Genomic DNA, 72,089 nt, shown 5'->3' with positions numbered 1-72,089 from the left:
CAATGACTAGCTACAATTTCTTTACAATACCAACTAGATGTGAAATGTGTGATAAGCCCTACTTTGTGTTGTAAAATTATGCAGACTCTCTAATAACTAACTTGCTAGCTATCTTGAGTCTGAAAAAGATTTTATAAGAAATCTTACATAAGACAAAACCTTTCACAAATAGCACTGAGCACAAAATTATTACTCATTGTTAATCAGATTAAATTGTGAAGGAGTATACATCCATACTCTGTATGCACATTTTAAAAATAAGTGTTATATTTCTTTCATTCCTTTTTGCCCTATTCACTCTTTTAAAACTACATTATTGAAATTTAGGAAGGATAATAGGTGAGCTAGTTAATGGCATATCATTATGTTCCCATAACATAATGCATATTATTCATCCTCTCATATTATTCATTAATCCATTATATTTATTCTCTCTTTGTCTTTTTGTGACTGTATAAAGAATTAGACTTTATACAAATGGGTAACATTTTCCAGTTCTCAAAGATCCCAGTTAATATTAGTGACCTGTTAATTAGATGGCTCATGTGTTGGTAAGAATTCATGTTATTTGGACAGTATTTTTTATAGTTCTTGTTAATTTCTCTGGGCATTTGTCTGTTAGAGTTTAGTGCCCTGCTAAGTGTGATGCAGAAGTCATGGACCAACAGTCTCAAAAATGCTGCAGACTCATAGAAAATAAGAGTGATGTATTAACAGCCAATGGACACTTTTGTAAGGCTTCTATGAGTGGGGTTATATTTATTTGAAACAATTGTTTTTAATACTTTCTCTTATAAATTGTATGAACCTGACCCGGCAAGGTAAGGGTTGATTTGGGAGGTTGTTTTAAGGGCACTCTGCTTCTAGCGGTGTTTTTTCAGCACATGAACCCTGTGGGATGTAGCCTCAGCCAAAGGCTCCTTATGCCTTGGTGAGATGGCCAGAGCTTGTTTGCTGGGGGGACAGAGCTCTGAGATTGAGTCAAGGCAAGACAGGTTGTGCTAAGTCTTGTCCCTAGCCATACTCCTATGCTACACGTGAGTTGGCAAGGGTGGTTCTACTGCTTTCTTTCCTTCTTTTTTTTCCCCACTCAATTTGTTCTAAAATATTACTTTCCAGTTATTAATTGGAAGTTAATTAATTAATTGGTAAGGTGCAGTGTTTGGGTTCAGGTCCAGATTTAAACTTCAGAGTGTGCTGTGATTTATGTTATCTGGTAGGCTTTCTCATATTTCTCTTGTGCTAACCTGCAAAGAATTTACATAAATTCTTCACTTTTTTTCATCGTTTTAGCTGTCTTCACTTTGCAGAGCACATACATTTAGGTAGGGATTTAAAGTAAAATTCACTTAAAATGTCTTTGTTGTTGTTGTATGACTTGCTGAGATGGATAGATGTAAACTACTTACGTTTAAAACTAATAACAAAAGATACATTTATGGAAATAGTAAATAATATAGTTAAAAATGTGCACCACTGTTCTCTAATACCTCATGTCTCCCAGGAGCTGAAACTGTCGTCCTGGTTCCATAGACACTGGAACATGTACAGAGTTTTAGGTACAACAGTTTGTCCCAGTTCAGATATCTGAGCTGAGTTCACAGCATTTTGCATATTTGGCTACCAAGTGCCTAAATGCTCATGAGCTGATCTTTTGTGTGTATGTTGAGCAGAGATTAGACTTCATAAAGCTGTGCAAGCATTTTGGAAAAGAAGTCTCACTACAGTGTTAAAAACAACTTCTACCATCTGCTTGGGAAAAGCAGTTGGTCATTCCTTGTGAACTTGGCAATTAAATATGCTAAAATATAGTAGGAGCAGGATAAAATGTCTGCCATACCTTTTAAAAACAAAAACTAAAATCTTGCTAAATAACAACAAAACCTCAGGGTTGCCATCTGGTTACCAGGTAAAAACAAAACTCTTGATATTCTTAAAACAACCTCATTGGAATAGATTTTTAGTGAGAAGTTTAAAAGCAACAGGACTTAAGTTCAGACTGGAAAAGCACATTTCTTATTTGAAGTCTTTAAAAAGTTGAAAAATATTTAAAACTGCATTTATGTCCTGTTTTATTTAGACAGCGTTTTTCTGAAGGAGAGCAAAACTGCAAAACTTACAGCAGTTCTCAACCTCTAGAGGTTGAGGTCTGCACAGGGGCACAGGGGACTTAGTGCTCCATCTCTTTGAACAATGAAATCACAACTTTCATGTAGATTTGAAATCATTATTACACGGCCTGTCAGAGGCATCGTAGACTTTGAGATATGAATTATTTTGTTGATTGTTGGATTATAATAGTATTTTGGTGGGGTGTCTTTTCTGATGAAATATAGCTTGGTGAACTGTGAGGTAGGCAGTTGCTTTCTACTGATTCTTCTATTGATAGAAAAACAGTACTTCTGGGAATGTCAATCTGGATCATTTCTAATTGTTCTGATACTTTGATTTCTTGCAGTTCATTATTGAACGTAGCTCCTTAGTGCTTAGTATGCCATGTGCTAACTTTTAAATTGTGTCTATCTTCAAACTTTACTTCAGCTAATTCTTTTTTCTGCCCATTTTGTAGAATTCTGCAAAATTAAGTGAAACTGTCTGTGAGATTTAAGAAGGACTAGATTCACAACTATATATTATCTTCCACTGTTTGAGGTAGACTAGTAAAAAATTAGCAGCTAGATCCTAGTTTTTGAGTGTCCTTTGGAGAGATCACATCTACGCAGTGCCTTCTTTCAGTGTTATCTAGTGCTCGTATGGAGTGGGTATTTCCTACACCCTTCCTTCACACATGCTCAGATACAGTGGCCATAGCTATGGTTATCTGTAGACAGTAGATTTGTAGCCAGAAATGCTGAGCAAAGAAAGTAGGGCAGATAAAAGTAGGACTGATAAAGAATTCAGCAAAACAGATTCATCATGAAGCTCCCTGGTTGAACCGCAAAGATTCAGGGCTTTTCTCCAGTTATGCATGGCCACATTCCTTTTCTTGAAGGGATTTGAGTTCACTTCGGCATCATTGTGTCTTAACGATGAGTGCAGAGAGTCCTCTGGCATAAATCTCTTCAAGGTTACACTACATATGTAATAAACTTTTTGAATCAAGGGATAACTTTTAAGCATGATGGTTCACTCAGGCCATCTAGCTTTCAGGAAAATACAGGTCTTTTCTGCCTGTTCCGATCATTAGTTAATAATTACATCAAAATGGAACATCTTCAACTAGAGAACTACAAAACTAGTAGCAGATTATGACCAAAAAAATGACATAAAGTAAAATACTCTCAGTTCCAAAACACACCTCTCTCATCATGTAGAAACCATATTCTACATTATTCTCTCTCTTAGGGTAGAAGAAACAGGGAAGGCCTTTTTAAGACAGCAGTAAAAAGAATTGTTGTGGATTGCAGGGCTCTTTTATATTAGCAAATTTAGATTGCTACAAACAGCAGAATAGGCTTAGTTGCTAGAGAGTTCCAATTAATTATTATAAAAAAATAAGAGTGAAAAAACCCCAACAAATGGTTCTCTTCAGTCATGCATCCTACAAATGCTGACAGTAACCTCTTTTTTTTTAAACAATATATGGAATCCTAAACATCCTTGTGTCTAACAATGGTGTTGCTAATGCAATTGTTATGAAAGCATAATGACATAACCTTCTTCAATAATGAAGTACAAATGAAAGTAAATATTATTTTTGTTCCACAGCGCATGAATAAGAATGCAAATGCAGATTGTTAGAAACAGTTAATCCTGTTGTAAATACGATAACATCTGAGGATTTTCTCAGCCAAAGCTGTATTAGGGAACAAAAATATTCTTGAGTCACATTTATTTTACTCTAATAAACTTCTAATTTAAGGACACTTTATATTGCTGGGATGTAGTAAAATAATTTTAATCTATTAAGATTATTATTGTTTTAGTAATCTCAAATGTACTTGTACTCCATCCATAAATGAGTCTTGTCTTCTAGGAGCGTGTTGCACTGTCCCCACAAAACCAGTGGCTGCCTGTAGGCCAGGGGGACATGAGATGGGGATGGTCTCTAAGGATGGGTGGGACAGATTCTCCCTGACTGTGGCCTGTCTCATTTTCAGCTAGTGATGTTTTAGACTTTTTCTTTCGATCATCATTTCTGTTCATCTAAAAGGTTCACCCATGCTAAATAAGGTTGCTAGTGGTAGAATGATTACCAGACTTCGGGGAAAACTGTCAATAACCTAATATCTGGAAATAATGGGTTTGGAGTCAGTAAAATATCTAGTTTGATGGTTTTACAGTGAATTGTACTTTTCTTCAACAGTGGAGTTCCTTGTAGATTAGATAGACTCTGTGAGAAGGGACAGGAAGTCTCTGATCTTTAATTTTCTGCATATAAAGACAAAGGATGTTCTAATTTGCAAAAAGATGAACAATTCACTGTGCAATTTGAAGTAGTTTATTCTGTGCTTAGTGTTTTAAATTAGAGGCCTGTGCTGCAGGTAGCTTTTCCCTGGATTTGGCACACAAGTCTTTTCCTTTACTGCAGTGTCACAGTAGGAGTAATGGCCCTAAAAGGCAGATCAGAAATTGTTTAAAGGCCTCCAGAGTGAGGGAAACAAGAGACAAACAAGTCCCTTTCAACATGCTGTTGATGGGCTCTTAAGATTAATCACAACCAAAAGGGCATTTTACAAAGTATAAAATAATAATAATGTCCTTCCTCCTCAGACAATAAAACTGTGCCTGCAATTAGCAAATAGTTTATTTTTACCAAATTGTTTCTGTAGATCCAAATTGTTGTCGCTGAAGGTACAAAGTCTGAAATATATTCATTTGGTGGAGAACGAGATTGTTTTCAACAAGCTTATCTCCCTGAACCAAACGCTTCTGAACAGCTGGATTATATTGGGTGCACTCCTCAAACTAATTTTCATTTACAGAGAATTCATTTCATGCTCTTGCATTGGTTCACATCATGGAATGTAAACTACGGCATAATAAATTGAGACAATTGGGGAATTTGTTTGAAAAGTACAGTCCAGGTCTAAAAATGAAATGCTAACAGAAATGCACCCCATTGCACATATGCAGTCTCTGATCCAAGGCACTAGAGTAACTGAACATTGAATTCATTGATTTGACAACTCTTCTGTTGTGTTTCACCTGCAGATCCCAAGCTATATACCGTGTAGCCAGCAACTGAATGCAGTTTGTATTTGTAGGGGGAAAATAAAAAAAAAGTTTAACTTGGGTTGACACTGACCATTGTAGTGCCGGACAAGAAAAAAGGCTTTTTTAAAGTATGTCAACAGGAAGAGGAGGCCTAAGGAAAATCCTGAATGAATACCTGATGAAGGAGGTCACCTTACAAGTAGAGATGAGAAAAAGGCAAAAGCATTTAATGCCTTTTTTTTTTTTTTTTTTTGTCTCAGTTTTTAATATTAATGATAGATCGTGGACTCTCTGGTCCTCTGGATTAGAGAACCATGCTGAGGGAGCCGTGTCAATGGTCACCAAAATTTTAAGGGACTAGTTGTATTAATTTAACATGCATAAGTCCATGGAGCCTTATGTACTGGCATTCAGAGTACTGAGAGTGATAGTGGATGTTATAGCTGGATCCCTTTCAGTAGTTTACCAGAAGTCAGCGAGGTTCCTACTGACTCGAGGGTAGCCACTGCTACCCCAGTTTACCAAGTGCATGGGAGAAGATTCAGGAAAGTACCTGTTTCTGTTAGTCTAATCTCAGTACCTGGCAAAGTTATGGAGACGGTTGTCCTGGAGGATTTTGAAAGGCGTTTAACAAACAAAGCTACTATCAAGCATAGTCAACAGATGCTCATGAGGGGAAAATCTTGTCTTAGTAATTTGATATCCTTCCGCTTTGAGGTCACCTGCTTAGTGAATGAAGGGAAGGTGAAGGACAGAATCATTCTGGATTTTATTGTCATTTAATTCCAACATTCAGAGCATCCTTCTGGAAAAACTGTCCAACTATAACATGAACAAGTTCACATTATGTTGGGTGATGACCTGGCTGAGTTGTATATCTCAAGGAGTTGTAGTAAATGAAGCTGTATCTGGCTGGTGGCCAGTCACTAGCTGTGTTCCACAGGGCACAGTTCTAGAAACAGTTCTGTTCACCATTTGTGTCAATTATCTGAATACAGAAGTTGAATGCATTGTTATTAAGTTTGCTGATGATAGTAAACTGGAAGGTTCTGTTGACTCCCTGGAGGAATGAGAGCCTTTCAGAGGGACCTAGATGGATTGGATCATTAGGTGATCACCAGTGGCAAAATACATTTTGGGATGCATAGCCATCTAGTCAAAAGAGGTCACTGTCCCACTATATTTATTGGCATGACCTTACCTTGAATATTTTGTGCAGTTCTGGGCTCTACAATATCGAAGCGTATTAAGATACTTGAAAGAATCCAGAGAAGGGCAGCAAATCTGGTAAAAGGGGTGGAAGGCTTGTCCTGTGAGGAAAAGCTGAGGATACTCGAGTTGTGTAATATGCAGAAGATGTTAATCCAGGACTCTGGAACATACTTCCTAGAGATGTAGATGATAGATGATACTCTATTCTTGTAAATGTTTAAGAGGATTTTGGATAAAGCCCTTAACAATATGTTTTAGCTTTCGGTTAGTCCTGAAGCAGTCAGACAGTTCAACTCAATGATTTTTGTAGTTCCCTTCCAAATTAACTAGTCTAGTCTAGTCTAATCGAGTCTAGTCTAGTCTGTTATTTAGGAAGCAAAGATTTGTAACTGGCTTTTAATTAACTCCTGGCCATATTAGAATGTAAGGCCACATTACAAAGCATAGCAAATACCAAAGAGTGTATTATTTTTGGAGGTACACTTCCCTGGATGAAGCTTAGGACTTCAATGTTTTTCATATAGCTGCTGCTACCTTTGAAGAGAGGGTGTTTGAATAGATGCTGAGAAAAGAAGTAGATTTTTCAAGGAAAGATGGGTGCCATTTGGACACTTCAGTCATCATTAAACATATCTCAACCTGACAGAATCTATTTCTAGGAAATTTTCACTGGAATACTCTGTGTTGTTTTTTTTTTTAACATGAACTGGTTATTAATACTTTTCATACTGTTTCAGAACAGTGATAAAGAAGAAGACACTGAAATGAGACTGCAAAATTGTGTAGCATGTTGCATGATTCTCAAGAGAACATTGGTTATTATAGTGTATGTGGCAGATCAGAAAGCATGGCAAGGGCCAAAAATCTTAATATTTGTTAAAAGCTGCTGCACTTCTCTACTAATCATAGAATCATAAGCTAGAAGGGTAATATATGAATGCAGATTTTCCTGGTGTGCCTATGAGGCATACCTTTGCTGTGTACATGGCTGTGTATCTGAATTAGCTGCTGGACATTGTGTTCTGCTTCCCAGCTGGCAGCTGAAATTTTTTTGTGCATCCTGGCTTCCTTTCTTTATCGTCTTTCACGTTTTCCAATGCATTTGCTCTAGAACAGAGATTTGCTTTGTGTACCAGATTGTTTGGGAAGAGCCTGTTCTATCGTTGCTATGCTCTGTTTTCCAAGGAAGTGGTGCCTATGGTAGTTACAAAGAATGAGCATGTGTTAGGATTTGACATTAAAAGAGTGGAGGAATGTATTCCAATTGCGTTTCAACAAGGTTTGTTTCCAGTCGGCTGCTCTCCTGTCTTCTTATTGCATTATGTGAGCTCTTAGAGCTATTTTGGTCACTGTACAAAACGCTTGTTATTTTTTCTGTGATTTGAGCAACCTGTCATTTTTCAGTTACACTCAAACCATTAAAGTGTGGTGCAAAATGTATAAAGCTGGGTATAAAACACGAAATGGGCTCAGACATGTCTATTGTTTGTTAGAAGAGCTGCTCTGTCTATTGATGGATGTGATTGTCATAAAAATAGCAAGGGGGGAGTTGGGCAGAGTCTTGCTTCCCTGTTTATGTGCAGAGATTTGTCACAACATTATTTACGAGAAGAATTTATTGGGACAAAAAAATATCTTCAGCAAGGAAGTCATGCAGGAGAATTTTAATGGTTCCTGTGCACACATTGAGCTTCAGAACGGCAATATCATGTAACAGAGTCAAAATACTTGATCCATTCTTATGTACATGTGAGAATCCCATAAAAAGTCACCCAGTATGCCTCTCAATATGTTTTAGATTATAGTATCTTTAAACTAATTTAATAATAGAAATTTTAAAGTATTCACACTTTTCAAATACTTCTAATTTTGTACTCAAATGCTATTGTTTCTATAGTTTTTTTTTAATCTTAAAATGCTTAATACTTGAAAGCATAAAGTTTTTTTTTTGAATTAGATAAGAAAATTCTGCCTATCCTGATGTTTGTGCTGCTTGCCAGAGCTGTGTTTCCATGACATCAGTGTTAAAAGCATGATGACATAAGATTTTCAATTTAAAGCAAGACTGATAGAAAAGAAAATGAGTTCTAAACAAGGTGAGAGAGTTAATCATGGAACGATCACCTACATTCAGCAGTATGACTTTAATTCACTGAAGTTAGTCAAAAAGCAATTTCAGTACTGAGTGGTCCTTCAATACAAGCACTGTAACTTGGTCATCTTAAATCTTAGGAAACAGAGACTGCAATTACACTTAGACAGTTTTGAAAAATAATAGGAGAGAGATTCATCTTAGATGTTCATCAGCATGGGCTTGCTGAAGTGAGTTCAGGTACAAAGATATGGGGCATGCATTAAAAATAATAGTTTGAGGGAAAAATAATAGTTCCAGTGTGGAACAATTAAAAGAACTCATTGAAAATGTCACAGAAGTCAAGATCCATATTTGACATCTTAGTATTTGATTTCATGGAACTCAACATGGGTTTAGGCGTTAATGAGGAAACTCACATATGTTCTCATGCAGGATGTCGCTGACAAATGCTGTGGCTTTTGCTTTATGAGGATAATGAAACGTCTTGGAAAAAAACACTACACTAACACACTTGGAAAGAACTGTCTTGTTGCTTTCTTGTTGAAAAAAACTACCACGTGACTTTCTACACCAGTGTATAAAAAAGGGGTCATGTTATTGATGTTGAAATAAGACTGGAAGAGGCTTCCTAAACCACTCAGCTGAGTGTTCTCAACCAGCCTGTTGGCGAGATACCATTTAATCCACTATATTTTTTGTCCTTGCTGTGTTTATTTGCTTTCTGTTTCCCTTCTGTTTCCCTTCAGCCTTTGCTTTACTCCACAAAGCAAGCATTTTAAAATTCCTGTTTGGGTAGGGTTTTCATTTCTCTGATCATCCTACAAGACTGTCTCCCTGTGTTTTGCAGTTTCAGTTTTTCTTTCATGAAGATGGTTGGCTAGAATTTTATATATCAAGCTGACTGATAGTTAAGAAAATGCATACTAATCTTGCAATATTTTAAAATAAATATATAATTTAGTAATATATGGGATTTGTCTTTTTCACAGCCACATCATATCACCTTGATACTGTGTTCTTGTTGATAACTAAAGCAGGCTGTTTTTTATATGAGTTGTTTCAAATGATTGATTCTGAACTTGTAGCAGAAATGTCATTAATCTCTGATACCCCCTTCAGTACTACTTGCTGTTATCACACTGGGATCCACCTTTCAATTCTTGTAGTAATCCACAGAGTCTCTAGCTTAATGTGTAAGTTCCAGAGTGACACTGTAGAAAATGCTTTATCTAAATCCAGACAAATTATATCTACTTCATTTCTTTGTCTAGGAAATCAGTTATCTCATCAAAAAAGCTGTCAAGTTTGTCTGACACAAGCTACAGTGCGAACACTGCTACATTTTATCCCATATTCTATTTACTTCTCTGGCTTTAATTTTCTTTTTCTTCAAAGCCTGTTCTAAGGTCTTGCAAACCGAAGAGGTCAGACTAATAGGCTTAGGTTTGCCCAGAACATTTCTGTCCTTGCTTTTAAATATGAGCACTTCACTTGCCATTCTCCTCTAATATTTGATGCTTTCTCTGCCTTCATAGATTTGGAGGCTTATCCCTGCCACTTCAGTGGCCTTTATGAAATCACAGTAAACTTAACAAATCAGCTTTCAGTGAGACATTTTGCTAAAAGCCTATTGAACTTTATCCTTTTCTTTTTTTTTATAATTTAAACTTCTGATTGATCAGTGTGATATGAATAAAGAATATTCATTGTGTCTACAAAAGGATCACATATAAGATACAAGCAAATACTACTGCTGTGATGATTAAGTGAATAGACAGTGCCCCCTACAACTTAAAGCCCCTTAAGCACAGTAACTGGGAGAGTTTCAAATGGCATAATAATAACAGAGGAAATGATATGAATTGGAGAATTGGAGCCTGAGGACTGTCTAATACTGAGCACTTACATGTGAGAACTTACTTCACACAGGTGTAGAACATCACTGGGCATTAAAGCTGTCAGAATATTTTGGATGTTTATTTTGTAACGTTTTATTTTAGACATTTAAAAGTACAATGAATGGAATGCAATGGTGTAATGCTATGTTATTTTTGTTAACTTAGTATGTCTTTCTGTTACTTTTATGCTTCTATTTTCATAAATACATAGAAGTACAGAAACTAAACCTGCAAATATTTATGGAATTTTCTTCATGTGTATTATAGTAATAGTCAGTGACAGTGTTCAGCTGATGAGCTGGTCTTGACAAAGTGACAAATAAAGAAATTTAATACATATGCAGTTCAGTGTGTCTTACACTGGCTAGGAGGAAGTGCATTTTTTTGTTTCCTCTTTCGTTGTTTTCCTTATTGCTTTCAGTTAGGAGTTGCATCTGAAAATTAATGAAGGTGAAAATTGCAATCAATTGTGTCTACAAAGAACTGGTGTTAATCTGGAAGCAAGGGAGATTAACATTGACAGTACTTTAGAGGAAAGGCCATTTATCAGTGACACCTGAGTTTTCAAGGTAATATCATCACAACCATAAATACTCATTTGGAAGTAGTTTTGCCAGTAGTCTTTGTAAAACACACAGGGGCTTTTGCTGTGGTGGGGTGGTACACAGACAATTGGCTACAGCATTTTATACCTTTGCCAACTTAGGCACTGATGTTTAGCAGCTTTTGGAAACAGTAATATTTATGTAAATTTAACATCCAAGTGCTATCAGATACTGTAGACAAATGTAACTACTTTATGTGCATCTCTCTCCAGTGTTCCAGCTGCTGGAAACTATTTGCAATATGTAAATATTTTTTTTTGTCATTTCTTGTATATTTTCTTATATTCCTTAATTTTTACTTCTCAGGCATCTGAGACATTTTCCTTTCACGTCTTTTTCCTACAGTTTTCAGACTGTATCTTCTTACGGAAACCGACTGTAAATAGTTTTTCAAGAAAGCTTATGTACATCCATCTCTATTTGGGAAAGTACGTGCTTAAATTTAAGTATGTATTTAAGACACACATTCAAATGATAAGTGTGGATGTGTATGTTGATCACATCCTTACATACTTTTGTGAAGAATGCACTTGCCTTGGTGTCTTCAGAATTAGCCTAGTAACCTTTCAAATGTTTTTTGTCAGTAGGACTAAAATTTTTCAATCTAATTTTACTTTTCTTCAGCTGAAAATAACAATGGGAATGATACCTATATTGATCTGCCAGCAATGTTTTAACTATCTCTGAATATTACTTAGTAGCACAGGTAGGCTCCCTGGTGCTACTTATTCTGTTATTAGAGGATCCACACTGGTAAAGGACAACTTCCTGAACAGAAAGACCACTTTCACTTTGCATACAGAGAATTCCTGTCTGACTCCTGTGAAAAACTTGCACGCTTTACTAGGCTAAATGCCTCTTCTCTTTCTTTTCTTCCCACCTAGATCTAATGCAGTAGTTTATGAGAATAGGACTGTATTTTTCCCCTGGCTTCATTTTGGAATCAGAATGCACTTTGTGTCTGTTACAGGCTGTGATGTATGAAGCAGAAAGAAGATTGATTTTCACAAGCTACCTTGTACCTGAAGTAATGAGAGCGGCAAATTACTTGTTCACTGAGCAAACATGACAGGAATGTCATAGAGGGAATTTATATATATGCAAACACATGGGGGTCACATCAGTGTTACTTTAACAAAGTGACCTTATCCACCACAGGGGCATTTTAAAATCTGCATTAGCTTACAGAGGAAAGGCTAAATAAAGCTGCAAAGACCTGCATTGCGTGGGATGATGAAACTAACACAGCTAATAAATAATGTAATATTCAGCACAGCACGGAACATAATTTAAATGGCTGCATTATTTCTGTAGCAGAGACATCGGGTCAGAAGTGGTTTCTTCTACTCATTTACTCATTTAGGGTTTCTCTGAAGTTGAAAATATATTTTTGTAAAAAGAAAAGTGAGAGAATGTGAGTCTAATTTTCTATCAAGTTTTTGTCTCAATCTCTTCATCGGGATTCAGTAGAGAAATAGGCTTACGCTTCTCTTTATGAACACTTGCATTCACAGGGTATACATATTTGCAGAAGACAAATGAATCTTACTGACACTAAAAGTTTCTACATATGTAAAACAGGAATGAATGAATTCTGAAAAGCTTCACAGAAGCTGATACTTGTAAAGGAGAAAAAGAAAAGGTGAAAGAGAGAAAATTGCTGTTACTGCCAGGAAACAGATGAGAATTTTGTTTGTGTATGAGCTCTAAAGGGAAGAAAGCAAGCTATTATTTTCGTACTTTTTCCCTTCCTCAACAATAAAGATTGCATGAGGTTACACTTCACTTAAAATAGGAAAGCAAAGCAATTTAGTTCTGGCTGTACAATGTAAAGTGACTCCCGTGTGATTCTCCTCTATTTCAGAACCATCAGTAAGGTGGGCCAGTCTCACTCCCAGAAGCAAAGAAGGAAGAAAGTAGAAAGTCAAAAGTTTATGGAAGCTGCATTGTTGCAGTGGATATGGGAGATACATGTCTGCTCGTGGCAGTTTTAGTGTAGCCAAGTGGTTGAGAGAGAGCTGACTGTGAAATGGAGCAGAGATGAAGAGAGCCTGTATGTTCACAGTCTGCATCTGATGAGCCATGGAGGCCAGGGAGAAGGGTTTCTGCTGACATAATCATCTGTGAAGGTTCTCAGCAGCATCAGATGTAGTTTCACTCTGAGAAAAAAATCCAGCAGTTTTTTAGATACTTTTGTCATTCATTCATTCTGAAACAACCTATCCTCATGTCCATGATACTGGACCTGAGGGGTCTCATGGAGTACACGTCAGAGGAAAGGAATTTTCTGGAGCAAAAGTAACAAATCCTTCATATCCATTTTGTTTTGGTGTTGATGAAGAGCCAGTCACAGTACAATCATCTCCCATTCAAACCACCATCTGCTTGCTGGTAAATTGTGTTTGTTTTATTTTGTGTGTTCCTGGTACCTCAAAAAAAGCCATCTTCCTCTTTTCTTGCCTCTGAGCACATTGAAAAATGAACTCAAACAAGGCAGTTTTTCAATTTTTTGTCTGACTGAAAGTGCTGAGAATTCATTGGGCTTATTTCCAATATTTTGGGGTTAGAGACTGAAGGAAATGTTTGTTATGTATAATGATTGTATTATTTTTTTTTTTTTGCACAAAGCTGATTTCCTAATGTAAACATCTCCTGCAGTATGGCTGTTCTTAGCTTTGATTGCCTTTGGCTTATGAGGCATTACTGGGGGCTGTAAGGCTGTAAGCAGAAAGAAAGAAAAATAGAAAGGGAGAATATCTCACAGAGAAAACCATTCAGACTAACAGCCATAGTTTTGTCTGTGCAGCTCTGCATCACCTCTAGGAAAAGCAGACCTCATTTCAGACCTCATTTGTTCTATTTAACGCAGCCTGTTATGTTAGTGCAATAATGGTACAGTAATGGACTGAATTTTATTTCCTGAATCCACTTAATTGACATGGAGCAGAGTTGCAGGGGCTAATAGTTGCATTTCAAAGATGAGGCCAAATGCTTTCTATTTCCATTGTCTTCTTGGATATTGAGCGAATCTCACGGTCTCCCCTTGTTATCTGTTTGCCTGCTTTGCTGATGAGATGTATCCATCCCAATCCCTTGAGTTTCTTAGACTACAAACTATTCACTGTTTATTTCCAGGGCTGTAATGCTACAGTCTGGCTTCTGATTGTGTTCCATCACTGCTGAGACACTTCTGCCATTCTCAGGGAACAGTGCTTCATGCCCTGTCTGTGCTTATGCAGCCACACTGGTTGCTGTGAGTGGCCAATGCACACAACCCAACCACAGGTCTACTGTTACATTGCCTAATCAGTTTGAAACTTAGCATCATCTCCCAGCTTCTTCCTATTGCAGCTGCTGCATGTTATGGCTGCTTTAACTGCTAAGAGACTTTTTTCATACTTCTGCTGATGGCCTCTGCACTGTTAGTCCCCATCTGGAGCTGCTACTTACAGTGACTTTTCTTTTAATTGTGCCTATTGTGGGACTGCTAAAAGATAGTATTTTTGTCCTTCTGAAAGATAAATGTCTTAAATAATGCAGAATAGTGCAATAGTCTTGCGGTACAGAAATAGTGTATTGTCTTTCTCAGGACTGGGAAACCTGGCAATGGCAGTGATCCCAGATTTGCTGCATCAGAGCTCAAACTCTCCTTTTCTTTGCAGAACAGCTTCTGCTAGATTCAATGCTGGTTTACACCTTGAGTGCTGGGCTATGAGCAGAGGTTTGTATCCTCACTCTGCTGCCCTGAGGGGCTGCTGTTCCCACGCAGATAGGTTGGTGCTCTCTTTTTGTTCCACTGCTACTGTTTTTCCTTGTGTATTTTTCTGCTGTACATTTGCAGCAACTGCATTACAATCTGGTTTGCTTAATGCTTTGAGTCCCACGGGGTTTTATGTAGGGTTGGGAAGGTGAAGAAGAAAAAATTCATTTTAATGACTTGGCACCAGCGGTGTTGGAGGTAGTAAGACAATCCAGGAGTGAAAGAGTTATTTCACATTCTTTTCACAGCAATAGCTATGGAAGGACATATGCTTGAATGTGTATTCTTTTTATTATTATTTACAGTGACAAATATTTCCCGTTAGTTTTGAGTGCCTCATAAATGTGGAGCTGATGATGAATATATAGTTTACACTCCTGGAATCAGTGCAAGAAGACAGCTTGGTGTGGTTCACAGCGCACTGCGACCTCCATAGTGATTATTAATCAATCAGGATTTCAGGGGAACATCCACAATCCTAGATAAAGTACTTGCTTATTCCTCTCTTTTTTTTCTTTGTAAACATAATAGCTGAACTTCTGGCAAACACACTATAGATGTGTGACTTCTGTCAAAGGATGCTGAGCTCTCTGTGCCCTGATTTCAGGTTTAAAAGGGTTTGGTATGTTCCTCAGTGGGCTGTTAATTTGAATTGCCATGTCTTGTTGCACACAGCCAGGTGTGGAATCTTAACAGTGTTCAACAATCTCTCAGAGAGCCAGGTTGACAGCTCTAGGGTAAGTGGTGTGGTTATGAGTCTGGGAACCATGAGCTGGGTTGTGGAGCGTTGGAGCTTGTTAGTATATAATGTTTTGTTAGAAAGCAATTTGCTCAGAGGAAAGGAATTGCTTTGAAGGAATAGAAAGAGATTTGGGACTTTGAACATGTTGCTGGTTAATTCCCTTTTAAAGCAGTGGTCTGCCTTTCATGGAGCTTGTAGTTGCACAAGATAGCATTGTATATGGGTAGGGCAAAAGGGATATTCACAAATTCTTTCAGGATTCTTGTGAATATAATGGGAGAGAAATGTGAAACCATACTGAAGCAAGGTGTTGGGTTTTTTTTTTTTCTGCTCAGAAAGAGAAGGCAGACTAGTTCGAGGCATTGTAAAATGGCAATAATTTTGTTCAAGTGACCAAATTTGCAACTTTTCTAGTATAAGTGAGGTGGAATAGGCATCATTGTCCTATTGACTTATCAGCAGAAACGTGACCATTGTGCTGAATTGTTTCTTAGCCAGATCCCTAGGGTTCTTCTACAAAGACTGAGAAGTGAGAGAAGGTTTCATTATTATACCTCTTGCCACTCTCTGCAGAGCTGTAATCCTTAAGCACTACAGCCTATGTTCCTGAACGTGTCATTGTGGCAGGGAGAGAGGTATTTTGTCTTTGAACGAGGTTGCTGAGAAATATGCTGTGTTACCTTGTACTTGAACCACCACAGTAGCTTGCTGTTGTAGTGAAAACATCTCTGAGCAAGATGAGGGTAGCAAGATGTGCAATTTCCTTTGGTGCTGTAAATCAGATTTTTTCATTACCCTTTGGACAGACAGGAGAGAGACTAGAGAATCTGCCTGTCTGAGGCCCTTATGCCAAACTACTCAAATCTTCCTGACAGGATTTCTCCCAGGATTTCAACCAGGATTGGTTGGTATATATGCTGGAAATCTCTTTAAATCTGTTGTATCTTTATGACTGAGGAGCAGAATCCAAAAAGAGTCACAATCCCAAAAGCTAAAAAATCCACTGCACATGACTGGCCTAAAGGCACCAGTGGAACTGCTTTTGTTTAGCAAAACCTATTGCAGAGCTACTATTGCTTGGGCTTTAGTATAAAACTGATGGAGGTGTTGAATTCTTCTGGAGGAATGATGACAAAATAGGGAGAGAGGTTATACTGATGGTGTGTATAGCTCCTTTAAAGCTAAGCACGACTTAGGACTTAGAAGATGTTAACCAGACACTAATTTTTTAATTCTCATTAATTTGAGAAATGATTTTAAAGAAATATTAAGATAAGTAATTCTTTTTATGTATTTATCTTTGCAGGATGAATAAGAGATACTTACAGAAAGCAACAAAAGGGAAGCTGCTAATAATAATATTTGTTGTAACGCTGTGGGGGAAATTAGCATCTGGAGCAAATCATCATAAAGGTAAGAAATTTTGTTTATATTATATTGATGTATCTCAACCCTTAGTTAGCAAATTCAGGAGTGTCCATTTTGTAGGACCTTTTTTTTTCTCTAGTATATATTTGTGTGTCCTTGTACTGGTTCACAAATCAATACCCAAGGGACTCTTATTAATTTGGGGGGAATTTAAGTATTTTCAATTTTTATTTCAATTTTCCATTTTCAGCAGTCTCCGATTTTAGCATCTTCTCAGTCAATTTCTAATGATGGTACAGTTGAAAAGGTAGTGCAAGAAGCTTGGCAAGTCAAGGATCAAATATATGATAAAATAGCTATATTGACTAGTTTCTATGTGTGCCTCTGATAAATTCCAGCAGTGAACCTTGGAAACATTATGTTGCTACTGTGTACAGTTACTTGTTAAGGCTAAGTTTCGAATGCATGCTGAGTGTGATTCTTTCTCCTTACTTTCCAGTACCATTCTTCATTCCTAGTATTCTTCATCCTTCATTCATTTTCAGTTCATTCCATGGACCGAAAAGCTATACCACAACTTTGACAATGTGAGTTTTTTCTTCCTCCTAGTTGTTCCAGTCCTTAAAATGCAGCAAAAGGACAAGGAAAACTAGCATTCCTTTTTTTCTTTTTTTCTTTGTCCTTCAGGATGGAAAAAAGTTCTCTGGATCTATTAAGTAAAGTCTTTTTTTTAGGCCAATATATCTTGAAATGTGATCTGCTATATAACATGATTTTGAAGTCCACTTCTTCATAGAGTGTCTGTTGGCTGTTTATCCTCTTATTTGAGATCAGAATACTCTCTAATAATTTGTGTAAAAGAAGTAAAGAATTAAACATAGGGAATGATTCTAATACAGCATATCAGTTCATCTGACTTCATTTTCACAGGATCGTAAAAAATGAAATGAATGGCCTGGGTTGAGAAGGGTCACAATGATCATCCAGTTTCAACCCCCTGCTATGTGCAGGGTTGCCAGCCACCACACCAGGCTGCCCAGAGCCACATCCAGCCTGGCCTTGAATGCCTCCAGGGATGGAGCATCCACAACCTCCTTGGGCAACCTGTTCCAGTGCATCACCACCCTCTGTGTGAAAAACTTTCTCCTAATATCTAACCTAAACCTTAGTTTAAAACCATTCCCCCTTGTCCTATCAGTATCCACCCTTGTAAATGGCCGTTCCACTTCCTGTTTATACACTCCCTTCAAGTACAATGAGAATCCACAATGAGATCTCCCCTGAGCCTTCTCTTCTCCCTGCTGGCCACCCCTTTTTAAATGCAGCTCCTTCTGATAATATAATTCTGTGAGCAAGTACTTTTATATATCTAACTGCTGGATATTTTTCTGCTGTGAGAAGATGTTTTTCTTCAACATACTCACTGACTAAAGACTTCAGGATGAGAGGAACTTAAAGCAAAGTCTTCTTCTTGTTATTTAGGTGCAATCTGATATGGTCCTGCAGGTCATCAAAGGTGGGCATTATGCCAGATAGGAACCTTGCTGATTCACTTTGCTCAGCCTTTGTTCCCTCTTTAAACTAGAATGTGGATTTGTGTTCTGGCTTGCTAGAAAACAGCTTGTTGGAAAACAGCCAAGCTATCCTAGCATGAATTCATAGTTCTTTTGTCCGTGATTATCTTTCTTTAGAAATCAAAAATCCCATTTCCAGATCATTTTTATTCTATTCACCAAAGGCTGATCAGGCTGTGTTTGCTTCTGTCCAACTGAAACTTTACCAAAGCATGTTTACCAATCTTTTTGAAAAACTGATGAATGAAACCTGTCACCAGGTAATTCCTGGAAAAAAAAGTAATTAGAATCCTAAGGACTACTTGGAAAAACAGTACTTCATAATCGAGAATCAAATGATCCTACCCTTCCTACCCTCAGGCAGACTGATACTTCTTGCTAACTTGGTATCATCCACAAAATTACTGATAATGAACTGGATTTGCCCAGGTCATAAATAAAGAAACTGAATGAGACAGGCCTTAGTACTGATTCCTGGGGAACACCAGTCAGGACCGAATGTCAGCTGGATGTTTTTAGATGAAAAATGTGAACATGAGCTCTTCCCTTCCCTCATCCCCCCACCCCCTTGTGAAGTCAGCTTGTTAACATTAGGGAATTCTTTACATTTCAGCTAGTTGACAAAAAGCTTTGGTTCTTCTTTTAAGTTATAACTTGTCGTATAACTTGTTATTTAGCAAAATATATGAAGATATCTTCAGGGAACCATAAAAAGAAGAAACATGACTTGAGTGTTTGATTTAGAAAAGCAACAATTGTGTATGTCCAGGTTATTTTAGGAGGAAAAAAATATGCAGAAGGCTTTTGTCATAGGTGCAGTACATCTCTGAAGCAGCTGCACTCATATAGGGTTGGTTGTTTTTTTTAAAGCACAAGTCAAAGATAGGCAACTCAACTATTACTGCCAAGGAAACTGGGAGTTTAACTTTCATTCTGCCATAAACATTCTCCCCCCCAACAGAAAAGGAACTAAAGTGCACTGAAGGAAAACTTGGCACTGCTCACCTTCACCAAAAGTTCCCAAATACTGAGAAAAGTGTGTTTCTTCAGTGATAATTATCCCTACCATCATTAATCTTCATTTACAGGAGTCCTTACCAACATATTGATGTGACAAACCCTAATGACTTTGAAGGAGCCCCTACAGTTTCACAGATCAATAATCTACATTTTAAAAAATCTTTACTTTCCTCTATTGATTTAGTCATATTACGCATCAGTTGCACCAACTCTTAAACCCATCTCTTTTTTGAAGGCTATTGTCAAAAAAAGAGAAGGAAAAAGAAGGAAAGATCATCAACGTGTGAAAAATTGTTTAATGAGCATTCTGCTTTCCAGATAGACTACCGCAGTGATACAAACACTGACTCTGACAAGCCATCTGTAGACTTGTTGCGCTTATTTCAGTGATATGGCACAAACAAGAAATTCCAGGTCAGCAGCAAGAGAAGCAAAGCCTTAAGCAGGAAATAGGAAACCAGGCCATGAGGCCCAGATGAGGCTGCAACCACCAAAGCTGCCATCTGGGATTTCAGGTTACAGCTTTTTGGTGTCAGGTAAGTGAGTAGCTAGTCCTCTTGAGAAGACTGGTTTGAAGACACTTCTGTTCCCTCATCTTGGCTGACTGTTAAAGGTTCATCAGTCTGGAAGGAAACACTAGGAGCTAAAAGTATGCCCTCATGGTGTTTAAAAGAAAACACCAAACTTACCTTTTTATTTTGACTTCTGAAAAGAAGCAGGAACTCAACTTTTTCCTTTTAATTTCACTGTGAACTCATGCTATGAAGATCTTACCTAGCAAGTGTGTGTTTATGAATCTGACTGCAGTATCTTATACACTTGTACAGTACTAGCTATATATGAAAAGACAAGTAAAATGTGGAATGTCAGTATACAAAAGGATGTCGTCAACGTTATAAGCCTGAAAACTGATATGCTTCGAGGGCAGCCAAAAGATTTTTACTTCAAGAAATCCATAAGAGTTTTATACTCTGAGACTGATCCTGATCCTCCTACTCATTGCTTGCCCTTGGAAAGCAAATAAACCTGTGCAAACATATCGTCTTCACTGACAGATGTGGCAGGCAGGCATCGGTTCAGCATCACTGCCTCCTTGCTCTTTCTGTCATAGGGAACATGAATTGATTTGGTGACCATTGTATCTTAACCTGTATTAAAGGTTTCAAGTATAGGACTGGTCCTTATGAGAAGGAAATACACCAATACGCCCCTTACAAGCACTCCTTTATAGATAAGAAACAAACTTAGATGCAGTTTCTACCTTTAAATAAAACTCTCAGAATTTGGATTTCTTTGAGCTTTTCATAATTACCTTTTTTTTTTTTTTTTTTTTTTTTTTTACGTTGATAACAGAATAAAATTATGTGGATAAATTAAGGATGCTTTTCAGTCTGAGCCTACGTTCATTGGGGCGCTCTTTGGAAGTGCAATAATGCTAACACTGCACTGAGTCAGCGTGTGACCAGACTCCTGGCGCTGCCTGACCCCTGGAGTGTGGAATTGATCTGTTCTAAGCAGAGATAACATAGCACTTTGTTAAAATGTGTGCTAATGGCCTGTGTGTCTTACCTCAGTGCCCTCATACTCATTGTATGCACAAGGAGTGAAATTCACTGGTGAGTTAGGACATCATTTTTGGTGGCTTAATGGGTGATTTATGTCGTATCTGTTGTTCACAAAGCGTGTGGGAATTGAGGCATGATGGTGAATATTGCGCAAACTCAGTGTTGTGAATCTCACCTTAAAGATACCATTGATTGTCTGACCCTTGTGCTTGATTTTCTTCTAGACGGACTCTTTTTTCGTTATTGATCAACTGACATTCATCTCATTACCTATGTGTAAATTTGATGCTATAAATGTGATCCCATGCTCAGCATAGATGACAGTTTTTAAAGTCTAGTGCTGGCTTGCACTCATTAGGCTCACAAGACAAAACTTTGCCATGTAGCTTTGAAGTTCAGTAAAGGCGATGCCTAAGTGGAGATGCTTCTGAGCACTGATGTTTAGTTCCGCTTATTTGTCTTCCTGATTTGCTGTTTGCTGTGTGTTTAAAAATGAAGCCATAGAGCAGAAGACAGTGTTTGCTTCATAGTCATTGCTTGCTACAGGCCAAATGATACTGCTGTGGTGGCTCTGGGAGAAAGCCTCCAGAGGACATGGTGGTCAGGTTGAAAAGGACAGAGACAGGATGCCTACAGCAGGAGCACAGACTGGGGGATGACTGCGAAGATCAATGAACAGGCACACAGCCTTTTGAGGTGATGGAAAAAAGGGACTTAAAGAGCTGTGTATGACTGTGTTGAAGATTTCTGCTATGAGGGCAGACCTGGATAGAAGGACCCACATGACTAAGGGCGGATTTATTTATAAGCTCTTTTATTTTGTTCAGCTTTCTGCTCAAAACCACTCAAAACCTCTGTTCTAGGGTATATTTTTGTCTGTTTTTTTTACTGAAGTTTTAGAGTGCTCTGTCAGAAAAAGTCCAACAGCAGACCTGAGACTGACTTTGGTCTTCTTGCATTTTGTATGCAAAATCATGTAAAAATTTATTGAATTCTATATAAACTAGAACACTGCAGAATATGTATTACAGATTCTATTGCTGGGAATCACAGTGAGAATTACAGTCATTCAGAAAGGTGGGTGAAGGATTCTATCAGCCCTTTACTCTTGTGTCTTATTCTTGCATTAAGACTGTGCATGTTATTGACAATCATGTTTGGAAGCTTGGGTGAACACATACAACAAATAGCAGCTAAATAATGCTGTCTATTTTGTTTTATTTGGCACACTAGGGGATTCTGGTGCTTGAGATATACATTCCTAGTGTTTAAAATCTCAGTGTCTAGGTAAGAACGGCCCCAGTGGAAACATGGGAGACCTCCCAGGTATACAAACTTCTATATTTCTGTGGAAAGAAATGTGAGTCTATAGAGCTTTGGTATGAATCTACTCTTTCTGTTGAGAATTTTACACTGTGTAGAAGACAGCATTCATAATGCAGACTGCTTGCATTTAGTTTTAAAGGCATTAACTAAGTGCAGAGAATCTAAACCAGACCAAAGATATCCATCCATCCAGCTAAGTAAGCACAAGATAGCTACATGCTCCTTCCTGAAAGAGTCCTGGAGGCAGTGGCATTCTTTGAGAACATAAGAAGTGTCGTTTGAATGGCTTTGAGCTAAAGAGTGCCGTGTCTGCAAGTCCTACCAGCTACATGATTCAGGCTCTGACATGAAGCAGCAGGCATACCAATGTCTCTCGCTGTTTGCCCTTCTTTGAAGTGCCTATACTATAACATTTTGTGTGGGATCAGATTCCCCTCTATGTGTGTAATATATGATTTTTGCAGGTATGGGCCTATCAAAGGATGCAAGACTTGTTTTGTATGTTCCCAGTTCTTGATGGGAATTAAGTGGGAGAAAACTGAATTTTTAGAGAAGGGAATTTGCAGACACATGGAGATGCATATGGATGTCTTAGGAGTTATCAGGTGATGCTGGAAAATGCCACTGGGGACAGTGAAAATATTAGATTGTGGCATCCACTCCTATATTGTTGATCTGTCAGTACTGCTATCTGATATTCTGATATTCTTTTGTCAAATGTGCCAAATGTGCTCAAACATGGATAATCTTATCTCTTGTGAGAGTTTGTCCCAGAGATAGATTCTCTTAAATGAGAATGCTTTGTGTGCAGCTTTCACTAACTTAATTCTGAGTGTAATTAAGGTTTAAATATAGAAACAAAGGAATACCATAGCCATTTTAGCAGACATGAGGAAGAAAGCTATTAGATGTTCTTATCTGGCTTCAGCATTAATTGAAAGTTTTAGTTATATCATGATCAGAACCTGATCCCAAAATTGCCATTTGCTTGAAGATAAAATAGAACACAATCAGTGAAACACTTTCATATCAGTATCTGTCAATGCAATCTAAAATGTTAATACAATATCTGTTAGAATTCAGTAGATAGTACTCCTTGGCATTCTGCCAGAGTATAAAAGAAAATAATTTTCTCTGGCCACTGAGGTGACTGCAGTTCTGTGGTTTACTGGGGAGTAGTTACAGAAGTCAAGACAACAGCAGAATTATGCCAATTTATTCTCTGTGCTACTGGTTCCATCACACTAAATGGCTGCCTTCATTTTTGCCCTCCTTTGCACTTAGATAGAAACATGCTGTTCTTGAGGTAGCTATGGGGAGAGAAGCTGGAGGGTTGAAATAAGATATATCTTCCTTTATACTGATTACTTAATTTTTTTTCCATTATTTTTGGTTAGTGTTATGGTTTCTTGATGTTTTTCTAAAATGAAAATGCATAGTGGTTCTTAATTTTTGCCCTGATTCTGTAATCCCAATGTCAAATTACTAGCTTTTCATGTGTTATATGATAATATTTATCCTTAAATACATTCAGATTTTGTGTTGCAGTGGAAAGAAGATGATTACATAAAAGTTTATAATCTTGTAAAAGTTACATACTTGGTTGATTTTACAGCTAGAACTGCCAGACTTTTTAACATTTTTCAGCACCCAGTTTAGATAGTACTCTTATCTTTTCTTGAATAGCTGATTTTTTTAATCTGATTTCCATTTTTTGAAGACTAATTTTTCCCTTAATTTTTGTTAGGAAAATACTGTATGATGCTGAGAATAAAAAACCCACAGCACACTGATTCTTTACTTACCTTGCTGTTACTTGTCCTATCTAGACTAAACACTGATGTTTTCTAAATACTAGAATACTATCTACTTTTCCAGATGTGTATTCTTGGTTTCAATTTAGCCTTGCTGATTTGTTACATACACTAAGTAATATGTTGTGCTAGATTTCTTTAACGTATGAAACACAGAACTTATATTTTCATGCACCACTTTGACTAGACCCACAAAATAGTATGGAAGGAATTTTTAGCCTCTTTGATGGTTGCCTTACTTCAAATAGTGTTGTTTTAATAGCAACAATCTCTTGGGTTTGTTCTTCAGAATTTTCCTTATTGTTTCATTAGCTTGTTAAGTGCTCAATTAATGTAGCACATAGCTCTATGTTATTGAAATTGGTGTTTTTTTCTAGCATTTTCAGGTTTAAAATACAACCTTCTCTATCTACAGAACTATTCAGTGACTGAGAAACTCCTGTCATGCATCATGAAGTAGTGTGATACACTGCAGTGAGCTAATAGGAACGTTTCTGCCACTTGTGCTCACTCCCCAGTCTTGTTTCCCTTTCTAGAAACATTTTTATTCATTGTGATTATACTGGTTGTGTTGTTTTTAAAGAGGATCCTTCCAATATAGCCTGATAATATAGGAGATGTAAATAGGAAAATTATTTACATATTTTGTGTCTAAGACCATGAAATGATCTTTCTTTGGTGGAGAAGCCAATTAGTTATTTCTCTACTATCATGATAACTTTGTTTTTTTTTCTTTCCTCAGGGAAACTATCATAAAATTTTAATAATGCTTGAGACCGTCAAACAAGAATATAATAGAAAATAAAACCCTGAATAGTTTATAGTTTCCCTTATAATTGAGTGTATGGGAACTGCTGAGTCACAGCCTGAACCTCTGATTGATCACCTGAGGCGAGCCATGAGTCAGCCAGAGGAGCACAGGTGAAGGCAATTCACCTGTGCTGCAGGAAGGGGTGGAGCCAGGCTCCAGCCCTCCTAGACCTATTTAAGAGCTGGCTATCAGTGGGGAAGGATCTCTTCTGGAGATTGCCTCTGTTGGTGTTTTGTGGTGAGCCCAGCATAAGGGTAAGCCTTCCATTGTATTCTCTTTTGTGATCGTTGTCCGCTTTGCCTCTCTTGATTATATTGTGAATGTAACATCTTGATATCCATTGATTATACATTGTCCAAATTAAATGTGTTAAGATTGAATTCTTTTCATAGGTTTGACATAATGGGTCAACATCAGAGCATAATTGGAGTCTGATCCTTAACACTAACCACATATCTAAATTTACTGTTATGGTGGAAATAGTCAAATTCTACCATTGAATTCTAGTCTAGTCTTAAGGTTTCTTGTGCTACTCCTCAGGTTTTTAACTTGCATTCCATACATGCAATAATGACTATCCTGTATATATCTACTCTGCGCACCTGTTATCCTGCTCTGGGTATTTCACATATTCAGGTTTTGGGGTTTCTGCTTGGAAAGTTTCATCCCATGTGGAGATTATTTCTATAGCATCCAGGGGATATGTTAATCAATCTTTCATCTGCATTAATTTTCTGCTGATGATCTCTAAAGACTGTGCCCTTCTCTCTTGATACTCTTCACTGAATTTAGTCCATGGCAGCATTAAGTGATTGCTTGTACAAAGTCATATTTTAGAACAGCTGTTCTTCAGTCATGCAAGTGCCAAGAAAATGTTCAGAATCAGTCATCTATTCTGCAGAATTACAGGAGAAAAATTCCTTGTTTTTTTTTTTTTTTTTCATTGCCATTTGTAAATTTTCTTCCTGCAACAATTCTTTTTAGTTCTATTCACTGGGGAGTTGGGAAAGACTTAGCATTTTATTGCTCACTGTGGCAATCTTCTCCGTAGTGGAGGCTTGTAAAAGGGTCTAATTTGTGCTGAAGATCAGAGGGTTGATCTGAGCCCAAGCTACACAAACCAGCAGCTCGAAACAGCAAAGCCTGTGTCTGCCTGTGTCCATGTGCAGAGACAGGAGGCATGGATGAAAGAGAAAAACACAAGGTCATCACTGATGAAATAACTTATGGGCCCATTTCAGTGTTTTTAAAATGCTTATCATTTATTGTAGCTCTGCAAAACACTCAGTGCTTTTCAAACATAACTGAATACTCAGAATTATTCACATCATGCCTAAGAAAGGCATCTCACTTCGGTTCTCTGAAAGACCTGTCAGAGCTCATTTCTTTCACAAAGTGAGAATTCAAACCTCCAGTCTAGTTGTGAATACTTCCCTGAATTGATATACCAAGGAGTATGCAAACTAGTGCAAACCTGGAACTTTCAGAAAGTCTTAATTTGGGTACAGTTCCTTTATCTGCCTGAAAATCATTCTTGAGTGCCAGAATCATAATGTCCAAATAAAATTGTAAAGGTCTTATTTTATTTCTGATGATCAAATAGAGTCTTGCGTTACAGGTCAGAAGCTGACAAAATTTTGTCTGTGACAGATTCATTTTTATCTAGCTGCATATCCTTCTGCAATTGTCATTTTGTTCCATTAAGAAAGCGTTGATGCTAAAACTTGGATTTGTCATTTGCTCCATATCTCCTTGTTGAGTTAAAATATACAGAAACACAGGAAAAATTCTTGAAATTTGCAGAGAGATAATACTAAAAATTTGACCTTCCAATTAAGGTGTGAAAGTACCATTTGACAAAGAGGTGACTACAACTGAGAAAAACTCACTTCTCCACATAGGTGGGAGCAAAGCTACAGCATACTGACTGGAGAAGGAAGGCTGGCTTGGGGGTTTGGATGACAGGAAGCAGGAAAATCATAAAAGAGCAGTCTGCTTTGTGCAGCTTTCTTTCACCAGACTGAGCAAAAATTCTGTCTGTAGTGATGAGGAGGCTGAGGCAGGAGCTGCCAAGTCTGTCTTGTTCTTTTTTTTCCCTATAGATTTGTATAACTCTTGTACTGAAATTGTTCTCAAGTAAATGCGATGGAATTCTTTTTGCAAAATACTTACGGCTTTGCTATCAAGTGTCCTTGAATGACTGAAGTATAAAGCTGAATTTGTGGGTTATTCTGAGTGAATGCAGAGCTGTTGAAAAGATACGGTTGAGAAAAGTGTTCTGTTAAGACCAACACAAATCCTGGGTGGATTGTGCAATTAGATTTGAAGGTGCAGTTTGTCAGAATTGTTTCATATGAGTCTCTGTGCTCCAGGATCATGTGCAAGAGGAGAGGTAGGGCTCATAGAAGACTGGCTGAATTCTGGGAAGGCCAGAATTGTTCCGAATCCAGAACTCGAACTCAAGTCTATATATCTGTCTAGTGAAAGGGGAACAGAGATAAAGCAGGTAAAAATGTAATTGCATTTCAATGAAAATAGTGAATCTTAGAGAAGACTGAAATCAACGTTAAATTTCTTCAGTGAGCTGGAAGGTTAAGCAATGACAAAGTAAACTTTAAAAAAAATGACAGCAGAAAGCATTGTGCTTATTGTTGGAAATATCCAGATAATTTATCAGGACGGTATTTCTGATAAAGCAGACTTTATTTGCAATTGCAATGGTGGGCCTCCTGCAAGCAGGAAAGTATGCAGAAAAGCATTAAATCTTTTATGCCCTATTACTAACGTTTATCTCTTTCTCCTCTGGTTTCTCATTGGCTGAGTACTTCAGGTTCACAATCTTCCTGACACTCAACTAAGCATATGGATACTGGATAAACATAAATTTTTGCTAGCTAAGCATATATCACTAGTTAGTTAACTTCTCACACTTGCTAATTCAACACTTGGTCATTGTTTCTGGACATCTGCTCGTCCTTTCATAGAAATAAGCTTGGAAGGAGGATAGAGGGGAGCATCTTGATGCCTGCCTGTTGCATCCCAACCTACCCACAGAGCAAGGCAATCCAGCCTTGTGTAGAGGACCTGGCTTCTCTGATGTTTGTTAAGGTGGTTTTTCTTTTGCTGAGGGTCTCTTATCCATACAGATTAGCCCTACAATATGCTTTCTAGTTCATAATACTATACCTATACTATTTGGAACATTTAAAATCTATTGCAGGTTTGCAAGCAAGAATTAATCGCATTATTCAGCAACTGCACTTCTAAATATGCTACTCACGTATATGGTATTTCTACCTTTTCATATCAACTATTTCTAAGGACAAGTTACAAAATGCAAATACATTGTGCTCTACTTCTTCAGATCAGTTCCCCCATTTCAGTATCTAATGCAGAAACAACATTCCATTTCCACGTTATGAACAACAAAATCAAAGGATTCCTTAAAGTAAATTCCTTATTCAAAACTTTGGTCTGCTTTGGTATGATATGCAAATTTACTATCAGTAGAAAAAAAAGATTACTGGTGCTAAACATTCATCTAAGATGCATTGGCATGTGTCAGATTAACTGTGCAGATTTTGTGAAATGGAACCCAGAAGGTGTGCTAACTGCGAGACACCACAGAGTGGAAAGTAAATATATTTCTAGTGAGTGAATATTGAGAAAATAAGCATCTGGGAGAAATGGGAATTTTAGATTCTTAATTGCATCATTCACCCCGGAACATCTGCTAGAGATATTAAGAACAAATATAACTGAATCTGAGAGAAGATACGAGTTTAAATAAGGAAGGAAGAAGGGTAATGTCGTGCCATCATGTTACACTGCTGCATGCTGCACATATGAAGACTGTGTAAATCTCCTCCCTTTTCCTTTTGGTTCAAATGCACCTTCGAAAAATAAAAATACAGTTTCCATGTCTATGTCTGCCCTTCCAGAAAACTGGAAAATATAGAAATGCTAATCTATCATAAGTAAATAATGGTTTTTTTCATATTTTGTCTCATAATATACGAAGAAGTTGGATTGTGGATGACAAAAGGTACCTTGCATACTCTGGAAGCTGAGAAATGAATGGATCTTTCATCTTACTTATGCCACTCCTGTTCATAGAATCATTTAGATAGCACAGAAGCTCCTTTACTCCTTTCTCTCATACCAGCCCTAGGAATGGCTCTGTGGGGACTACAGGAAGTCAGGGTAGTCAGTGTTACTGCCTAATGCTAGAGATGATGGGATGTAAACAGTTAAAACATGAGAAATTAGGAGGGTGCCCATTATTCCGGTGGAAGGACAGTCTCTTCTCATCCTTTTCTTGACTTTTCAGTTTTTGCTCTGCGTCATTAGATGTCCTTTTCTGCTAAGCAATTTAAGGACAGTATGTATTTCCCATCTTCCTCCTGTCATGAGTGCCATCGTTATATTTTGCAGGGTTTACTCTGAAAAGCAGCTTGTATAGAGGAAAAAGGGTGAAGAAGAGAGCTTAGCTTCCTGAGAGGGCTTTGATATATTGCACTTCATAAATCTGAAATAAAACCTGAACCTCAGAGAAAAAGAAAGCATTTTTAAAATGGTGCCTTTTAAAATTTTCTTAAAAAAAAAAAAAAATACCAGAAGGTCCACTGCGTATTATTACCTCTAACAATGCCATATTTTAGAACAGCTGTTCTTTTGTTGTACAAAAATGCTCACAATTTTTGCAAATTGCAAAATACAATTTGGACTAGGATCCTCCATTAATGGACTATCAACATTTTTATGTTCATGTTATAAACATTTAAAACATGGTTTTAGCCAAAAGCCAGAGCAATTATAAATGAGACTGGTCTGAATAGCACATGGAAATCTTATTTTTTCCAGCTCATGTAGTTTATTTCATCATGGGTGACATTTTCTCTTCATCATTATTTTTTTCATCTTTTTTGAAATAAAAGTGAAAGTCTGTTGGATATTACTGGCAGTAAATATTGAAAATAGTTCTAAAGATAATTAATTTGCTAAAGTAAATACCTTTGTAGTTTTGCTTCTGTTTGCAAACATATCTTGGTCTACTGAGGATTTCTTAACCTGTATATACAATAATTATTGTGAAGAACTCGCATTTAAATGTACCACAAGATTTCATTCCTGAGCTAAAGAGCAGTGTAAGGCAGCACTTTGGATGCCAGAAAAACTATTCAAAAAACCTGTCCTTTATCTGAACAGATCTGCAGGAGTGATTATAAATGAATTTGCTCTTCTGTTTGATGCTAGGAATACAACAGCACCATAACCCAAGCTAAAAATATGAGAAAATGCCTGACTATGGATTATCCTAATAGAATAAATGTAGGAGAGGACTGTGAAGCCATAAAATATTGCTCTGTTTTTCATAAAAGTGATCACTGGGAAGTAACAATTTCAACAGATTTTAATGAAGTTTTTACATTTGGCATGTACTTTGTACTCTACTTATTTTATGGAAAAAATCTCCTAGGTCCATGCATAGGAAAGATGAATAATTGAATAGCAGACAGACGCGACACATGAGATTTCTTTGCTACAGAGAACCTGCAGAAAAATGTGGGAATGTTGTTTTACAGTTGTAGATGTTATTTATAAGTTTCAGACTATCTTTGTGTCCGTTTAATAAAGTCAGTTGTCTACACTGAGGGAAGAAATCAGGGGTATGTTTTAAATCTAGCAAACCTGAGTCCTCTAAATTTGAGATATGTATATAAATGCATATAGATATATAACTTTTTTTTTAAAAAAAGGAGAATGTTCATAGTATAAAGAGAGCTTTGAAAATCAGTCTAGATATGCTGCTCTCATAACTGGTAACACTTTAAAAGCTCCTGAATAATAGCTAGGGAAATAAATTCCTCAAATGTCCTGTTGCTTCTTCCTCTGACTTTAGTATTGCATTTGGACCTGAAAGTCACCCCTCTCCTGAGTCCTGGCAAATACTTGAGATCTTAGAGGTCAGCTCTGCAGCAGAGGATGAATCAGTGGATTTATTTTAGCTAGTTTTAGTTATACACCTATATTATCAGTGATAGAGCAGCTGTGGTTATAGAGCAGTGACCTTCTGTTAGATCTGTTTCAGAATCGTAATAACAGATTCTCATGGGGGCAACCTCCTGAAAGCAGTGACTAATTAGGGACCAACTCAAGAGCAAATTCATGGCTCTGCTGATGTATCTCTTTCCCTTAGTGGGTTTGCCTCACAACAGATCAAAACCAGATCCTGCAGGGACAGATCTGAATTTGCTTATGTAAAAATAATGTATTACCTCCAGGGGCTGCTTCTATGTATATCTCTGTATTGATTATACAGGGATGTCCAATTCGGATTAGTTATTAAAGCTATAGATATCTGAGGTATGGTGATGTGTCTTAATTTTAACCATGGAATCTTCACTTTCTCTGCTGTTGAAATAATATAGTAAATAATGGTATAAAGATTCAGAAAGTGAATAAAAATGCTGCAATGTATTGCTGTGTTGAAGATTTGGATCCTTCTACTTAGCGCTTCATTTGCCTGTGACTGTATGTGTATTTATGTATCACATATATAATATTTGATAAAAATGAACAGGGACAAAAACTCTAGCAGTCTTTTCATTTTGCTGGTTTTCGTTGCTGCTGTGCATTGCTTTCAGGGCTCTGAACCTTACTTGCACTACTGAAATTTGGTTTCTGTTTGTTCAGCTGACAGTACCTTTATGTGTGTTGCTAGACTCTACAAATGGCTGTTCAAGAAAAGAAATGTAGATGAACGTTCCTCTCCCTTGAAGAGATGAGGCAGATTATCAGAAATAATCAGCTAGCATCCATTTTATGCAGCATATTTTCTACAGAAAAAGTTCAAATGAAGAGCAGTCACTGTATGCAAATATCAGAGTAGCTGTGTGTGAAATAAAAAGCAATTCAGTGTCCACTTTTATTTTGATTGCTGTGCTTTTTGTTCCTTGAAACCTAAGACTAGGTGCCTAGCTTTAATACAGCTTCAGGTAATGCAGTATATAAAGAGTTAGCTGTCAAAGCAAGGCAGTACCACTGAAGTCAAGCTCACTCCAGCTGCATCTTCACTATCTGATTTCTCCACCAGTTTATTATTTCTTACAATCCCCTTCTAACTACAGCTGCACATGAAGGATGTGTGCTGAAGTTATTTTCAAGACTTGCTTGTGTCATGAGCACTGTGAAGATAAAACCCCTGCTAGATTTGAGGATGTGATCAGACAAGGTACCTTATAAATGGCATTTTGTCATATCCCTATAATGTATCCGGTGAATTGAAGGGGAAGGCAATTCATGTTTTGTGACAGTCTTCCACACATTAAAGAAGATTTTGCATGGCTCCCTTCACAACGTATCAATGGTATAGACCTGGGCAGTTATTTAATGCTCATATATTTCTTCTAGTGTGCATTTTAGAGTTAAAGCACTATAAATATTTGTCATGAGTCAGTGCAGGTATTCCTAAGGAACTGTGGGTAATGGTTATTTCAGTGTGACAGTTTCATCTAAACTTGAAAATAGGCCTGGCCATGTAGATATTTATAGACATTTATAGGTGGCAACTCATTTGGTGACAATTTTTGGAAGACAAATGCAGTGCTCTACTGTGTATTGTGCATGGCATTCAGCTTCATCCTTGGGACTTTGAAAGAGTATCTATAATCTACACCACAGATAATTCTCTACCTACTGATCTTTCAGTCATCTAGCTAAACTGCAGACAATTCTAAGTGACTTGAGGGGTGAAGTTTTGAGGTTCTAATATGGACCTCTGTGTGGAAATTCTGACATTAAAGTATCAAAAAGATCAAAGAATATGCAGCCATAAAAATGTGTAGAGCTACTTTATGGACACGATTATTTTCTGTGCAGATGGTAATTTATTTATACACTGATTCCTTGAAAAATTTTATCAACATTTATATTACAATGGGACCAATAAATATATTTTCATGATATTTTCATTGCTCTCAGATGGCCCATCTGTCTCTTTCCTCCTTCATCCTCTCACAGTGATGAGAAAGATGTAAGAACTATGGGTGCATCTTCTGATTCTCCCATGTACCCTCTCCTACACGTACCCTCTCAGAGGGTTCTTCATTCCCTACATCTGAGGAGTGTTGCATCAGCCCTTCTGAGAAGATGATGCATCTAGCTGATGGCTAACATGGAGAGGAGAAGCTCCTGGAGCTGGATTGGGTGAGGGATGCAAAGCTTGCCTTGAACAGAGGAAATTATTTTCTACGAATTTACTTTTATCCTGTTTATGTGTGTGCTTTTTATGGTCCCAGAATGTTGATGCCCAAAAGGTGCACAGTGAGATCTGCACCAGCATCTTAGTAGTGTCTTGGGTACCTGGCTTATTGCATGGATGGGCAGTAATCAAGAGGGATGGCAAGCTGATCTGGGCTCTCTTATCATGGTATGCAATATACGAGCTCCTGTAGAGACGCGAAATAAAGTGCCAAGCTAGAAGCCATATTCTTGTGCTCTGATAAAGTTCCTGAATACTATTTTTTTACCATATATCTCATTTGGAAAAAGGCTTCTCTTTAAGATGTGAATAACTTCAGATGCTTAATTACCTGACAGTTTTTGCAAAATGTGCCTATGGTGTTTTGGGAATGATATTTTTGCAGCTTCTAACTTTGTAAAGCAGTGAGAATGGTTTCCTATCAACGATTTCTATCAACCAGCGTTCCTTCAGAAGCATGTGCGAGAGAGTCTGCTCGAAGCATCTGAGAAGATACCAGTTCAGCAGCAAGAGATATCTGAAAGTACTATCTACTGGGAATCCTTGAGCAAAAATATTCTTGATTGCACAGCTCTGAACAGTTCTCCTGGCAGTTTCTTCTCTTTTATTTTGCTTGTTGAAATGCGCCTAGTTTTTCTCCATCTTGAAGAATAGCTGGTTTCTTCTCAGGTCATCCAGCTTCAATTCATAGCCTCTGTCTAGTTACTTATTGATTCATCATACCCATGGCTTACGGACTTGCTATTTATGGAATCAATAACGTATAGGGAAGCTTGTGGCAGGGGAGATCACTCTAAAAGAGAGGATTTCACAGGACTATACATGTGCCTTGTTAGCAGGTTTTTTTTTTTTTTTTTCTAAAGGCCTGAGTTAAGTTCCTCCCCTGACTCTGCACTTCAAAGAGTTTCCCTGCGGCTCTACAGAAGCAAACTGAAACTTAAAATTAAGATCTTTTTTTCAGACAGTGAACTGCGAGTTGGGACATCCTACAGAGTTTCTCTTAACATACATGTGGAGCCTGAAGTACTGTGGGGAAGTCCTGTAAGGCAGGAGTGGGAAAGGATGATTAAAAAAAAAACAAGCTATGTAGGTTTCAGAAAGGCAAGTAAGTATATATGTACTTGCAATTTGTGGGAGGAATATTTCAAGGTAGGAATCTGATGTTTTGGTTTAATTGACAGACTAAGTGAAAATGCTTTATAGAGCTGCAAAGTGGAATGTGATGTAGTATAAAAGACACTGAAGAATTTAAGAATCTTCAAATTAGTACCACTCTATCAGACATGAAAATAGATAAAGCAAAGCAAAACAAAGCCAAAACAACCCCCTAAAGATTGACACACCAACTGAAACTCTATCTATAAAAATAATCAACCAACCAAAAATCTCTTGAGGTTTTTAAAGTGTAGAAATGTGGAATTTAAAATATCAACTGCTTTTTATGGATAAGTTTTGTTAAATTTCATCGTATGTACATCCCCAGTTTATACACACTTCTGAATGTAAAAAAATATTTTCAGAATATTTTCAGAATGTTTTTATTTAAATATTGTTTATAGATAAATGAGTACACATATAAGTACCTTTCTGTACAGTGACTTAGTGTTATGAATATTGTATTTGAAAAAATTCTGCACAATGGATATCTTGAAGTTGGTAATTTTTGTGAAGTTCACCTTTACCTCACTGAGTGAATTAAGTCAAGTAATTGCAGGAGTAATATCAGTATAGTGTGTATTCTAGGTTTAATCAGCTTAATGATTCTTCAGTATAGGTATCACCTTTTAGTGATGTCCCGGTTTCATCTAGGATAGAGTTATTTTCTTCACAGTGGCTGGTATGGTGCCATGTTTTGGATTTAGGATGAAAACACTGTTGATAAGCAGCAACTAAAACATCAGTGTGTTTAGTTTTTATCTCAACCCACAGGTTTTAATTTAGTACCCTGATTCTTTCTCCCGTCCCTCTGGCAGAGGAAACGAATGAATGTCTGTGTGGCTGTCAGGTTAAACAACACCAGATGTTCAGATGTATCCTTAGAAAAAAATGCTTGTGTTAATTACTTTGAAAATCATTACTTTCTGTTTACTTTTAGTGGAATTTAAATAGTGCTTCCAAATAAGTGGGGGGGTTGTTGCTTTTCTAACCTTGAAGAATTTTAGCCTGAGATGAGTACGTGATGCTAAGCAACATTTTTAAAAAAAGAAAAACGGAATAAAGCATAAAGACTTTGATAACAGAATTCATTGTAACATTCAGGTGCTTCATTCAAGTATGAAACAAGCTTCTTATCAAAGCCTAAATATGTTTCTGCACCTTCCTAATAAATAAATAACTGTGGAAACAGGTGTACTTGCAACTGACTAGGTGTGTGTCGAGACAGAATTAGAGCACAGGGACACGGAAGCATTTTTCTCTGGGGAAATTACTTTTATCCTACCCTGGACTTCAGCTGCTCTTTTCACAGAGGCACCTAAAGCCTACCGAGGTGCTTGAGCTATTTTATAAGAAGTGTGAGAAGCCTGGAAGCAGGCTGTTCAAAAGGACTATTGAATTTACCTCTCCACCTTGTTACACTAATCCTATTTTATAGAGACTCCCATTCACAGTGCTTTTCTTAAGATGTTACTTCAGGCAAGGGATATGAGCCAGAGGGTCATTCAGATGCATGGGAGTAAAGAAAACCTTCATTTTTACCTCTGATGCATGCCTAAGATCATGTTAATTTGTCATCTAGTACAATGTGCCCTGAGACCAATTGGGTCAGGTGGAAAGAAAAGAAAATTAATAACAAGAGTCATCTGAGGAAGCAGGGGAAACATATTTCCCACAAACTGTGTAAACTACAGGCTTCTGAAGCCTGGAGATGGAGGAAAAAAAATGTGGGTTTTTTTGTACTCTGTCAGATGCTGAAGAGTGCTCTGAGACATGTGCTACTGCTTCTTGCTGAGTCGAGATATTTGGCAGAAGGCCCACAGAGAGAGAGAGAATAAAAAGTCTTTCTGCCAAATGTTCTTTTGAGTGTCTGAGACTGGATTGGTCTTTTTTCTCTGCAAAATCATATAATTAGTAATCTCAAACTTCAGCCTGTTAATTTACAAAACGTCTGCACACTTTAATATATCATTTGCTTAACATGTTTGATAACAACCTCAGAGATACTGGGGCTTTTGACTTCTTGTAGTATTTATAAACTGTGCCTCGCTCTGGGTGCTTCTTTGCCAATGCTGCACATGGTTGTCCTGTGGATGGTGTCAGACTGTAGCTGCTAGGAAGAAAAGAGGGAAGTGTTTTGCTTTCAAAACGCTAATTCTGGCCCATAAGGAAGCACATAGCCTTTGTTGCCGTCAGCATCTTCTCCTCTTCAATAAATGGGAAAGGTGATGGTGCAGCTGTTTCACCTTGGTGCCTCAGGTTGGAAGTGGTGAACAACTTTATGGGTTGACTATGGCTGGAAGCTGAGCTTGTCTTGAGAATTGTGCAAACACGCAGAAGTCTTTTCCTCTTTTCCTTTTCTATTAATGGCTCATACATATTCATGTCTTTGGTTTGTGGCCACTTCAGGCAGCCCGGTGGGATCACTTTTACAACTGTGCTATGTGATCAGTTTCCACATCTGGGAAGGTTAATGTTGGAAAACAGGGGTAAGCTCATATAAAGAACAGAAAATCAAGAGCACTGTGTGGGGTTGACCTTTAGCTAAGCAAAGTATAGCTGGCCACTTGAAACATGCAAGAACAGTCCTTGGTTGATCTTCTAACTCCTCGCAGTACCCTGTACAATGAACCATGCAGTGAGTGAACACAGAGAGGTCTGCAAGATCCCATTTGATCACTGCATGTGATCTTGTCTCTGAACTCTCTGTGGTTTCAGAAACCTGGCAATCGTCTGATTTTAAAGTTGAGAGTGGGGTATAGGCAGGCTGAGAGGGGATCATGTGAAGAAGAGATTATCTTATAGGCTACCAGAAGATCGGTTGTGTTTGAGTTCTTTGCATAAGTGTTTGTCCTGAAGGTGTCATTTGCAGCTGCTGCCATGAAACAGCCCTGACTGTTGTGAGAGGGGAGATAAGCTTATTTGAATAACATTGGCTTACTACTGCCAAATGTCTGATTTATTAAATTAGCCCAAGTAAGGCCAGGAAGTTAAAGTCACATGGCTACGAGATCTCCAGGCTCAAGAGATCCTACGTGAAGTTTTCCATCTGTGATTTTATGTTTGTAAAAAACATGTGCCCAGCTGGGACTGTGCCAGCTTGTTCTATTCTAGTAAGTATTTTTTCTCTTACTGTAGATAACTCAATCCTTCAGTCCTTTTCAGTACACAGACAGTGCCATGGGAATATCTGAGGTTTGATCTCCAGAGTCACTAGTGAGCTCTCAGGGGTAACACTTGCATTGCAGTTTTCTTTGTTTCTTTTTTGTTTTTGTTCTTGTTTTTGTTTTGTTTTCCCAAAGGGGAAATGTCTTCCCACACAGATGGTTGTAACCAGTGGTTGGCAAACAAGCTGATGGATGAGATTTATTTTTGGCACTGTACAGCAAAGTATGCTTGGCAATGGGACTGTGGCAAACCATTCATTAGCTCAGTTTTTAAGGGCTACCAGAGATGATATCAGCATAGTGTCATCATAAACTCCACTTACCGTTCTTCACCCAAGTGGCCTAAGTGAGTTAATTGCAGACCTGCAAGAAGAGCTGGGCTAATGCCTGCAGGATAAACACTTCTCACAAATTGCTCTTGTAATTTCAAAGTGGTTCTCTCAGGAGAGAAAACATCACATTGAGTCCAAGAAGCCTGGGAAGGGCAGCAGTTAGCGAGGTCTTCTGTGTACATGTTGCCAACAGATGACCCTACAGAAATAATTTGTCCAAGCAAAGCAACTCCGTGTTGTTTGTTGTTTCTTGTTGTTTTTTGGTTTTTTTTTTTTTTTTTAATTCACCTGAGAGTCACCAAGGTACAAAATACATCAGAACAAAAGAAATGAAAAGTAGTGATGTACTTCTAAGCTAAACTAAGTGTGTATTCTTTCTGGACTTTTTAAGTGCTTGTGGTGAACAAGTGACTTTTTGTAGCTATAGCTATAGTGCAAGGCATGGAAAGGTGAAAGCAGTTAAATAAGACCTCAAAGCCTTGTCAGTAAGGTGTGTTTGTAGGGGTTTAGGAGGTATTTGCACAGGAAGTAGTTGTCCATATCATAGTATTACCCAAATCAAGCAAAATAGAGGTCTGTGTGGCCTCTGGCATGGAATGGACTTCTCTGATCGAACAGCACGACTCTTTGGCTGGGCTCACTGCAGTGTGTTGGCATGTGCCTCTCTGCAGATATTGATCTGCTGATCTAGCCTAATATGAGAGGATTATCTTGGCAGTCTGTGTACGTTTCTTAGAAGCAAAGGTTGAAGGTTGAATGTTTTTTTTGCCAAATGCTGAACCTGTCTTCCTGTTTTTTTTGTTTTTTTTTTTCTTTCTACTGCTCATACCTGTTAGAGGCTGCAGAATCCAGTGGTTGGGGAGATGTCAGACTGCTGCAGCTCCTTATTGCTAGGTGTTGCCAGTGCTGAGGCTGAACGTACACACTCCATACGAAGAAACAGACGAATACAAAGATAACTAAATAACTTTTTAAGTAGCTACAAGAAATGTTATGATAATGTAGAATAAGGAAGCACAAAACTGTCATCTTTTTCCTGCTGATTCTTTAGTGCTGCATTATGTGTCATCTGAAAAATAAAGCAGCATGAGTGCCTTTCCTGAGATGTGGTGCAATTGTAGCAATCTTCATTGTCACTACAGAGGACCCAGGAATAACTGCTGTGTCTGTAATTGATTTTTCAGTTCACTGGACAAAACATTAAAAAAAAAAGTAGCTTTTTTTCCAGTAAAATTAATCATTTTGCTTGTTTTGAAAAAAAAAAAAAAAAGTAACATCCCTTATGTTTACCTTAGCACTTAAAAAAATCTTGTTTAAAAATATTAAATATCATATGGAAGCAAATTTTTTGCCCTCTCTGAGGATGTTTACTTTTTGGTTCCATTTGTAACCAGATTTGACTGGTTTATTTGCCTGGTTATTGTACTTTCAGCAAATGAACTCCGCAAGGAAAAATATGTCAACTTTAGCAACAGGTTAAAACATGATTAAATAATCCCAATTCACCTTGTTTTTCAGTCACAAATCTAGAATATGTGTCATCATTCGTTCAATCACTGTGATAGGTGGTAAATATGGAATCATCAGAATAAATACCTAAGTTGTAAATCCAGACTTCACCTTCACTGACAATACAAAATTTTAACTTAATCGTTGAAATTCTGACTCATAACCACTGATCAAGCCCAAAATTCCTGTTGATGTGCATCTACCACTGCTTTCCTGGGAATCACTGGCTTGCTGCATTCCAGAGGTAATAAGAGGTAACTGGTATGAGAGACTTCCCTTTGCTTTTTTCCTCTCTGTGCTGCCAGTTCTCCATCTAGGCTATGGAACTGATCTTCTGTGCACACATAAGAACACAGAAGTTTGTACACCTGAAAGCTAGTCTATTTTTTCCTCCATTATGTTAGTAGCTGATCAAAGAAGAGGTTATATCAGTAACAAAACGCTTTGTGTTCCTTGTATTCTTAGATTACCCTAACTACAGCAATATCACCCCAGTGCTAATAAGAGCAGGATTGAATGAAATTCAGTCTTTTCCTTGCTTACTGCTTTGTGGATATAGCAGAAAGATAATGTAATTAATCAAGTGGGTCCCTTCCAACCCAAGCCATTCTATGACTCTGTGACCAAAGTGGATGCTGTATTTTGTTTCATATACCTTTATCAGGCTTTTAACAAAGAAAGCTTGGTTGGGTATTGTGGCTTAACTGTGGCTGTACAAGATTGTGATGCTTAGATATAGCAGGTATTAATACTTATTAAACTACCAAAAATATGCAACAGTACTCTGTGGGTGTATTAGCATGTGAGCGAGATCTTGCAAGTTTATTTGTAATCCTTCCTATCTACAGTGACACACTGAGAATGATGTGACATATCGAAATTGCTGAAGTGTAACAGAAATACAACCTACATTTGTTTTCCATGTCAATCAGTATAAAGAAAGCAAATAGACTATGTGAACAAGAAAACATGCTTTTTTTTCTTGGTCACCCATGAGTAGGATAGTGATTTGTAGTATGTTCTGTTAATGGTGTATTTTAATAGCTAATTTTATTTATTTTTCTGGTAGTATTTCCCTGCCCCTCCCATTTAAATATCTTGGTGGTACATAATAATGACTAATTACTTGGGGGAAATGATGAAGCAGTTTGATAATCTGCTGAAATATTGTTTGTTTTCCCTTGCAGATAGTTATTAAAAAATCAGTATTTCCACTGTAGTCCTTAACATAATTACTCATATGAATATGGTATGCATAAATAAAGACTACATATGTACACAGTTTGAACGATTGGATCACTATAGTATTTCACGTGGTACATCTTCCTAATTATCCCCAAGATGACAAAAAGGCCAAATTTTATGTAGCATTATATGAAATTTGGGTTGAAACTTGGGGCTAAAAGCCATTTCCATTCCTCTCCTTATTGGTGATCTGTTGTTTCTTATTTTAACCAAAGCTTTGCTTTTGTGACAAGCTTTAAAAATGTCCAGAGAACTTTGCACGTTGTACATAGTCTCTCTGATCTTGCAGGAGTTAAATGGAAGGTAATAAAAGAAGTTACATTCATCTAATATAACAGCACAGAGCTGCAGTGCTTGTATGCCAATGAAGAACTTGTTTCTGTGTGAGGAGGTGATGATGAGTCAGTGGTCGCCTGCTCCTGCTCTTTGTCTTTGGCTGAATTTTCTCACTAGTCTCTGTGCTCAGCTGTAGGAGCTATGCTTGGTAGAGAACTAGCCCTACAAAAAAGGAGATATTTTTCTGCCCATCTAAATCCCTGGCTTACTGTTATTATATGACACTTCAGGCAAGTAGGGGATGAAAGAGTGTGGGAAAAGTGGCAAGGGATTTGTTATTTTTTCTGTACCTGTTCATCGTTAGCTTGGTTTAGTTGTATCACCCAGTTGTGCCTGTGTCTTGGCAGAGAGCACATAAAGGAGCCTTTATAACTTTTCCCCCTTGTTATTTTACAGTGACTACTAGAATAATGGGAAGCCTGTGTACAGCTACAATCCGTGACTTTATTTCATCCAGGCCATGCAAACGATTTTCTCCTTTTTTTAATGGCACATGCGTGTGTTAATGCACGACTTATACAACTTTCAGCAAATGAAACCTAGCAGATATGTGTCAGATCTGGACTTGAATGATCAGGTAGAAAAGTTGAGAAACGGTGATTGAAATGAGCAATCAATCCAGAATACTGTACCTGATTTAATGCTAGATTTGTCTATAATGCTGCATTTTGGTAAATACAATATATTCCTATTTGTGAGTTACAAAGTAAAAACCTGGAGCAATAACTTGCAATCTGCTTTGTAGCAAACTTCTCACAGAAGCGAAGGACTCAGAGCCATAACTTAATGCCAGATGCAGTGTTCAAATATGACTAAAATGTCATTCATCTGAAGGAAATAAATTTAAAACTGTCATGAGGGAACAAGAATAGTTACAAATTATATGTATTTAAATTTATTTGCCAAATATGTTTAAGCATATTCTTTAAGCACATTCAATGATGTATAAAATGAGAAATAATAATTACCTAGCTGTATTTTTTTCTGGAATCATAATTGTCCTGAAGTTTTTGACATAGCAGTATCACACTGATTAATGAGATAGCTATTGACAATTTCACTTCATGAAAAAAAGCTGTAAAAGTGGCAGGCTAATTGCAGGATACACCATTAAGGGTAAGATGTGATTATATCTGTTTTCCGAGTTGCACTCTCGTATTACAGTGTTACATCTTCTGAAACATAATGTACACGTATATTATATATAATCATCAGGAAAACTGCACAGTCTGTGCACACAGATATCTCTTGGTCTCTTCAGTCCTTCTTCACACTGATTTCAGGCAGGATTACTTGCATTAGCAGAGGATGGAGAGCTGAGTGTTTGTGGTGGTTCTGAATAATGAATTTCTGAAAGATTCCAGAAAAGGCACTCGGTTCCTCAAACATTTTCTGCAAACCAAGCAACATGCTTTGAAGTCTGTGCTCAGAGAAGAAGAAACAAAACCAAACTGTGAATCTTCCAAAATACCATCTCCTCTTATAGAATGCTTCGGTGGCTTAATGAGGTTAATTTGTGTTAGGTTGTGGGAAATCCGTTATCTACTGCACTGAGGCTTTCATTTCACATGAATGTGACAGATACTGTACTTACTGCACTCAAACTTAATTATGTGATAGCATAAGGAGCTGAAATCCCTGCATTTCCTCTCAGGGAATATTCATAGCACACTCTAGATGGTAAACAGAAACTAGAGGATGGTTGGCCTAGATTTTCAATTATTGAAATATATTATACACATATATATATACCTTTTAGGTTGTTTTGATTTCATACCTAGAACATTTGAAAACAATTTTAATAATGATAGGTCACTCTCAGTACATGGTTATTTTTATTCTATTCCTTTTCACATTTTTTTTTTTACCCTTTGAAATGCTTTTCTGTGTTGTACATGGAACTAAGTGACCATTTCTTCTAATTATAGTCTTTTCCAATAAGAGACTTTAAATACCAATTTTCCTAGTTAGTACAGAGTGAGTCTTTCAAAAGTTTTGTTTCAGAAAGAACTATTATTTCAAAGCTCTTAACAGCTCTTTAAACTGGATTCCATTTCAGATGGCTATTGATGTACACACTAATTTCTCCTTCTAGGTATATTATTGCACTTCTGGAGATTTGGTAGAGCTGTTGTAAAGCTACCTAATGAAAAACTGAAGTAATGACGTTTCAGGATCATTGAGACACATCACAGTACAAATAAGGACTGAAAACTAATATAGTGAAAAATTAAGTGGGAAGAAATTCACTAAATTTGTTATTTTTTAAGATTCAATGTCTGTGTTTTGGATAACTTTGGATAATGGATACTTAATAACAGAAAAACAGCGAATTTTTATTAGCATGTGTGCATATTAAATGTGTAATTGCCTATCAAAATAAAAATGAATGTGAATTTACAAAAGCAGTTTGTTCTCTCATATATCATATGTATTACATATTTTTCTCATAGATTCCTGGTGTGTGTGTGTAGCATAATAAGATGAATCATGGGCTGATAATTCTCACTGTGCTGTAACATTTCAGATGTAGTACTGCATGTAATGCAGCCTGTTGTAGCACGGTGCAATGAGTGACTACGGAGATCACAGGCTGTTTAGTGCACTTTGTTCTACTGCAAAATGCATAATTGCCTAAACGAAATGTTTAGTAGTCTGTGTGTTGTTGATGAAGACGCAGAGTCTAATCACTGCCTGTGGGTTTTGTCTTTAGGAACGTTCTTGGGGGCCATATTCTACATCAAGTGTATTTTGCTCCTTCAGTCCTTTTGAGAGCTGATACTGTGCAATAACAGCTCAGTAGATCCAATGGCCAATGTTGGGCTCCCAAGAGCCCCTTGGCAGGGTTTTCTCCATGTGGAAACTCACTTTTTTCATTAGGATATAAAAGGTAACAGAACCATTCAGTGCAGAGCATCCACATGCTAACCAGCAGAAGAAACAGGGGGCTGCTATAGCAACTGTTGTCTTGTGTAATTCCTGTTCCTCCCTGTATGGTGTTATAGATCAGTACCAGATTTCTTGTTCTTCCTTCTGATGGAAATGAACTATCTTCAGAAATGCTCTTTTTTTTTTTTTTTTTTTAATTAATCTTTCTCTTCACCACTGCATGCTATGATAAAATTATTTTTATGAATTCCAGATCCTTTCAGAACTAGCCGCTCAACCAGAAAGGGTTTAGTTTTCTTACTCTTTGCACATAAGTCCTCTCATAGGACTCCAAAGGCATCGGTTAGAGTAGCATGGAGATAATGAAGGTTGTCCTGTTGTCATCTGGATTTGGGAAACTTTGATTTCCTTTGTTTCCAGACATCTTTTGTAGTGCCAGGCTGACACTTAAAATGCAATTCCTAAATAGTTTTTCTTTCATTTTCTTTTTTTCTTTTCTCTTTTTCCATTTTCTTTATTTATTTGTTTATTTATTTTTTATCTTTTCCCTTTCCATTTCCTCTTTCAGGGCTTTCCCTGTATCCTGCCAGCTCTTCTCTGACCATTTGCATGAAGGCTTTGGGAGAACTGATGAAAAACAGTGATTGCAATGGACATAAACTCTGGACACATGGAATCTGGAAATATGTGCATATATATGAATTTTAAAGTTGATATACTGTCCTTCCAAGGTCTTAGCCGGAGGGACAAGAATAAAAAAACTTGGTAGAAATATACAGCTGCTTATGGGATTCCAGAAATTAATGTACATTTTGTACATTAGTTTTATAATGTCTCTGCTTTCCACTTCACTGGATCAGTTCTGTATGCAGCCTTCTCCAATTGCTTTTCTTTAGCCAGCATTTTCTGCCTGAGATAGTTACACTACATTTGGAAAAGAAATCAACTTTACAATCTACTGTTAGTACCATTGTAATTTTAGTTTCATGCATGGCAGACTGCCTTACAGATCCAAGTTTGATGCATTTCTAATTAAAGAAAAACAAAAAAAGTACCCCCGAACAATACAATGTTACCTCACAGTGTTATCAAATTGCCCATCTTCTTATTTTCACAGCTCACCATGTTAAAACTGGGACCTGTGAAGTGGTGGCACTCCACAGATGTTGCAATAAGAACAAGATAGAAGAAAGATCACAGACAGTGAAGTGCTCCTGCTTCCCTGGGCAGGTAGCAGGTACCACCCGGGCAGCTCCTTCTTGTGTTGATGGTGCGACTACCTCTATTGCTTCCTTTTATTGCATGTTCCTAGATAATTTTGTTAGCTTAAAGATATAGAAAAACCCCACTCTATTGCAGTTAGCTTTTTAAAGTAAGAGAAGAAAGGCTTCTGCATTTTGAAGGGCAAGCCCAAGGTGAATGGAATGATGATGGGAAAAGTGAGTTATTTGTTATTACTCTGTGGAAATGCTAAGTGAAATTATTAGATGCTAGTGAAGGAGACCTCTTGAGAAGCTAAATTTGACCTAACCAACAGAGGGCCCCCAACAGTGTATGTAGTTCACTTAATTAAAAGTGTTTACACAAACTCTACAAGCGCATGTCATTTTCATTTGCTGCAGTCTTATATTTATATATTTATCTTCATCATAAAGCATTAAACAAGCAAACAAAGAGAACACAATTCTGGCTATTTTTGAAAGTCTCTGTAGACCAACAGTATTTTTTGTGTTCACTGTACGGTATTAGTGTTTTATTTAACAAATCTGGCATTGATTCATATGTTTTAATTGGGAGTACACTAGCTTATTTTTCACTTCTATTTCTCTGAAAGAGGAGCAGAATAGATTCACCCTTTCCATGATCTCTTTACTGTTGATATGTTGTTGGCTGTCAGAGAAACTGTAAATATGTCATCTTTAGGAAATATATTTAATCAGCCTGCGCTAGACTGTAGAGCAGATCAGGCAAAATATACTAACTCAAAAGAAGAGACTGCTTAAAACTTTGAAATCTGGCTGAGCAGGAGAAAATTAGAGTTAGAAAGGAATGCTATGAAATTACTTTCTGAACTGCAGTAAATTAGAAAAAAAAAGCAGCAAAGATTGTCTTTGAAGTGTGTAGCACCTTGTGCAAATTGAGGCTTCATTTCTTGTGAAGATTATGAGCTGGTTGCAAATCATAGAGTAAATGTTGGTTAATATATTTCCAACATTTTCATGGAAAATAAAAGAAGTGATGCAATATAAGGACATATTAAAATGTCCATTTCAGGAACATGCAAATGTTGTTTTCTTCTCTTGTAGCTTCAATAGTGGAGCAGAAATGGTGGTGCCACATGCAACCATGTCTTGAAGGGGAGGAGTGTAAAGTTCTTCCAGATCGTAAGGGATGGAGCTGTTCCTCTGGGAATAAAGTGAAAACAACTAGGGTAGGTATGAAACCAACCTTACATGCTACAAACAGGTAAAAAAACGTGCACAGGAAGTTGGGTACACATGGAAGACATCAGCTGAGAAGAGCAAAGAAGTGTGGGAAGAGACTCATACTGGGAATGGACGTCATCGTCCTGCACACTTGTCTCAGCATACATAGCAGTTGCTTGATCATGGTAAGCAGTGTGCCAGACCGTCTCAGGTGAGCAGTGGAGATGATAGAGTTGACACCTTTTTCAGCTACTGGTAATGATTACATGTTACAATCTGACATGTATTTCTTTCTGAAACAAAATCTATACGCTGTGCTAAGTTCTTTGTTTACAGGATAGCAAATGAGTACATTTTAACCAGTAACATGGCATTATCAGGTTTTGACATAGAAACTGCTGGGCATGGTAAGCATTTGATATGCAATTAAAAGAGGATCTGGTTCTTTCTGTCTTGTGTGACCGATTGAGTACAAATTTTTCAGTTTCAGTAAATTCCTTTTCTCCACTTGACACAGATCTGACATTCATTATATACAATGCCTGAAAACAGAGTAAGCCTTCTGTCATCTCAGTTTTTAGTGCCTACAGACACAAGAGTAACAAATCCTTCAGCTAAGCAGGAAGTTCTCAAACTTCCTCAAAATCCAGAACTGTGTCTCTACAGGATCAACAGTTCTATATCCACATAAAACATTACAGATGCTCCCTGAAGTCACATATGAATGTATATGTGCAAGAACGCCTTCACCTTTTCACTCCCCCATCCATACCTGATCACTGTTCTGCTTGTAGGTTTCTAATAATTGTTTGTGGTGTCGGGCCAGTACATTGTTAACATAGGTGTATCTGAGTGTTTAAGCCATTTGAATAAAATCTTCCCTACGTAGGCACTAAATTTCTGAATGCCTTGATTGTACTGAAAAGTAGATTTGTCTGGCTGAATTAATTTTATTCCACAGGGAGATCTGCATGTCTCAGTTTTTGTATACCTAAGTTTTTTGCCATTTTGCCATTCTTTGAAGGAGGGATACTTCCTCAATGTTTGATGTACTCTTCTCCTCCCAATTCCTCTGTCAAATGTATATATTCTGAAGCTAACCGTTCTTGAATTCTGCCCACCTAACCTAGTAACCTAACTAAGTACCTGCTAATGCATATCTGGTTATATGAATATGAAAGGTGTGTGCATGTGTAATTCAACAGAAGGGAACTAGAAAAAATGTAATAATGACGATAGAAGTAGGAAAAGTGTGTGTATGTTTTGAAATTGGTCCTTGTTACTGCTGCATTGTATATGATACTATTAGTGCTCAAGAATGCATGCCATTTTATATTTAATGTGTTTGACAAGCATATAAGTAAAAGTGTGGCTCTGGATTACCATCCTGTAGAAAAAAAATAAAAATGATCACAAAATGGGAAGACATCAATAGGAACCTCTTTGAGGATATTTCCTCATGTTTTGTCAAAAGATAAGTTCTTTTGTCAAGGTTATGAAATTATGCCTGCCCTTAGGAATTCATAGAAGCCCAAGGCTCTTGTCTGGAAGGACTCTTGCCTCTGCTGCAGACTCACAGGTCTGCCTCTTTGCAGGAGTTGGCCTTTTCTTGTCCTCCAAGGATAGTGGTAGTCCTCATGACTCACTTCATGGTTCCTCAGAAGTGATACTATGAAAAAGTCACCTATTAGACACACTGACTCAGTTCAGTGGCCGTCATAACCTGCAGCTACTAAAAGGAAAAAAACCTGATTCCCTTAAATCCCCTGCTATTTTCTCTGCCTTCCAGTTTGCACAGATACTATGTGTTTCTTCATTTTCCAAACATGTGCAATACTGTTTTGAGACATTCTCAAATTTGAATTCAAATTTCTGGATTTGAATTCAGATTACTGTCTGAGACTTGGTCTCACTCATTGAGAAGAGATGATAGGGAATTGAAATTTTCTGTCTTTCTGGGCACAAGAGGCTGGGATTTTAACGGATATCATTCTGATGCCCAGAAAAATATATATTGCTATTAAGAATGCAATTGACTGAAGTAAGAGTAGCCTATTATCAAAAGCAAGTATTTTTCCCTAATTTGTAGTGAATATAATTTTTTCTGTAGTTCTTCTTTCTGCTCCCCCAAGTCTGTAAATAACAGGAAAAATTCTAAATGACTCAAAACTCCTTGTAAAGGAAAACAAAGAATTCTTCGAAGAGCCAATATTAAGAAGACATGAATAATATTATTCTGATTGTTAAATGAAATAGCGCATATATGATTATCACGTATAATGTAAAAGCATAAAGAAATGAAAGAACTGAAGAGCCGAGGCGATTTAAGTGTACTGCTGTAAAGCATTGTGAGGGCTGTCCTGAATGGGTCTAAGAAAGTATGAGGTCTATATTCATCTCCAAACATCTTCTGTTAGTTTGCCTCCTTCATGAGCATAAAAAGTAACCCAATTAAGTGCTGAAGTACTGTCTTCTCAGCTACAGAATACCATTATTTAAAAGCAGCACCTAGATTTCCACAAGCTGTTAATTATTAAGTATTAGAGTAGAAATTAAAGCAGTAATAGGAAGATATTTTTCTTGTCCACATTTGATTGTATCACTGTAAAGAGTGACGATGCCAAATTCTTGATACTTCTGTTAAGCAAAAATTTAAGCAAAAAGCGAATTATGTGAATAATGAAAGAAAATCAATTTATTTTTAAATATCTGCTCTACTTGAGGTTTTGCTTTTTATTTAGATACGGATCTAATACGGATCTAATAAATTTACAAACCAATAGAAGATTAGAAATAGTATGAGTTCTATGGTTCTGAGAATTCAAATGTTAAGAAAAGTCAGATAGTAATTATTTACCTTAGTAATGGAATATCAGCTATTATGGAAAGATTAAACTGTATTCCTAATTTCTCTACATACTAGTGGAAGATGCAGATGTTAGGAGTTATTCATGGAAAGCAATGAATTCTGGAGCACGTTTGTGACTAAAGTGAATACTGAGTAAACTCATTTTGACTTAGAATTGACTATTTTGGGCCTATGGAGCCTGCAGGAGGGGAAGGAGAGAAGAGGGAATGGCAATTTAGCTAACAATTTCATGTAGAAAAATATGTTTGTGTTCCTGAACATTATACTGCAACAAAAGAAGATGTTCAGAAACTCATTAATTTGAATTATGAAGTGCTTATGTGCATAACTGAGATTTGCCAGGGACATTCTGGCATTTTCCTCCAGACTGAGAAACTTTGGGGAAGGAAGTAAATGAATTCTTTATCTGTATGGCTAGTCTCAAGGCTTTGCAAAATAAACACACGATTTTTGCCAAGATATTCACCTTATGCGATGACGAAAGTTGTAGAAAAGGGGAAAAATCTGAAGTATTTTTGCTTTTGAAATAATCTTTTTTTCTCCCAACTTTTTTCTAAAATAATTCATTCAATACATTCTCTTGATGTGTTTCTTTTCCATCTCGTGAAACAAACGAACAAAAATGCCCATTTAAAATGAGAATGTTCTCATCACTTGAATCCCCAAAGTAGTAGTGTTATGAATGAAATTGACAATGACGTTAAAAAAAAAGTACAAACTTTAATAAATGAAGGAGCCCCTTACAAAGATGGGATAGCAAAATTATGCAGTCAGACAAGATCATCTAAGCTGAAAAATCCTGTTTCCTATTTGTCACCAGTACGAGGTGCACATCTTTCACACTGGAGATCTCTGGGCAGTGGTTTTTCAAAGGCAAATCCAGATGCTAGGCTTTACTTATATTTTTAAGAACAGCATGTTGCGCGTTGTCTTTATAATACAGGCTTACTTCAAGTAGAAGCACCAGAAGTTACACGTGACTTGTGTGAAAATGCAACCTGCAATGCTTCCTGGGCATCCTGGTTCCCCAAGCATCAACCCTCAGACAAGCTTGGAGCAAGGCTTGGCTCTTGGGCAAACCATAAACCCAGATGTTTTTTCTAAAGAACCTGGAGTGCAGGAAAACATGTGGTGCATCTTGAGGCTTCCCTTCAGATCCCAAAGCTGTGATATGATAAGAAGTTACTCTTCTGCTCAAGAATGGGGAGGTGCCCCTGGGCTGCAGTTCAGCACAGTCTGTAAATCTGTTCAGATAAGGTGGGCTGGTATTTTATGAAGATATGTAAAAATGTGTTCGTATTTTTCATACAAAACAATACCTTGTCCTTGAACTTTTACTTAGTGTTGGTAGAGCTGCTAGTGGAATAAGGTACAATTTAATACAAAGCTCTGGTTAAACCATTCATACTGGAATTCACTGGTATTTGTTTAGAACAGGACTGTCTATCCTAAGATCCAGTCTATCTTATTAGTATCAGAGACAGCTGCCCACTTCCAGAGAACAATCTGTTTTGTCCTAAGGTAGGTCAGATTAATTATCTTTAGAAGGTGCTTATGTCTCCCTAGTAATTCCGAAGGAAAGCTTTGATGATTAACTTAGTGCCTAACATTCAGATGTTTAGTGTTGAATAAGAAGATGCTGTCTAGGAGGCTTTCTTTGATGTGGTCTTCAGTAGGAAGCTGATCTAAAAAAATCCTAAATTCTCTGTCAGTTTGGGAAGCTTTGGGTTTTGACCGCTGTCAAATGTAATACAGTGTGAGAGAAGCTTTTAAAACGTTCTGAAGATACTCAGCTGTGTGCCGAATAAGTGAATCATACTGTGATGAGCATCATGCCCAGTATCTATTATTCATCAGAAATTGGTAACCAGTGCATGTCCTTTTGGGACAGCATTGTTGTTATAATAATAATAATATAAATGAACCAAAATGATCAGATGCATTGCATAGCAGGTATTTCTTATTAACCTTTGAAAATCTCTAGAAGGTGAAAGTGAACGAAGTAATATTTTCCTCTGAACAAGTGCAGAGAGTACTTTCACACAGGTCGTAAAAGGCCATCTTTTGGAAATGAGCATCTAACTTCTGGAATAGCTTTACACCCACACTTTTATGAGAGGCAGAAGGAACTGCAATTGTCACTCTGAAAACAAGCCATTATTTTTAATATGTGGGTAAAGGCACACTCCAGAAGAGAAAGAAATCAATAGTTAATATATTACTATGTAGCTATATGCCAACCCAATATTAGAAATAGAGTACTGTAAATATATATATATAAGGAACAGAGAGAAATAAGAGAGAAATTTTACGTGGCCAGGAACAAATCCATACTGAGTCCATTTATCTACATTCCAAATCGAAATCTGCTTTCCAAACCAATACCAGAGATAGACGACTAATGCAAAAAAAAAAAAAAGGGAACAAACAGAAATATTGCCAGATTGGAGGGAAATCCATATTGAGAGTGTTCATCTACATTTCAAACAATGCTGGAGAGAGTTTGAAGTCAGATATTTGTAATATTCCGTTTAATCTAATTTTGCATTATGACATCCCAAATTTAAAACAAACTAAAAATTTAATAACATCATTGGAAGCAGAGAAGGGTACTGTCCAAACATACCAACTGCTACAAATGGTGTTCAGCGTGTGTATTACACTACTCTGAATCAATGCAGTTCTGCTGCTATCTATAAATATTGCTTATATTTTTACCCCGTCTCCTCTTTCTCACTTGAAGATACTATATTGTTTCTAAATTAATTACAGCTGCTGATAGGAGAAGCAACAATTTTATTTACGTTTCAGATTATAAAGTGTGCTGTTCATAAAGCTTTCAGCCCAAGGAACGAAAGAGCTTCCATTAGGTACCTTTACACAGTTATGCTTTGCAATGGGCAACTGGAGGAAGGCTGAAGGCAGGATGGTATTTACTAAGAAACCTGAAATATCAGATGGCAGCATTAACAGTGATTCAGCTACTGCCATAACCAACGGGGGAGTAAGACAATACAAAAAATGAGAACTAAAATGTGTCCTTGGATAAGAGAAGAAAAGAACATTTTTCTGGAAACAGTCTGACATCAGCAGTGCAGCTGTGTTAGCTGTTAATTTCTGGTCCTCTGTATCAGCAACAGATGCACTGTCTCTTTAAGCAGCACCAGACAGAAAAAAAAAATGAAAGTATAAATTGTTGTTGTTTTTTTTTTCCTAAAGTTGGAAAGAAATATTGCCATTGTAGTTATTTCTTCTCTCATGTCTTTATTCCTCCTCCTTCCTCCAAAATTTTCAAAAGCAGTACTGGTGTTGGTATGTAAGTTGAAAAAAATCTGAAATTGATGAACACTGTGTGTAGAGGGAATTTTAGGCTTTTTACAATAGACTGGAGGTATCTCTGCAGTCATTCTATACTAGTAAGGCAGTGCATTTTTTGTGTGACATTTTTTTCAGAGTAAATCTAGTGCTAACCTCCATCACATGAAGCAGTTCACCTTTTGCTTTGACCACTGTGAAACTTGAATGATTTGCCAAGTGTCAGTAGTAAATAATTATAGGAAGTGCTTCTTCAAATGTTATTTAAGGAATCAAATTAAAAGACTACCTTGCTGTAAAAACTTCTCTACCCCCCTCCCTCACTTCAAAGTTTCTGTCTATAGACTCCTCACCTTCCACCTGAATTTTGGGTGAAGATTTATAGGAACGATATGTATGGGGGTACAGTGATGAGCTATATTTTGTGGTTCATAAAAAGGATGTGATTACAATACAAGTGCACAGACTGTAGCAAAATATTAGCTATGGAAAAGAGTGATTGCACTTGTGGCTGGCTCTTTGTTGCTATGGTATCTCTTTCTATGCCTTTGGCTAATCTGTCACTAGCAGAAATTTGCAGCTGTCTCAGCATGTTTCTCATTGCTAGCTCAGAGACCCAGTGTATCTAATCTGTCATTAAAATAGCAATAAATGGTATGTCTACATTTTCTTAAAAAATGCACACAAGTTTCAGGGAACAAATGAGCTGGGAATGGAAATAAGGTAACATTTTCTAGGGTCATGTTAACTTTTTGCATTAGTGATTATTGTTTTGATCCACTGTTCCAACTCATTCATATTGAAGATCAGTATTTTTTTGTAGGTTGCCCAAACAGTAATCTTTTTTTGGACACGTGGAAATTTTGAGGAAAATATTTAACATCTCTGGCCAACACACATTAGAGTTTCCCAAGTGTAGCTTTCCAAAAGGTTTGAATGAATCACCAGTTTTCAAGGCTAAATAATTCACTGAATCTCTTTAAAATATCTGCGGAATACCAAATTTATGTCTTAAACATGAAGTTGGCAGGCCTTGTTCTATCCTATGGAAAGGTTCCTGTTACAAGTATACATTTGACGTGAGTTTAGGCTCACTGCTTGATTACAGCCATTTATAGATCACAAAAATCTAGACAAGTTTTTTTTTTTTTTTTCCTGAAGACAAATGTGTATTAAAAACAAATAAAAACAAAAAACAAGACACGAGACACAAGCTACGGTGATTAGGGGTTAGAAGAAGAAGAGAATTAAGGTAGCGAAAAAGGGCACTTAGAGCATGTGTGGAGGTTTTGACATAGGAATGCATAACAGAGAGAGATCACAGGCTGTGCTAATTATTTGAAGCAGATCTAATAGTTCAGTACAGAGCTTTTTCACAGGCATGTGACTCTAATTACATGAATCCAAGTTAATTACAGAACTAACTACAAAACCCATAAGAGTAAGGATATAGAATTAGTAGAATAGAATAGAGTTAGTAGAATAGAATGCTATTATAGACTAGTATAAAAAAAAAAGTTAGCAGTTCATTGCTGTGTGATGTCACATACTAGACCTGGTTTCCAACTTGGTCTTAACTTGTTCTTCCATTTCCTGCTTACCTTTTCTACACTATAAATGCAGATGGACTTCTTGACCTGATTACAAGGTGGAACAAGTGATCCACCCAAACTCTATTGAAATATGATGGAAAAAATGAATCCAGTGCATTCCGGAAAGCAATGAAATCAACACAAAAATAGGGATGTTAAAAATGTTTTGTATGAAATTATGTAATGAAAGTGTTTTGTATCTGAAGTCTGAAATGTTATAAGCAAAGTCATTGAATGACAGTAAAACTTGGGCAGGTCAAGATAGTCCAAATATTCAACGCAAGAAATTTTCTGTTGCAAAAGAGAATGGATAAGGGCAACATTCATATGTATAGTTCTGAACAGGAAGAGCTTGTTAATGTGTTACTTTAAGAAAATATATGAAAATCTGAGTGGTATTTCTATTAATTTTTTTTAATTATCAGAAATTAATTGCCTAGAAGGTTTGAAAATTTGCCTTGATTCTTTTTTTCTGTGCCTGGTACTACTTGGGACTGCCTTAGGTCTTGTCTGTAGCTGTTCTGAGGTGTTATTCCAATTATTTTTATGAGCAGGTTCTCTGCACAAATCATGAGAAATGAAATCTTCTGCAAACCCTTTTCCACACTCATAAAGTGTTAGTAATATATATTACGGTTTATACATTTTTATGAGGGGATAGTTTTCTTTTTGGCAAAACTGTAGGTAGCATCCATTGCACAGCATCATTTTAGCCTTTACAAAACTTTAAAATTGATGGAATTACTCTAAAATCAAAGACAAATATTTCTGTCATTGTTAAAGAAAAGCATAAATGCATTCAACTGCATGTCATTAATTAACTAATTGGTTATTTTTTTGCAAGTATTGCTTTCCTCCACCTGGGAATCCTTCACTCCATCGGTCCTGCTGAGAGGTTTTCTGCCTTTGTCCCAAAAGATTCCACTTCCTCTTGTGATTTTTTTAATTATTATTTTTTCTCCTCAGTTTTTCTCTTGCTGGCATATTTGAGATACTAAACTCATGTCTGATGAATAATTTTCTGCCTCTATAATGGAAAATAAGAATGACTTCTGAAGGCCACATGTAAATTACTGGTTTTCTCCACTGCTCTACAAAGTGGAAAAGGCATAACATTGAAACCACAGATGTTTTTTCTCTCATTTGCAGCATCTGTGCCTTTTCAGAGCTATGTAAGATAGAATCTTTGAATATCTAGCAGTCTTATTTAGCTTTAGCAATGGGAAACCTTTGTCAGTTTGCAGTACCTTACGAATATAGGGAGATGACATTCAAATGCCAGCATCACGTGAGTAATGTTGGTATGCTCAAAAACTAGTGTTTCTTGCTTGTCACACCCTCTTTTGTGGTCTATGAGTGCTTTGGATCATTTCTGAAAGTCAGAAAGACTGAATTTCATTCAGAAGGACTGGAGTATTCTGAAAGCTCTCATTACCCAATGCTGCATGCAGAACTCCTGCCTCTGTTTTGCACAAGCTTCACAAACTGTTCAGCCACAGAAATGATGTAAGGGTGTGGGAAAATGTACCCCAGTTTTCTAAAAGGTATTACTTTCAGTTCTCCCAAATTTCATAGTTTTCTTGAGGTATTTTCTTATTCATTAGGTCTGTATAGAAAACCTCAGATGTTCTGCTCTGTTTTAGCTCTGCTTTTTTGCCTTCTAGCGGCAGAGAAAAAAATGAATAGAAAATAAAAAACAATTAGACAAAGTCAGTCATACAAAGCATTCATACAGTCACTGGTGTGACCAGTGAAAAACTCTCAAATCAGTTGGAATCCTAATTAGAATAATGAAAACAGTCCATTCCTATCCAAAGAGTATTTAGATGGAAGAAAAAAAATGTGTTTCAGGCAAGACTAAATGAGAGACTGATCTCTAGGACTGAATTAAAAAAAAAAAAAAAAAAAAATAAGAGGACCAACATTAAATTCATTTCTGTAAGATTTTCAAAATTATTTATATTTTCATAGCTTATAATTTACTCCTTTTTCACCCTGAGGAAGACTTGGTTCATCTTGGGCAAAATACTACTGTTACTGAGAAAAGTCTGCAAAGGTTTTTGTATGTTCTAAAAGTACATTTTGAGCTTTCTTCTGCTCCTTTATTAGCATGTACAGACGATTCGTTCTCAGATCTTTCAGTCCTAAGGACTACCATTCATTGCCTTCTATATCTGCAGTGAGAAATACCATAGAGCTCTGAAGTGAAGATTTTGAGCAAAGCTGCAAAATATCAATTTCACCATGACTTCTTTGCCTAATGTGACCTGTAGCATTATCTTGGTAAAGTCTCTAAAACCAGAAGTGAATACTAGGGTGTCTCCGGTTTATAAAGATGGGTACCATATCAAGTGAACAATGGATTGTTTCTATTTAGCCTGTGAATGGAATGGAAGATTCAAGAATTTTAATGTATTTTAAACTGTCCAAAAATTATGTGTGTTCAAGTTTGAGAATACCGGAAAATATGTATTCTCGATGCTAGACAGAACAGCAGCTTTTTCTTTCATCTTGAATTTGAGCTTTGTGGCTTAGGGACATAACCCTGCCAAAAGAAGACTAAAGAAGTTAACTTTTCTTGTGCTGTTACCAATCTAGTCAAATGTACAGTAGCTAGTCTAGAATCTTGAGATCCCTCTATTGTACCTCCTTGCAATCTTTTTGGAGTGATCTTGGAAAAGAACAGCTTAGCAAATTTATTGTCTTCAAAGCATAATTCTAATTCCAGTTGCCAATAGTTATTGTTCAACATTATCTACAAAAAAGGAAGAATAAACTTTCTCCTAGAATGCAGCTTGTCAGTTTTGAAGCTGATTGCTGGCAAAGCCAATTTCTTTTTGAGAGTCATTCAAGAGATTTCCGTGCGATAGTCCTTTTTCTCTTTCTTGACATTAAATCACATAATTGTTACTTACATTCCTGAAATATGAAGGCTACAACATTCAGAACCTTTTGGCCTTTTCTTTATTACTTCAAATTTTCTGTGCACTATGAGGTCCAAAAAACAGCATTAAGGTAATCCCCAGAACACAGAAGTTATAGGAAGTTGTATCTTTTACCTGGAAATATCCATAATACTCAAGCAAGGAGGTATTTCAAGTTTATCACAAGTTTGGAGAAAATGCTGATGAGGACCATCAAAGAATTTTTCTGGAATTAATATCAACGTGTATGCTTCCAAGAATGTCACAGGAAGTTGTGATCATACATGTCAGATGTTCAAGAAGATCACAGGGAAACTTAGTCATCTGCATGCTCCTTCAAGCACAGATGGTGAATTTGCTCTCTGTTCTGTATATTTTTTTTTAAATTTAAATGGGAAGTACTGATTTCTCTTTTTCATTCTTTTTCTCTAATAACCAAGACCAACAGCTAGTCAGGAATGAGCAACTGTGACCCTGACTACTTCCTAGTGAACCAGGCTTTATGTATTTTTCCCTAGGCAGTGAGAAATCATCCTAATTGTTCATCTATGACAGCTTTTCAGTGAAAAGCTCTTCATTCTTCCCTTTTCTTGCTTCTATTAAGAACTGACAAAGGGTGAAAGGGATTTTTCTGTAATCTTCTAAATCTGCCACCTTTCTTCTGTTTCTTATTTGTATTAGAGTGATAGTGTGATGGGTACTCAGACTGGAGAACGTTAAAATTAGATTCCCTTAAAATAATTTTATATTCTCTAAATGGATGCCCACTCCTCTGTCAGCACTCACTACTTTGCCTTAATTTTCTCTGCACACGGGAAAGTCTTTTCTTTATTTGGAGACTCTAAATTGATGGAAAGAAAGAGGAAAATGATCAAAGTGTTTCAAGTTGCTGACTCGTTGTTTTTAAACATTTTTTTTTTCCTGCCTGGGTATTGCTCTCCTGTATTCTAACTTGTTTTTTAGTTGTCTTATATTCCCTCAGCTGTGGCAGTATTCGTGGAGCCAAATGTGAGTGCACTTCCTCAAAATGCCAGCAGTGGAAGCTGGTAAGCAAGTGGGGGAAAATCACCAAAGGAATCTGGAGCTTGGGACAAAGGTAGAAAACACATCAGTACTGCACTAACAAAGCAGCAGGTACCCTCATAGAGGAGATAAAATTACAGGTAAGGAAATAATTTATGTTTCTATTTTGATTTCATCCAAATGGCTTGTTATTCTTCATTCAAAATCCCTAGAAAAATAACACACCTGGGGATAACACATTACTAGGGATAATTTGAAGTTCAATCTTAGACAGTTTCTGGAAAAATATATTAGAAGGTGAAAATCCATTTTAGCTACTAGGTAGTTTAAAAACTCAACCTAGTTTAAAATAATGACTTCCTTTTTGTTTTGTTAGCATATTAGACTCGTAGCTCATTGGTAGAGGTTTCACTTTCCAATCAAGAATAATAGTAGGTTATTTAGATTAGTGCTGTAAGTTTGAGTGAAAGACAAAAGGACTCTGCTTTTCCCTTTACTTTCTCAGAGTTAGCAGGGTAGTATGACTCTATAATCCTTCAGATTGCCTTGTTGTAAAAAGGACTGAGGTTATTTTTGTCTTCCTTTTGTGACTATTAGATGGTGTAAAACAGAAGAAAATTACATTTTTTTAATTAATTGTCTTGCAGTCTTTTATGTCGTCATGCTGCAGTCCCACTGTGGAGTTGTGATCACCTCCAAAAACCACAAGAGGATATATCCTTGTCTGAATTACTACAGTTATTATCTGTTACAGAAAGTAAAATAAGGTTTATGTTTAAGTCTTCTCTCAATACAAAACTTTTGTCTGTAAATGAAAAATTTCATGAAGTTTTAACACTCTAACATAAACTTGATTTCTCTGCTGAATTACAGAATCACTGAGAAAGTTTAGTTGTGGACATTGTAGTGACATTGTCTTTTGGAAGAGATTAACAACAAAATACATTTGAAAAAGTAATGAATTATATTTATCTTTGACGTAACTCAAACGTCTTCATCAGTTATATGTTATGATAATTGTCCCAGTGCATTATATCAATTACATTTATTTTGTAAAATATCAAATTCAAGTGAATGTGAATCCAGAGCCACATTTATTTCTCTGATAATATTTTAAATATGTAGTTATTTTATTAAATCAAGGGACCATCCAACTTATGAGTTTTATCTTGTAATAGACGTTTCTAATAATCTGCAGTAGGACATTTATGTTAAAAGGTCTAATAGAAAAAGAAAAAAAGGAAGATAATTATCTTTCGTAAGCATTATTTAAAGAAAATAAGTTGGTCTTTTGAGGTGCTGTGAAACCCTTTTCAGAAGCAGTCAGAATTTATCAGCAAATCCAAAACTTATCTAAAAAATCTCAAAAGATAAAGAAATAGGTGCCTGAATTAAACAGCGTGTTTTGATGTTATTTTATGGTGTTTCCTGTAGCCTACTAGCCATAGAAGAGACTGTAAGTAGAGTTCTCCTCTGAATGCACATTTTTGTAAAACTTGATGCAGTTGAGTTCTTTTGCTTTTGTTTTGTGTTTTTTTTTAATGTATTTAATGTTTTTTTAACGTTAAGAAAACACTCAAGTCTTTCATTTAGAAGGAAATGTATTCTGGTCACATGCCTCTTATTTGTATCAAAGTTCTATTCTATTCAATTCTTTCAATTACTGTTTAATAGAAGAATACTGACATACGTGCAGAAATGAGAGCAAATGCTACTTATCCACTTCTGTTTGGTTTTCTAGACAAATCACGAAGTCTGAATTTGAGTATATTTGAACCTTTTCCTTTGAAATTGCTGTTATTGTTCAGGTTATTTTTTGAGACCATGCTCCTTTGCTAAGAGAATTTACTTTGGTTCTGAAATATGTTCCCTCCTGTTGTTCTGCACTTTTACCTGTAAGTTAAAGAAAATTCCATCTATCCCAGTTTTGTTTTCTGTAAGTAATTCCGTAACAGTGTAGTACTTGACATGTGTTTGTTTCTTAGGCAAACGTGTAAAACTCTTCAAGTCCGAATGGAGAAGTAGAGAAAGGAGGTTTCTGCTGTGCCTGATGACAATTTATGATTTTTCCACACATACTAAATAATCTGGCTCCACGTTGGAGCACTAGTTGTGATGAATCCTAGTCATGGTCGGATTCTAAGGAAGGGCCAGAACGTTCGTTGAGGAATAAAGAGTCAAACCACTCCAGAAAATGTGTTCCAGCCCTGGTTTATTACTCACAGAGCAGCAGGTGTGTACAAATACAGGTTTACATAGTATTAACAGGAACTATTGTACCTTATTCTTCATTGTAGTTATTTAGTTTGCTGCAGATACACAGGAATCCTGGCTTATTTGTGCAAGACTCCAGGAGGGTGGTTCAAGAGACTCTGCCCTGTGTTGCTAAACAGCTTCAGTGCATCAATCAGGTGCTTCTAAAAGCCTTTAAACATCTTTCTTCTCTCACTCCCCTTTCAAAGAGAGATCCAGTTAATACATTTGTGTTATCATTGTAGGAAAGCATGAAAGCACTGTTTAAAAAGACATACATCTTGGTATGTACGTAGATAGATATTGCATGATAGACTTGTAGATAGACATGCAGATAGATGTTTCATTGTTGAAAGCTTGGTATCATACTCAATTACTTACAATTCAGAGCAAGTTGGGTAAGGGGTATTTGTGCCATATTCCTTAAATATAATAGAATTTGTCTGTTTAATCTTAAAACTCTCCTGTTTTCAGAAATGTATGCCATGCTCTAAAATATTTGTCTTCTATTTTTCTAGTTCTAGCTTTAAGTTCACTTGGCATATGATTAGTATATATGGGGCAAATGGAAAGCTCAATTTACATGTGAAAGCCCTTTTAGTTTTCCTTACAGTGTTTAACAATGCTTCTCTAGATCTGCATATTTAACAGCTAAAATTTCCTGCCAAAATCATTAAGAGTAGTGAGAAAACATGAAATACAAAAGTATACTTAAACAGCACGGTGTGAAACGAGTTTTCAATGTTATTTTCATTCTAATGAACAGTCTAAAGTACCAGAATGTTCACAAATACAATTCTGTTCAGTCAGAGTGCAATAAAAGCACGAAAGTATTAAGAGCTTTCAAATCTAGTACTAATGAAAGACATCGGAAACTTTGGAGCCATTTAAATGTATTGGGAAATGTTCTGTTTAATTAATGAAATGAGCTAGAGTTGTTTGCCGAAGGACATACCTGAGGATCTAGAATTCTAAATTGCTTTGCTGCATGCTTGTGAACATGTTTAGAAACACATTTTATATTGCATTCTCTAAAGTATAGTGAAGAGAAGAAATTAATACTCTTGAGTTTTGATATCAAGAGACAGGTATGGCTGAAATTTTATTGCCAGGAATGAAATAATTGAGGACTTGAAAAAATCCGTCAATACTTAACCCTCACTGAAGGTAAATTAATTGGTAGAGTTATAATTAAATAGCTGTTTTCACAGCTGCCCAGAAATAACTCTAATATTGTCTTGTGTCATTAGCTCAAGTCAAGTAACAGTCTACTGTCACGAAACAGCAGCCTGTTTCCCAACTCTTAGTTCTCTTTTGCAGTTACTCTATTAAGCATACTTCTGAAGTACAAATGAATCGCTTCAACCTTTCTCAAACTTTTGAAATGATTTCTCCCTCATAAATTGGTTATCTATTATGGACATATAAATCTACCCCTATCTACTATTAAGTGCACACAAATACGGATACCCTATTGCAAACATATCCTTAACCACTCTCTTTGTCTGTCCTTTGTCTGTTCCTTAATGCAGAAAATAAAATACAGGATTCTCGTTCTGAGGAAATTGTCAGCTTGTCCTCTATTAAGATTTGATAAGTAATTTGAAGTATCACAGATACAAGGTAGTATGTTGCAAGTATGGAATATTTCATCAACAAAAATGCACAAGTGGCAATGCAAAATGTCACTTGCTTTAACAAGCCATGTATGAATAACAGTGCATAACAAACATGCTGTATGAATTTTGGAGTTCCAGGAAGTAATGAACTTCCATCTGTTCAAAATATTTATTTCCAGCTTGGACCTTGTTATGCAGGGCACATAAGAGGGGAAAAATAAAATAAAATAAAATAAAAAAGACAGATATTTGATTCTGGTTATATGGGCAATTCAGTTTTTCATTGTAATGTCCATATTAAGCTTTCACTACCAAAATAGGTTGATTTTTTTTTTTTTTTTTTTTTTTTTTTTTTTTTTTTTCCCATGAAAAAATATAACTGAAATAACTTTCTTAAAACCTATCCTATTTTAGGTAAGGTTTACTAAAAGACTACTTCATTGACTGCTTTATTATTTTTGTGTGTGTGTGCGTGTGTGTATGTGTGCTTTGTTTATGTTCAGTATGAGAAAGAATGTAAAAGTAAGGATGCAAAATTGTACTGCATGCAAATAAGGACTCTATTCGTACAAGATCTCTGTCTTGTCTCCAAGACATGTTTCTGAGGACAATTCATAGCTAGGGATTTTTGTAATGTGTCTCTTTGTTCAAGAATTTAAGGGATTCTTGTGACACTCCGTGTGCTTAGCTTGTCTCCTGTTGTCTATTAAATATGTTTCTGAGAGTCTTTTTATTTTTTTAAGAAACCCACACACCATTTTTCTACAGGCTTTTAAAATTATGTAGAAGAATGTAGGGGTGCCAAGAAGGCTTTTCTTGTCCAATGCAATTCCACTTAGCACAGGGTGAACTATTGACTATTAAAAATATGTAATTCCCTTTCTCTGCCTTACATATCTGAAAAAAGTAAAGATAGCTTGATGATTTTTCAGTATGCTCAGACAACATTCATTCTGTGCCCATACACATAATCCTATGCAATATAGTTGATGGACAAATTATGATTGAAGAGGAAACAAAACTTGGTGACAATAAAACATTAAGTATTAAATTCTTCGTGACTCTCATATTTATATGAATTCTTTGGGTAAAAACCAGAACTGAGTGTCTTTCTTGCAAGGGCGCCCACAGAATGGAAGTTCCTAAGTTTCAAGTCCTAAATTTACTAACTCATTATTTTGTTTTGAATATGGATTTTATGTATGAGATGTGATAAACATGGAACAAAAAAGATAGATCTGACAGTCAAAAAATTAGTAATGTAAAAATTTGCCTTATGAAATGTTCCACCACATACTGACTTCAATTTATCTTATATTATCTATTTTCTGAAAACATTACTAATTAGTTAATGATTGCATTTATACCTCATTTGTGTGTTTAAACTGTTATGTAGTTAGGTTGTATTCAATATATTTATTTCTCTGAAAAAATAAAAGAATTGTGCTGTGCCTTATTGACACTGTAACTTTGATGCTTAGGTTTATGACAGTTATTAAAACTGCTTTCTTACGTAGAGAACATTCACTCAGCCATGCTTTTCATCCTATAGTCTTTAATTTTCTCCTTCCTCTTCTAAGGCAGGAGAACATCTTGCGTAAAAGTGACAGACTTTTTTTTTTTTTTTTTTTTTTTTTTTAATCAGAAACCTATTCTGACAGAATAGAACATGTTATCTGCTGTATTCATCAGCTGTGGGAATTTCACAAGTGAGAACAGTTTTCATGTTTGTGGTAGCACTGACCAGAAGCTGACCAGGAAATCTCTTGAACTGATCGCTTTTCTAATGTGCTGCCCTTGAGATCTCCTCAGTTCTGGCTCACTCTGGATCACACTGGCAAAAATGTTTTACCCAAGGACTGAATCTTGTAGGAACATTAGCAGAAGAAATGTGGAAAACTTCAGATATATTTAATTTTATATTATTGTTTTAAAATAAAATGAGTTCACATACAATTACAGCCAACTTCCAGCAGCCACTCACTAATTTAAATTAAAAAGTCTGCAACGGCAGAGTAATTATACTTTAATTGCACATTTAGTACAAGAAAGTGAAGAGAGACTAATGTATTGTATTTATGACATAATAACCGTGTGAAAAATATATTAGCATAAAGGGAGTAATTATGTCCCAAGAATGAACAAATTAATTCAAATCAATACCTATGACGCTTAAGGTTCTGTGTACTTTTTTCATTTGTGTTGTTAAGCAGCAACAAAGTTGATTTTCATGCATATTATTATTCACTGAAAAATTGATTAGTCTTGACTTGCACCCATTCAGTGTGTTACTGTTCTCTTAGGATTTTAGAGATCAGACACACGGTGTTCTCAGTTCCTGTTTTGTTAAAAAGACCATTGGCACAATATCTTGTTTCACAGCTACTCAAATCCTACAGCTTTTATTTTGTCCCAGATTAGGTATTTCTGGAAATAACATCACTACATATTAGCTAAAATTTCCCTGCTTCTTTATGAAATTGCCTTTAACATCTGAGAGGTCTGTTCTCTCCCTAATGTGTATGGATATATAATTTCCATTAATGTTAATAGCTGGTGTGTGCTTGCTCATAACAAGTATTACCTTCCTACATAGAGGAAAATATGGATAACTATGTGTGTTGCTTGGAGTAGCAGTGTGTGATCTGTACATTAAGGGGAAAAAAAAAAAAGCGTACAGCAGGTAGAATAATAAAAATTCTGGCAAAGGAGAGGAGGTAAAAACTGCAATGATGTAGCTGTAAAAACTTGGATTATGAGACCTGACCTCCTATGTAGACTGTATAAGCAACATGACATTTGTGTATTGCTAGACACTGATATAAAGCAAGGATTTGAATGGCTATCAGTCATTTTTCTTTACTCACTGTATGTAACAGTGCATGTTGATTGTACAGGGATATTCTCACCACACAGTTGTACAGCTAGATGTGGGAAATAGACATTTTGATACTTCAAGGGAGGCTATAGAAATGAAAGGGAAAGACTTGTAATCAAGATCCCTTGTGACAGGACAAGGGGAAATGGCTTCAAACTAAAAGGAAGATTAGGCTGGATATAAGGAAGAAGTATTTATGATAAGGGTAGTGAGGCAGGTTGCCCAGATAGGTGGTGGATTCTTCATCGCTGGAGACACTCGAGATCAGGCTGGATGGAGTTCTGAGCAAGGTGTTCTAGCTGTAGGTCATTCATTGCAGAAGAGTAGGACAGGATGACCTTTTAGGATCCCTTCCAACTCAAATGATCCTATGATTCTATTGACTTTGCTTAATGCATACCAGGATACCATTAGCATTCTTTGCCACAAGGGCATATTGCTGGCTCATGGTCAACTTCATCTCTAAAAGGAGAGCTTATGTCCTCTTTTTTCAATAACAAAGACTCTCTGTGGATGTGGGCAGAAAAGGAATTCAAATGAGTTCATGTGACTGTGCCTTTTCAGTTGTGTCTCTGATGAAACCTTCCTCTGGTTCTTCTTTGGTTCTGGTATACTCTGTGATACAGAAATGTAAGATACTTTGGCCCTGTATCTACTTGACCCCTTTAGGAGTCTCATTTATTTTTATCTGTTTTCAGTGTGTTTTGCATCAGATGATTTACCACGGTTTTTTTATATGTTTATGTATCAAGTGAAGCTAATATAATTACACCTGCAGATAGGATCAGAAGATGTATATATTACAGTATCCATCCCAGTGGCATTTGGGTCCATGAGTAGAATTCCAGCTTGTTACAAGAACAAACACATACAAATAAACAAAGAAAACCAATTAGTTGCTGTGTCAGCATTTTGAGCTTTGTTGCAGGGTATAGAAATATGTTGCCTGACTTTTAAATTAATTCTCCGTTATTGTTTCATGCAATCTTCCATTACAGAAAGGATCGCATGAAGCAGTTTACAACATCAAGAACTAAAAATAAAAGTGTAATAAATAAATCTTTGGTGTTATAAGACCCACAGAGCACAATTTTAATGTTGCCTTCCTAATTGCTGTTCCTAGAAACAACTTAGTGAAGGCAAACTGAAGTAATGAACTCCTAGAACAGTCTTCTTAATATTCTGCTCTATGTTTGTGCTCTGCAGAGCTGATGAGAGCTGTGTGCAAACAGTTTTGCTGAAGGCAAAAGAATGTTTCATCATTACAGAGCATGACCCTTTTCTCTGAGATCAAAATGAAGAGCATATGCCCCTTGATGTCTGTCATAAGGTGTTATTGTGACCAGTCCAATTAGGTTGTTCATCACGAGTTGGGATGTTGTCCCCTGACACAATTGGATATTAAAATGTTACATGATCATTAATTGTATCCACTGACACAGCAGAAATATTCCTCAAAATTACGTTTCTATGATGGACGTTTTTTCTTTTAATATGTGAAAACCGAGTTAGACACGAGGAAAGTCCAATTAATGTGAAATGCTTTGCCTGCTGCTCTTTCTAGATGATCCTTCTCTTTCACTCGTTTCCCGTTATGTTGGGTGATATCACTCTAAATGAACTTCTTGAATTATTTTATACCTTGCAAATAACAGGAAAGATATAGCTTTTGTTTATGTATGCATGCCTTTTGTCCTTTTTCACCACTAAGTGGTTTTTGCTTGCTAGAATATATTTAGCACTTAACAGAACATTGCATTTTCAAGTGGCATGCAAAGAATAGATGAATACGTCTCCAGAACCTGATGGTTAGCATTTTAAAGGGATTGTTTTTACCATTCAGAAATTCTAACACTGAAAAGGATGAACAAAACATGGAAAGTTTCCTTAAACCCAATGTTCTTTGTGACCTTCAGTTTTTTTTAATTTATATTTTTAAGAATGGTCACATTTGAGTGTCTCCTTTTGAGATCAAATTCCAACAAAGCAATTAATAACCCAGTGTAACTTGGGAAGTGTCCCCATCCACTACCAATGGGAATTATTCATTTCTTTATAAACAATTGAAACAGCTTTTCTGGATAGAGGACTTATATTTCAGTTTCCAGGACTTCAGAAGTAGATTCTCTATGTACAGTTTTGATTTTCTGATTTTCTTTTTTCTTTGCAGGTAACCCGATAGCTAAAGACAAATCAAGTCGGTCTCAAGGCTGATAACGTTAAATACAACACATAGGAATTTCATTTCTCCAGGCAATCCTTGAAGTGAAATTTTGTACTGCTGGGGTGTAGCCTTCAGAATCAATTGTTTCAATGAGAACCTGGTTTGTAATCAACAACAGCCTTGAGATCAAAACTACTGAAGAGTTATTTTGAACTTCTGTGTCACAAAGATTTCAACTGAGTGAACTGTGTACACTTGTAAAATTGCACTTGCAGAGGAATTTGCAGCTGTAATCTCAAGAGATGGTTTTTGAAAGGTGCAGAAAATCAGCAATCATTCGGATTCTTCTTTCCAGACTGGTGGCATTTCATCCTGATGAAGTCACTCTCCAAAATGTATTGGTTCCTCCCCTCTAAAATGATCCCTGGTCCGCATTCCGATTGCTGGTGGGACTGCACACTGCTTTAATTAAATTTCCATTGCAGAAATTGTCCTCTGGCATGGCACAATTTTAGACATTTTTATTTGTAATCTAATCTTGGAGCTCTAAAGGGTACATATTTCAACATCTTGAAGTTGCTTTTGTTATAGGAATGGAAATATATACCCATTGTTAATAATTATTGTTGACAAGTAATAGTTATCTGAATACATCAGTCATATTAGAATGTATAGTCGGGTTGACATGTTTCCCTAAGGCTAACCAACTACTGCAGCTATTTGGCAGTTAAAAAAAGTAGTGGTCAAAACTCAATTACCACTTCCATTATAAAGCATTTTATACCTTTAAGATATATATTTCAATTTACTTTGAAGGAGGCAAGTGTTCCTGCACTTTACTTTCCCAACCTTTAAATCACTGAAATTCATGGTAAGCAGTCAAGGAAAGTGTTTCATCCATTTTTATAAAAGTAGGCAGGGATGTAAATGAGTTTTTCAATTATGAAATTGGGTGGTAATCATTCAGATTTTTTTCTCTTTTCAGTGAAAAATAAAATCTCTTGCTTTAAACTAAGTACTGTTGGATGCTTATGTAGATGTCTGCTCAGACTGATTGCTATAAAGGAAAAATGTCCTAGTGCCCTCCTAGATATAGGGTTCATGAGTATTTTGCTTGCTTACTGTCCTGAAATTCAAACCTAATCTGTGCCAAAATCACATTTTCTTTTTTTAATTTTCTATTTCAGTAGCAATTTTTTGAACCTTGTGATGTGCTGTTACATGAAAAAACCTCCATATTTAAAGGCCTTAAGCATCTATGAACTTTTTTCTAAGTTATCACAGAATGTATAATTTTATACTTCATTTAGTGTATATTGTGCCATCTGTAATATTGATACAACAAAAATTTGGCAATTCCTTTTAATGACACTACATAAGCATGCTAACTGAGAGTGAGAGAGTTCTGACTGTATGCTTTGGTGCATTAAATGATAAGCACACACAGTTAATGGTAGGCAAAAAATATATAGGATGAAGCTTATTTAGAAGTCCTGTGTGGTTACCAAGCTCTCTGAAAATAAGATGGAAATGATTTTTTCATTACCAGCTATTGACATGCAAGGTAGTTATATATAAAGTTCCATGATGGTTGCATACCTTGGAGGGATCTGCCTGTCACGCTATCCCCGGCGGCTCCAAAACCATTTCATTACCTCTGTTGTGTTACTGCACAGGAGATCTTAAACAAAATAAATGATTGTTGGGAATAAAATTGAGAAATATCTTCTATCATTCTGCTGAGAAATAATAAAAAATGTTGGCAGGGAAAAATATTCTTCTCTGATTGAAATTTAATTAGGATAAACTGTTTGTAGCAGCAATTAGGTATCTCGGTATTTTAGGATGGATTAGTAATTAATGGATGATGTGCGAATGCAGGATGGAAGGTAGCATCTTAAAAAGACTGGGACAGTGCAAAGTATTAATGTGGTGTTTTGTAAAATCTGAATATGAACTGTCTTTGGTCAAAAGTCTGCATCATGCTTCTGAATATTGTTTTATTTGTTCCTTTGTTCTTAAACCAACACTGAAAATACTGTATTATATACAAGTGTAACACATGCATATCAATAAGTGAAAATAAATGGATTTTCAAATATAACGAGTAGATTATCTGCAGTAGATTAATGTTGTGATAATTCATAACAAGTGAATAAAATTGTGATATAAAACAGAGTTCCTTGAATGGATGTGCACTTTGAAGATCTATCTTGTTTACATGTAGAACAAAATAATTTTGTTCAGTGAGTGAGAATTTCAAAGGTTTTATTAATTTTGTACTTACTGAGTAGAGCTGGAATTCTCTCCCACTGGTTTGAAAGATCTTTCTGCAAAGGAAATTGATCTAATGCAACTGTTCTAGCATTATCATGGGAAATTCAAGTGGGTGCACTGCTCTTTTTAGGTTAGGCTGAATAAAAACACTGCTTTTTTCCCCCACAGTATTCCTGAAAATGTCATGTTAGACATTCCTAAAATGGTAATGTTTGGTTTCATTTATTGAACTGCTTTAAAAAATAAAACCAGTGAGCTCTGCTGGTCAATCCCAGGGCAATGTGGGAACCATAGTTCAGCTGTCCACTGTGTCTGTTTTAGCAGTGGTGTCTTTGAAAATTGAAGTGACTCAATGTAGTAGCTCATGTCAGCTATGGACATTCATATTGTGGGTGTCTGGGGATGAATTATTCTTCATTTTCTACTTCATTCCTTATATTCTGCTTCCAACTTTATTTGATATACATTTGAATAAAAACATTATCAGGCATAAAGATCAGAGGGAAATCCTTGTGTCCTTTCAAACTCAGTAGTCATCAAGAGCTCTGAATCATTAGAAAATATGTGGTCTCTGTATGCAGTTTTGTATGGGAGTGCAGTAATGGAAAGAAGACTGACTGCTTTGTTCAAACCTTTCAAAGTGAAACATACTAGGTCAGCTCAACAAAGTGAAAAGGAAATCCTGATATGAGTTTTAATGATAAAAATTCCAAGCCAGATCTAATAATATGAAATAGAGCTTAAAAAAAAAAAAATTTCAAAAATCTGCATCAGATATATTTTAGAACAAAATACCTACTATAAAGTTTGTTATTTTGAAAGTATGTGCAGCTTATTTGTTGTTGTTGCTGTTTTCATTTTCCTAATTATGATTGTACAGCAGGCTTTTATAACTATCTGGGTAATGCATGACTGTCTGTAACACCCAAACAGAAAGATGTGATTGGCATTCTTTTTGGCTGATTTACTGCCTCCTCCTTCATGACTTGAATTTTACAAGTAGGATGTTAACAACGATACTGACAAGGGAAAAGGACACAGTGTTGGTTTGTAATAGCAGTATTGCCTTTATCTCTATTTTTCTTTCGAATGGTTAGATTGGTTTGTAATCAAACACGTCACGCCTGAACAATGGGATAGCAATAAATGTTTTCACATTATTTAAATGATATTAAATAATGAGAATTACCTAATCACTTGATCAGTGTTCATAACACAGTTTGTATCCTGAAAAACTTTTCTGTTTATTCTTTTATAGCATTAGAAAATATTTCCACATTACATCTTTGATCTTGTTCCTGTACATAATTTTCTGCTATCGCTTTACTGTCATTGTGAACATTTCAGCAAAAATGCCTTCCATGTCTGGTTGTTTTGCATCTTCTGTATTCATCTGCACTTCTTTGTGGTGATTACAAAAGCTAGTATATAAAAAGGGTAAATTTCCCACAAGTTTATTTTGACAAGTGATGACAAATGTTGCCAACATCTTTTAATCCAAAATTAATTTTAGACCCTCTGGTAGGAGGACCATTGCTTGTGTCAGCTGGGAAAAATTCTATAGAGGAATGACTGCTCTTTCTCAGCCTACTATCAGTGGGATGCCAGGCTAGGCAAAACCATGGTAGTATGGTTTCATTACCAGAGATGGAGATTATGGGGATGTGGATCCTGCATACAGGCAGCAACCCACAGAAATCCAGGCTGGGGCTTTTTGTGGTGGTGACAGCAAGTCCTTGGTTCTGTTCTCTAGAGTGGTGTAAAGATCTGTTTTGTGTTCCTGGGATTTGCTCCAAAACTAGACTGTAGAAAGGGCAAAGTGCCTTGGATAAAGCTTTCAAAATTTTGTGTCCAGTATTTTGCTCAAAAAATCCTGAATGAGAAAATCAAAATTCATGTGCTTGTCCTTGTTGAGGTTAATAATTAAATAACTTTCTCTCTGTTTTCAAATCCTCCTTACTACCATTCAGGTACTGTTATGTGGCAATGGGAAGTGAAGTCCACTTGTTCTTTGATCATAGATTTTCTTGATTAATTATAACTCATCAGATCAATATTAGCCATGACTGAAAGGCTTGAACTATAGCTAGCTTTTACTTCTGAAAACATTTATTGTCCAACTAAGTTCAAGAATAATTTGTGTAATAAAAGTATTACTGTCCATATGTAATCTTGCTAATGTTTTATATTAGCTCTTCAAATTATGCTTATGTTCATAACTATAAAAGTCTGTGTAGATCTTCTGTAACAACAGGGCCATTCTTTTCTCCACAATACCACTAAGAAACACTAGAGACCCTGCACTTTGGGACGTATTACTTTTCTTAAAATTCAGCAATGCATAATGGGAAAAAAAAAAGTAAAAATACTAATGTTATTTACATCGCTGAGAGATTTTTCTTGGAAATGATGAAATAGGTGCAGTTGCAGGTTTACACGTTATTGGCATATTGGTTGAATTTCTCAGTCTTTTCTCCTTATTGTTAGAACAAACATGTCAAAAACTGATCTTAAATTCTTTAGCTTTATGTCTTTGTAGTTAGATCATTGCATCCAGAACATTCAAAATGCAAGGTGGTTGTTTTGCTCACTATGGCTCCTTATAAGAAAGCTCTTGTTTTCTCTGTTTCTCTCTTTATTTTTAATTCTGGATATCTTGCTAATATTTGGATGTATAGAATATAATTCTTCCTATTACCAGTTTAGAGTTCGAGGTTTTTTTGTGCTTTCTATTTTTCTTCAGTAATTTTCTCTTTAGCTGGGAGAGTCGGTTCTTACCAAACTTCATAAGTGATGAGAAAAGTTTCTTTTATAAATAATGGCCTGGAACTAAATATGGTCTCTTTGTAGTTTTTTCTTGGAGATAAAAGAAAAAGAGAAATGATGATTTTCTATCATTAGCTTTC

At 36.5% G+C, this 72,089-nt stretch overlaps 1 protein-coding gene across 2 annotated transcripts; it reads left to right on the top strand.

The window, feature by feature from the left end:
• The first annotated feature begins 16,776 nt into the window (after positions 1–16,776).
• Positions 16,777–69,049, top strand: TAFA2 (TAFA chemokine like family member 2). Of its 2 annotated transcripts, XM_042816393.1 has the most exons (5): positions 16,777–16,882; positions 44,961–45,113; positions 46,150–46,274; positions 59,978–60,225; positions 66,913–69,049. In XM_042816393.1, the coding sequence occupies exons 1-4, from the start codon at positions 16,777–16,779 to the stop codon at positions 59,987–59,989; spliced, it is 396 nt and encodes a 131-aa protein (XP_042672327.1). In that variant the 3' UTR covers positions 59,990–60,225; positions 66,913–69,049. The 2 variants fall into 2 exon arrangements, 1 of the variants encoding a protein (XP_042672327.1); XR_006168392.1 differs by lacking the exons at positions 16,777–16,882; positions 44,961–45,113; positions 46,150–46,274 and adding an exon at positions 57,668–58,132 and having other exon boundaries at positions 58,640–60,225.
• Positions 69,050–72,089: the final 3,040 nt, after the last annotated feature.

Source organism: Centrocercus urophasianus, unplaced genomic scaffold (genome assembly GCF_019232065.1).
Source record: "Centrocercus urophasianus isolate 14NV4802_14NV808 unplaced genomic scaffold, USGS_Curo_1.0 seq_15, whole genome shotgun sequence".
NCBI lineage: Eukaryota > Metazoa > Chordata > Aves > Galliformes > Phasianidae > Centrocercus > Centrocercus urophasianus.
This window is presented reverse-complemented; position numbering and strand designations above follow the sequence as displayed.

What these genes read in the sequence shown, in the direction of transcription:
- TAFA2 (XM_042816393.1), top strand. Translation starts at nt 16,777, where the DNA reads ATGAATAAGAGATACTTACAGAAAGCAACAAAAGGGAAGCTGCTAATA. An exon ending in TGGAGCAAATCATCATAAAG is followed by an intron (nt 16,883 to 44,960) that starts GTAAGAAATTTT and finishes TTATTTTCACAG; the next exon opens with CTCACCATGTTAAAACTGGG. An exon ending in AGCTCCTTCTTGTGTTGATG is followed by an intron (nt 45,114 to 46,149) that starts GTGCGACTACCT and finishes CTTCTCTTGTAG; the next exon opens with CTTCAATAGTGGAGCAGAAA.